The following is a 57,538-nucleotide window of genomic DNA, read 5'->3' on the forward strand; positions in this document are numbered from 1 at the left end:
GGAGGTCAAACAGGCAATGAAAAGAACACTATGCTGGTAAATTTTTGCCCAAAACATAATAAAATTTGTTTGGCCACTGACATAAAACAAAAGATTAGGATGTGTAATGGGACTTTCTTATATTTAGTTTAAATTTTACCAATATTCTAATATTTTTAAAAGCAAAGAGTGATATGTACTTTAACCACTCACAAAATCACTCCTGGGACACTGAAGCAAGGAGAAGGAGTTGTCTTCTTGTATTTCTCTCTCTTTTTCTTGTTAAGTTTTCCATAACAACTCATAAGTGACCTGATCTACAAATCTAACTGGGTTCGTTTTTTTCTATCTTTTTCACTTTTGCTCAAATACTAGAAATAGATGAAGTTTATTAATGACAGAATGTGCTATTTTACAGAAATATTATTTTTTTATTCATGAATGCCAAAAATGGTGCACTTACTCATGTTTATCAGGAATTTAACGTTTGCTATTGCTTTATGTACAGTGGAAATCTTGAACCTTTTTTCTCTCCTGATGCAATATCAGGAAACAACTAAATGCAGATGTGTATATGCTCAGTTTCAAGAAGAATATAAATTTATGGGACAAACTGAACATAACCCAGTTCTGTGTATAATGGCTTTATATGAAAATATAACAGTGTTAGCTATATACTTTTTAAAGTGATTTATGATGCATTTGCAATTGCTATTTTTATTTGCTTATCGTATTTATTTAGCATTTGGCATATGAAACTGTCATGAATTACTAAGCAATGATAAAGATATATACAACTTTTCTTCTTCCCCAACATAGAAAAAATTTAGATGCTGCTGCAGTTCAACAGATCAGGGACAGGGAGAGCAGGGAAAACAACTGCTCAGAAACTGTAGCACATGAAAGAAAGAAAGAAAGAAAGAAAGAAAGAAAGAAAGAAAGAAAGAAAGAAAGAAAGAAAGAAAGAAAGAAAGGAAGGAAGGAAGGAAGGAAGGAAGGAAGGAAGGAAGGAAGGAAGGAAGGAAGGAAGGAAGGAAGGAGAAAGAAAAACTTTTATTGAAGTATAAAAAATATACAGTTTGCACAATAGAGGGAAGCTGAACTAGATGCTTAAGAAACAATAGATTTCACAAATAGATTTTCAGTAATTACTGCTAGTTATTTCAGGGAGATAGAAATTCAGAAGGGGATTTCTTCCTCCAAAATCTTTCCTCCTTAGAGATATGCTTCAGTTTAGTAATCATTCCAAAGATGCTATCCAATTTTCTAATGGAGAAGAAGACCATTTCCTATATGGGCACTGCTACACAACATAGTTCTCTTCCTTCTCCTTCTCCTTCTCCTTCTCCTTCTCCTTCTCCTTCTCCTTCTCCTTCTCCTTCTCCTTCTCCTTCTCCTTCTCCTTCTCCTTCTCCTTCTCCTTCTTTAGTGTATGACCACTATGTTGCCATTTGTAATCCATTACTTTACCCAGAAATTATGTACGTGAAAGTATTCTTCCTATTAGCTGCTACATCATGGTTCTCTGGTTTCCCAGTTGCTACTGTCCAGACTACATGGATTTTCAGCCTGCCATTTTGTGGGCCTAACACAGTTAATCATTTCTTTTGTGATTGTCCCCCAGTGCTGGAGTTGGCCTGTGCTGACACCTACATGTTTGAAATTGAAGCTCTCACAGCTACTGTGCTCTTCATTATGTTCCCCTTCATCTTGATTTTGCTCACCTATGTCCACATCATCATTATCATCTTAAGAATGCCCTCAGCAGAGGGGAGGCAGAAAGCCTTTTCAACATGTTTGTCTGTTTTTTTGTGTCAGGGAAAAAACCTCATTAAACACGGGAGACAGACACACCATAAAACAAGTCACCTCAAAGTTCTAAGTTCTTCTAAGAGCTTTATTAAAAGTTAGTTCAGCAAGAAAATAAAATGCAATCAGTAACATACAAGGTACTTACTTAGATACACATTGCAATGCAGACCAACAGGAGCAAGCCATCACTGAGACAGCTTGACCATGTGGGTGCAGACCCCCAAATTGCAATCCTTTTTATCCTTTAAAACCGCAAACCACAATCATGACTCTTTGGATTGTCATAATGTCCCCAGAGCTAATTTCACCACACTTTCCTGTTCCCTTTGTCCCTGTCATGTCTGTCCCCATCAATAAGTTTGCTTATTTAACAGTTTGCTCTGGTTTTGCAAGTATTATCTCCTGTCAGTGCCCCACAGGTCATCTCCAATCTAGCCCTTGCTTTTATTATTAAATGTGATTTAGCAACATATACCTATATCAAAATAAGTTTTAGGCTATTCGCATTTTTCCTCTCACATTTGTTTATTTATTTATTTATTTATTGGATTTCTCCCCCGCCCATCTCCCCCACAATAGGGGACTCTGGGTGACTTACAAAAAACATTAAAATTATAAATATATCTAAAACACATAAAACATCCAAAATTTAAAACAATACTAAAAAAAGGAAGATCCGAGAAGATGGGAAATTAGGCTGCGGAGAGCTGGCCACTACGGGGGTAGCCATCCCCTTGCTTGAAGTATTCCCTCCCCACCCCAGACCAAGTGGCAGAACCAGGTCTTCAAGGCCCTTTGGAAGGCCGGGAGTGAGGGGGCCAATCGCACCTCCGGGGGCAGAATATTCCAAAGAGCGGGGGCTACCACAGAGAAGGCCCGCCTTCTGGACCCCGCTAGATGGAATTCTTTTACTGAGGGGGTCCGAAGCATGCCCTTTCTGTGTGATCGGGTGGGATGGGTTGAAGACATAGGGGAGAGGCGGTCCCTTAGGTAACCTGGTCCCATGCCATGTAGGGCTTTAAAGGTGATAACCAACACCTTGAATTGGACCCAGAAACAAACTGGTACCCAATGCAGCTTGCGGAACAACGGTGTTATATGGGCCCTTCTTGGGGCTCCAAGAATAGCCCGTGCAGCTGCATTCTGGACCAGCTGTAGCTTCCGGATAGTCTTCAAGGGTAGCCCTATGTAGAGCGCATTGCAGTAGTCTATCTGGGAGATAACAAGGGCATGAGTGACTGCTCGAAGGGCATCCCGATCCAGGAAAGGGTGTCATCTCATCTTCTGGTGCTTACTTTATTTAATGGCACAGCTACATCTACCTACTTCAACCCTAAGTCCAACTACTCTCCAGAGACAAAGAAGTTGCTTTCCCTCTCCCACCCAGTTATCACTCCCATGTTAAACCCTTTTATCTCTAGTTTGAGAAACAAGATCAAAGGTACAGTGAAGATGACATTACATCAGAGAATATTTGCCCAGAAGAAAATAAAACCTATTGGGCCATTGTCACAGAACTAGATACCAAAACAATGAAATATTAGCATTTGTAAAGTGCCTTTAGCATACCCATTTTATTGTTTACCCCATTTTCTAATTATTTTGAAAAGAAAAAAATGAAAAAATTAGTTAGCTATTTAGAAAGTTAGGTGTGAAAACTGAAGCACAAAGATTTATCTTTATGTAATTCGTTTTCTGCTCTTATTTTTTTCTCCCTGAAAGATTTTCTTGCAAATATAACTGGCTTGGTTTTCTTTTGTTGTAAATTATCCCTTAGGGCTCAAATTATTGCAATATTTAAATTATATTAATGAGACAAAGAACTGTTTCACACATGCTCTGAACTACTCATCAACATCAGAGGTAGCATATATAGCCATACTGGTTGGACTGTGAAAATTGGAGTTTGATGATATTCAGAGCACTAATATTTGTTCTTGTTCTATGTAAAGTTGGAACCCTAAAATTGTTTTGAATATTTTATTACAAAACAATTTTTGAATGTTGCTGAAGATTCAAAAATTGACTAATGGCACATATCTTTGTGCTCTTTCAAGAAGTATACATTTGTTTAACAAACCGAACCAAATGGTTAGTTAATTTTTAAATTATTTTTTATGTATTTGCAACTGCTGCTACTATTTGTTTAGGATGTTTATTACACTCTGCCTACTACTTCTCAACTCAATTTAAACAATGCATTTATGACACGATAAAACAGTTGTAAATTACTAAAAAATGAACAAAGATATGTACAAGTTCTTTTCTCTATTAACGTTGCAAGAAGATGCTGCTTTATTTCAACCAATCTCAATCAAAATAAGCTTAGCTGAGAAACTTTTGCAAAAGAAATAAGATCATTATCTCTCACGGAAGTCATTTATTTATTTATTTATTTATTTATTTATTTATTTATTTATTTATCTATTCAATTTGTAGAGCTACCCATCTCACATATGTGACTCTAGGAGCTCACAACAATTAAAAATAACAAGAACAATAAAAATATAAGCAAAAACAGCAAGCATATAACTATATGAAAACCAGTATTAAAACTCAGTTCAGTGGTACTGGTGCTATAATAGTTGGTTTTTTGCTTAGTTAAAAACAATCATTAACCTGAAGGGATTTCAGTTACTAAAAATTTAACATTTAACAAAAGACTGTTACAATGTAAAATGAAAATATTTAAAATGAAATGAATATGAATGATTAAAAACTGTCAAATAATCACAACATAAGGATACAGTTGGATCCAAGTGGTGGTTTATACTGAGTGTAGTGGTTTATACTGAGTGTAATCAATGGGGCTTAAGTTAATTGGAACTCAAGACCTACTCACATCAAAGCAATTTAAAGACTCATTCCAAACCATAGACTTTCAAAGTTGAATCAGTCCCTGAAATGCAGTCATTATAAGTGGAATGACAAACGAAATTACATCAAAAGCAAGTGCTGATGATATTCTGGCTGAATTTTTTTTCTCAGAGGGTTGAATTCACACTTCCAAATGCCTGTACATTCTTGAGTGATGAAATAAGTAGGAGTGACCCAAAATAAAAAAATTAAAAAATGACAGCAACTAGTGTCTCACCCCCTGCTCTATTTAGAATAGTGTTTCTCAACCTTGGCTACTTTAAGATGTGTGGACTTCAACTCCCAGAATTGCTGACTGGGGAATTCTGGGAGTTGAAGTCCACACATTGTAAAGTTGCCAAGTTTGAAAAACACTGATTTAGAAGAAGCAGTCAAGTAAGAAGTAGCTTTCAGTAGTTTTCAGGGTAACACTGAATACAAAAGAAACAATTGACATTCTATGAAACAAAGAGATGTAAATGGGATAGATACAGAAAAGATTTATTTTCAGGGGGAAAAAAAGTTTGGAAAAGGCGGGCATTAAGACTTAGAATGAACTGGTATTGAGAGGGGAGCCAATGTGATAGAGCCATAAACAAGGCCCTTCCCATTTCTGTGAATGTGTAATTTTGACATGTATAAGGAAGATAACTTCAATCTGAAGTTCGGACACCATCCTGGATTTCTGGCCTTCCTGTTTCTGAGGTGCCTGTAAAAATGCATGCCTTTGCCACATAAAACCCTAAGTTTCAATTTCCAAATGGGCAGTGCTATCACAACTACTTGTGCTATTAAAAGCAGTTTCTGCTTCTGGTACTTTCAAATGCTTATTATAGACAGCAGTGCAATAAAAGCAAAAGAAGCAATAAAATATAGACATCAATTAGTACAAGAAGAGTAGGTTTCTGAATTTATCCTTGCAAATTCCTCAATAGTTTCCTAATAAGAATGAAATTCTGCTCAATTACCATTTGCAAGACAATGCTGGGACTTTTGTAGATGATAAATCAACTCTCATATATAACTCAAACTCTCATACAGAATTTTACAACATTGTAATACAGTTATCTTTATGAGATAATGTTATATCTCTTTCACAGATATGTACAACCAATCCATGTAATCTGGGAATTTCAGAAAAATGGGAGTAATATACTCAAAACAAGTGTCTGAATAAAAATTATAGTATAAAAGCAGATGAATTACTTTCTCTTTTTCTCCTGTTCTGGAAGAGTGCATACATTTCTGATGTAAGATGCTACTAAATTGACCCTATTAAGAGTGGCAAAGGTAAGAACTTAAATCCTGCTTTAGCAACTTTCTCCTCTATTAAAAGAATTTCAGCAAGAAGAGAAAGATGTCAACTTTTCCCATGATGATGATGATGATAAGCCATTCTGATTCCAACAATATGGGAGCAAATTCTTTGTTGATGGTCTATATACTTTTCTCTAAGTACAAGTACTCATTGGATACAAAGAAGATCCTCTCCCTCTCCTACATAATCATCACACCCATCTTAAACCTTTTATCTATAGCTTGAGAAATAAGGAGGTCAAAAGGGCAACGAAGAGAACAATGTTGGAGAATAATGTATTTGCCCAGAAGGAAATAAAATGCGTGGGGCATTGTCACAAAACTAGATGAGAAACTTGTGAACACCGAAAGTATGAAACATTAGGATGCATGTGATGACTTATCATACCTGGTTGATATTTTACACATTTTCTACTCATTTCAAAAGCAAAGAGTGAAAAGTACATTTACCCTTTGGGGAGTAGCAGTAAAAACTGAAGCACAGACAGGGAATGTTCTGTGTTACTAAAATTCTTCTTGTTCATTTTTTTCCGAAGGAGTAAAATTGTTCCTTGTTTGCAAATATGGCTGGCTTGATTTAGCTTCCCTTTAAATTCTCTGTGTTGGCTGAATCAATTATAGTAGGTAAAGCATATTAATGAGACAAAGCACTGTTTTACACATGCACTGAATCAACATCAGAGGTGACATTTGATCATGTTGGTTGGGTTGTGAGAACTGGATTTTAAAATATTTGGATAGTTAATGTTTGTTCTTGTTCTATGCATTGTGTTTATAGTCAAAATCTTTTTGGGGGTCTCCTTTTGATGAACGTTTAGGGATTGAAAAAACCACATCTATGTAGCAGTTTCAAGAAGTATATACATTTGCTTAACAAAGTGAACATTATCTGGTTCTGTTATTTTTAAATTGTGCATTGAAAAATTTAATTGCTGCTACTATTTTTAAGGATATTTATTACAATTTGCCAACTAATTTTGAGCTCACTTTAAAGAGTAACAACAACTTTTGAATTATGCACAAGTTCTGCTCTTCAGTAATCTAACTACTCAGTACTTTCTTAATAAATTTTGATCTACTGTCATTTGCAAGACAGAGCCTGGAATTGACTAGATCAGTGTTTCTGAACTTTAGCAACTGTAAGATGGGTGGACTTCAACTCCTGGAGTTCCCCAGCCAGCACTGAGTTTCTTCCTTACCCTTTCCTCTCTTTCCTTTCTGAGATTTTTTTTTTTTGAATAGCTACTTCATATTTTCTTTTAGGTTATCTACGTACTTCTCATTACCACCTCTGTCATTAGATTTGGCCTCCTTTCTAATGCACAAAGAAAACACTGGCACAGTGTTATGGAACCCTCTAGAGCCTCACTACCCCCAGCCTTGCTTGGCAGATCCCTGAGATCCCTCAACAAGCCTCATCATGCAGAATCAGAGGTGGAATGTCCCCTTATTTCCTTGTGCACTAGGGACTCAATCCCCCCACATTGCCCTGGCAGCTCTTCAAGGTCACAAGATGAGCCCTGTCATGCCAAGTCAGATGGAGATGGAAAGTCCTTCTTGTTGCTTGATGGCCTGTAGTAGAGAGCCTGCTATGGTGGGAAGCACAGAGTCCACCTTATCCTGAGGTTCACTATCTGTTGATAGTGGTGGCAGATCTTGGAGATGGGGCTCATGCAGGAATTGCAGATGAAGCTGCTGTACAAGGTGTGGACTGTGGGTCTGTTGTGCTTTTCCATGGCATTTCAGATTCAAGATAGGCCTTCCAGTGAATAAGATATTCCAAATGTTCCCCTTGCATCTAGAATGAATTTACTTCATACTCCTCTTCCTTATCTGCCAATGGGTGAGGAGGAATACTTTGAGTACACAATAGGCAGAGGGCTCCTCAAGTAAGCAGCAATGGAAGATAGTTTAATCCTTGTAGAAGCAGGCAATTGCAAAGGAAAGGCAATGGGGTAAATTTGTGGGATAAGTTTTGGGATGGTCAGGAGGAAGCAAAAATTAATGGAAAACCATACCAACTTTTCTCCCAACCTTGGTATCATCTTGCCTGTGTTCATCTGCAGTCCTTGCAAATCCAGTTTTGTTCAATGGCATCCCTTGCCAAATCTAGCTGTTCCTTGAAGAGGAACTGAGCAGTTCCCCTCTCCTGAAGAAAGTCTGAGGCGTGAGGAGCGGCAGATGCAAAGTTCTGGAGGGAAAGATGCAGAGGTGTCTGGAGTAGCCATAACTTGTCTGAGAGGGAGACATGTTTATGGAACAATCTACTGAGTTGTTATAGGCAACTCTACAAGAGGCCTTCAAGTTTGGTCTAATTATCCTGCTGATAAGAGAGATGGCACCCAGGTACTGTTCTAATATTTGATTCATTCTCTCTGTTTACTGGGTGACTGGGTGATTCAAAGATGACACACGATTGATGTAATAATGCTTCAGCAAGTTGTTCAGTGGGCAGGAGGGTACCCTGAGAATTATATGTCACCTCCATGATCAAAGTTGAGGCTCCATGCCTCTCTGATAGACAGTAGTGAGGCTTTCAGGACTGGGCCAGGAAACACACCAGAAACAATACCAGAGCTCTATTTTATTGATATAGGCTATACCAACAAAAATTTGAAAGCCTGACAGTGGTTCTCTTTCCTTTCCACTTATACACAAGAGAGTCAAAGTAGGCCAATCTTGAGTTTCTTCCTCACCCCCCCCCCCCGCTGCTCTTTCCAGAATAAATTGATGTTTTTGTAATGGCTACCACATATTTTCTTCAAGGCTATCTCTGTACTCTTCTATAATCTGGGACTGATAGGCCACTCTGATTCCAACTCTTCAGGAACAAATTTCTTGTTGATGGTTTATATACATGATCTCTTTCCTTGAAAAATTTATTTCTTGCTCATAGCCTAGAGAGACATAGAGAAAGAGACATAAAAAGCAATGGGTCTTCAATTACACAGTTGCAACTTCCATCTTGACTTTATTGACCCCACTCCCATCCTTGTTAAAAACGGCAGGAAATAAAACAGGGTTCAAGTCAGAATTCAAGTCAAGAATTCATTTCATACAGTACTGAAGAGTTAATTCACTGCTCTAGTTTGGAGAATTGATTATATATGCTTCCATAATTTAACCACATTGAGAGTAGGTAAAGATCTAGTTTAACCACATTGAGAGTAGGTAAAACTCAGTTACAAAATATATTTCTATGCTACTTTAAAGGAAAGAAAATCTTTGGTGAAATATTTATTTAATGAGTTATATACTTTGGGGAGTTATAGTGACAGAGGAGATTCAAATCCCATTAGGCACTAAACAAACTAATATAACCAATGCTACTATGCATAAAATGTCACAAGCAGTTATCACTGTTTACAGGTAACAATGGAAATTCACATTTCTTTCTGTATCTTTAAACTGTGTTTTATTGTTTAGTTTTACAGTATTACCATTATCATGTTTTGAGTTGGAGTTAAATGTAGTACCTCTAAAGAAAAGTTAGAGAGTTAGCAAACGGGAGTAGAATAAAATTGAATTATTTTTTTTAAAAATGAGTGAAAGTGTTGATAACCAGAAATTCTACTTCAAAATTCTACTTCAGGGTGTTTTGGGTGAATGAATAGGCTTAAGAGATTATCTCTTAAACCAAGGAGCCTGTCACCTAAGAAAACCCTGACAAGTTTGACAGAGAAACTTTTGCTTTAATAATGTCTTAAAAATCATTAGTGTCAGTTAAAGTAAGCACTTTATTAAACTGAGCTATCTCAGCCAACATGCATGAAGAACATCTAACAATTAAAAGAAAATAATCATTTTTATTTGAAAATAATTGCTTTGTACCATCTCTTCATGCTAACCATCTACAGCTTTCTTCACAGAGTGAGCGTAATCATGTACATTATCTGTTGTACTCAGGAGATATTTTGATTAAATATTTAAAATTATTTCCTGCTTAATTGTAAGTTGTGTTCAGAGTGAATATAAAACTGAATGATGGCAGCTTATAAAAAGATGGGGAACTTTAACACAGCTACCATTAAAAAACAGAACCGAACATAGAGGATGAGTGATTGTGGGGTGGGGATAGGACACTTTAAACCTTTTTGCCTTAATAATCAGGTGTGACTGCTACTGATTTGGAGCAGAAACTCATCCAATATCATTCAGTACTTGCAGCCAATGAATTATTTTCTTGCTTCCTTTTGTCTTTCCTTTTTTAGTGACTAGTTTGTGGAAGATGTCTTTGGTGACTAATTAACTGCTACGTTGAAGGCTGTTATTTCTTTAATAATTCCCAAATGTGACATAACAAATTGCAACCTTTAATTCATGTATAATATTTGGATATTTAAACAAGAAATAAAGATGACTTGTCATATATATATATATATATATATATATATATATATATATGTTTGTGTGTGTGTGTGTGTGTGTGTGTATGACAATACACACACACATAGACACACACACGCACACACACATTTTAGAAGTCTTTATTCTTCTTAAATCAGGAAACTCCGTGGCATAGGGGATAGGAGATCTTACAGTCTCATTCAATGAGTTCTCCGCATTAAAGCTATCACAGAAGAGAATCAACAGGTTTACACTGAACCTATCTTTTTCTTGGCACAAATCATCCATTAGGATGACCTAAACATTCTGGATGATTGGCCCAAAACTCTTTCCAAAGTGGCCCTCCAAAATTTTAGTTTTATGTACTTCTCTGTGTATAAATCAGAGGTAGGGAAATTGTGTTTCCTCCCTCCAGGTTTCATTTATCTGTAACAGGGGACATGCAGTTTAGGCCTGTTGAAGTGTCACTGGTTTCTCATCCATCCTGAGAATATCTGTACATTTTCTTTTCCTCCCATAGATAAAACATCATTTTGGAAGCTAAATATTTGCAAGGTGTTGGGCTTAATTCACGTCCAATAGATCAGATCTCTTTTCTGTATACTAGTCGTGGAACTCTAGTTCTTGCTTGCTTGCTTTCTTCCCTTTAAGTTATTTCATAGTTTCTGCTGATTTAAAATCTTTTTTTAAAAAATTTATCGACATTCAGCATATCAAACAAAGGTCTAACAAAAATACAGTACATAGCTTATATATTGCATGAATCTTAAGCAGCTGAGCTTGGTACTAAACATGCTTTGCATCATCAGCATTTTGCAGGCTTCACCTCAGTGGGAGAAAGATTTCAGAAATGCAGGGATCTCATATGAAAAAACATATGAAAATTCTGCCTTTCGTATGTTGTTGTTTGAAGCTCATCCAAACAAGATGATAAGGTAATCAAGTAAGCATTACCCCAAACTTCTGCATGCCAGAAAATTTTCTTCCTCAGCCTTTCTTTGGAGGCAACATGGTGCTAACTAGTGAGGAGAAGATTGTAGGCTTACGGAAAGATCTGGAATTTGTTTTTAGGTCAATTTTTTACATATATATATATATATATATTTGTTTAGTCGTTAAGTCGTCTCCAACTCTCCGTGACCCCATGAACCATATTGCGCCAGGCCTTTCGGTCCTTCACTGCCTCCCTGAGTTTGCTCAGTTTCATGCTCATTGCTTCAGTGATGCTATCTAACCATCTCATCCTCTGCCATCCTCTTCTCCTTTTGCCTTCAATCTTTCCCAGCATCAGGGTCTTCTCCAAAGAGATCTCTCGTCGCATTAGGTGACCAAAGTATCTGAGCTTGAGCTTCATTATCGATCCTTCCAATGAGCAATCAGGGTTGATTTCTTTTAAGATTGACTGGTTTGATCTCCTAGCAGTCCAGGGGACTCTCAAGAGTCTTCTCCAGCACCACAGTTCAAAGGCATCAATTCTTCGGCGCTCCGCCTTCTTTATGGTCCAGCTCTCACAGCCATACATTACTACTGGAAAAACCATAGCTTTGACTATGCAGATCTTTGTCGGCAAGGTGACGTCTCTGCTTTTTAATATGCTATCTAGGCTTGCCATGGCTTTCCTCCCAAGGAGCAAGCGTCTTTTAATTTCATGGCTGCAGTCTCCGTCTGCGGTGATCTTGGAGCCCAAATAAATGAAGTCTGTTACTGCTTCCATTTCTACCCCTTCTATTTGCCAGGAATTGATGGGTCCAGATGCCATGATCTTAGTTTTTTTAATGTTGAGTTTCAAGCCAGCTTTTGCACTCTCCTCTTTCACCCTCATCAAGAGGCTCTTTAGTTCTTCACTTTCTGCCATTAGGGTGGTATGGTCTGCATATCTGAGGTTGTTGATGATTCTCCCTGCAATCTTAATTCCGGCTTGTGATTCTTCCACCCTGGCATTTCTCATGATGTGCTCTGCATATAGGTTAAATAAGCAGGGTGACAGTATACAGCCTTGTCGTACACCTTTCCCTATTTTGAACCAATCGGTTGTTCCATGACCGGTTCTAACTGTTGCTTCTTGGCCCGCATACAGATTTCTCAGGAGACAGGTAAGATGGTCTGGTACTCCCATCTCTTTAAGAATTTGCCACAGTTTGTTGTGATCCACACAATCAAAGGCTTTTGCATAGTCAATGAAGCAGAAGTAGATATTTTTCTGGAACTCTCGTGCTTTCTCCATGATCCAGCGAATGTTGGCGATTTGATCTCTAGTTCCTCTGCCTCTTCGAAACCCAGCTTGTACATCTGGTAGTTCTCGGTTCATGTATTGCTGAAGCCTAGCTTGTAGGATTTTGAGCATAACCTTGCTAGCATGTGAAATGAGTGCAATATATATATATAATACCTGCTTAGATTATCAATCACATCAATAAACCCAAGCATATTAACAATTTAATCTTACCATTAATAACATTAAATATTTCTACTAATCTGGATTTAATTAAGCTATTATTGGATATTCATGGTTAAAGTCTCCTTCGTTATTTGTATTTGAGGAGCAGTACTAAACTGAAGCCTGTTTGTCTATCTGAATGGTTGCTATTAAAGCTGGGAAAACTTCCATTCAAGAACAATTTGATCAGATCCCCAGTTGGATAGGAATCCTTGAAATATAACATTGAATTAATATGTTGTATCAAATCTAATCAGCTACATTTATGGAAAGTTTTAGCTAAACATTTGAAAAGGTAATAGATTCGCACACAGAAATATAATTGTGAAAACAGTGAAAATTGTGAAAGCTTCCAGATGGTCTTCACAGGCAGCACCACCTGGAATAAATTGCAATAGTCCAGCTGGGAGCTGACAATAGTATTAGTGATCATGCATAAAACTTCCTGATCCAGGAAAGGCTACAGTTGGTACACCAGGTAGAGTAGTGTAAAATGTCACAACTTCCATTTGCTATTCAAGCAGTAGCAATGAATCTAGGCAGATACCCAAACTGCAAGGTGGTGAAAGACCCCATCCAGAGCTAAAGGTGGGCTGTTCCCAGATTCAGACTTCCATCCTATTCTCAAATGTAGGAAAATGTAAAATCCATATTAACATAATATTCTAAGAGAGATGTCAAGGTGTGTTTCCATATTTTACACAATGTACTTTCTACAAATACGTTGCTGTGCTATGCAGATTGTCAGATATAATGGAAGGACAATAACAATATATGCTACAAAAAAAGGATACGGGAACAAAACAAAGATAGCCTGGGAGATGCAATAATTTAAAAACTTTAAGTTGGAGAATTAAAAGTTGTTTCTCCTTGGATCCTAGAAACATATATGTCTAAATTAACTCAGGATACTTTATGTACTCTTTGTTCACAGAAAAGGATTTACTCAATGTATGTTTAGGAAGCTTCTAGAAGAAAAACTGATGAACGTTATCAGAAAATCATCCCAAAATAATGCGGCAGATGGAGAAATGGTTAATTAGTAGAAATAATCAAACAAGTGTTACAGAATTTATGCTTATTGGATTTTCCAATCACCCTGAGCTTCAGGTGCCTCTTTTTGTCATCTTTTTTTTCCTTTACACAATCACTCTGAGTGGCAATGTCCTCATCATTCTTGTCACTACGGTGGACCCTGCACTTCAGAGTCCCATGTATTTCTTCCTCCGAAATCTTTCCTCCTTAGAGATCTGCTTCAATTTAGTAATAGTCCCAAAGATGCTGTCCAATTTTCTAATGGAGAAGAAGACCATTTCCTATATGGGCTGTGCCACACAAATGTATTTCTTTTTTTTCTTTGGTGCAGCTGAGTGCTGTCTTCTTGCGGCGATGGCGTATGATCGCTATGTTGCCATTTGCAATCCTTTACGTTATCCAGAAATTATGGACAAAAAAGTGTGCTTCCACTTAGCTGCTGCATCATGGTTCTCCGGTTTCCCAGTTGCTACTGTCCAGACTACATGGATTTTCAGCCTGCCATTTTGTGGGCCTAACACAGTTAATCATTTCTTTTGTGATAGTCCCCCAGTGCTGGAGTTAGCCTGTGCTGACACCTACATGTTTGAAATTGAAGCTCTCACAGCTACTGTGCTCTTCATTATGTTCCCCTTCATCTTGATTTTGCTCACCTATGTGCACATCGTTATTACCATCTTAAGAATGCCCTCAGCAGAGGGACGACAGAAAGCCTTTTCAACATGTTCATCTCATCTTCTGGTAGTTACCTTATTTTATGGCACAGCCATATCTACCTACTTCAACCCTAAGTCCAAGTACTCACCAGATACAAAGAAGATCCTCTCCCTCTCTTACACAGTCATCACACCCATGTTAAACCCTTTTATCTATAGTCTAAGAAACAAGGAGGTCAAAGGCGCAATGAAAAGAACATTATGTCGGCAGGTTTTTGCCCAAAATATAATAAAATTTGTTGGGCCACTGACATAAAACATCTTTGTGAATGCTGAAAGAATGAAAGATTAAGATGCATAATGGACCTTTCTTACATCTAGTTTAAATTTTACCAATGTTCTAACATTTTTAAAAGCAAAGAGTGATATATACAGTAATTTAACCACTCATAAAATCACTCCTGACAAGTATCAGGTGGAATGTTGTCATCAGTATGGTGTGGAATCCAAACAATTGTTCATACTGATTGCAGAATTACTGAAATCAAAGGTACTAAATTAACCCTGTGGCAAGACCAGTTTAGTCTGTTCAATGGCTGTGTCCAGACAGTAGCGTTTCGTAATCAAATCAGTCCTTCAAGTACATTTGTTCGAAATTGAATTATATGTAACATTATTCTATGCTTAAATGCTGAATATACCTTTGTTTCAAAATCCTCCTCAGCATGAAACAAGCAGGAATTATAAGTTGAAGTTACAGCAAATGTTATGCAAATTTAGTCTGCAATAGCATTTTCCAACATGGTGCTCCCCAACATGGTAGGACCACAGCTCTCAGGATTTTCAGCCAAATATTATCCATTTAGATTGGAAATGTTGTGATTTCTATCCTCAGTAGATACAGAGAATATCCTGCTAGGGAAGCTATCTTATATCCTAATGATACCACTGGTATACTGCTTCTCCTCTTTAATACATTTTTAAATCTATTTTGTATGTTTTTGATTTATACTTCTACAGAGGTTCTTTTTCACATTGATATGACTTTTAAGGATCTTCTGCACACTGATTGGCATTCCTGGTTTTTAACAGGACACATAGTTGATATGGGGCATTGGGAAGAAAGGCAAAAGAAAATATATATATAAGCATCAATTAATGTGGTGCTGGGGAGTTTGTTACAATATAGGCACCATGAAGCACTTGCAAGAATGAATTTTGCTAACTATTGGAATTATAATAATGAGATCTTGAATCATCTGTTGGGTTGGGGTGGAAATCTATGCTGGATGAAATTCAAATGCCAGAAATGTTTGTTCTTGTATCCATTATATGGTCCTCATTGGTCACTAAGGAAAGGTGGTCCATGAAGCTGTGGGTTTTAATCCCCGAGTTCGTGCCCTACCTACACTGTTGTGTCAGGAAAGCCTATATCTTAAGAAGAACTCTCCCATTCTTCAGTCAGCTAGGTTGTTGCTTGTTGTAGATTGTATTAACGAATAAAACAAGTTGTAACTGAAATCATGACTCTTCTCTCTTTATTGCTTAATCCAATAGAGATGGGTGATATATTGCACCAGCTCCACTGTGGAATAATGGTGCTTCTCCAGTGGAAAATAAATATTTTGCCCTTCTTCTGTAGCGAAAGAAAGAAAGAAAGAAAGAAAGAAAGAAAGAAAGAAAGAAAGAAAGAAAGAAAGAAAGAAAGAAAGAAAGAAAGAAAGAAAAAGAAAGATTTATTGAAATGTTTACCAGTTTGCACAACAGAGGGAAGTTTAACTGGATGCTTAAGAAATAATAGATTTCACAAATAGATTTTCAGTAATTACTGCTAGTTATTTCAGGGAGATAGAAATACAGAAGGGGATTTCTTCCTCCAAAATTTTTCCTCGTTAGAGATCTGCTTCAGGTTAGTAATCATTCCAAAGATGCTATCCAATTTTCTAATGGAGAAGAAGACCATTTCCTATATTGGCTGTTCCACACAAACATTTCTCCTTCTCCTTCTCCTTCTCCTTCTCCTTCTCCTTCTCCTTCTCCTTCTCCTTCTCCTTCTCCTTCTCCTTCTCCTTCTCCTTCTCCTTCTCCTTCTCCTTCTCCTTCTCCTTCTCTTCTTCTGTAGTGTATGACCATTATGTTGCCATTTGCAATTCATTACATTATCCAGAAATTAAGCATAGAAATTAAGCATAGAAAAGCATGATTCTTCCAATCATCATGGTTCTCTGGTTTCCCAGTGTCTACTATCCAGACTACATGAATATTCAGCCTGCCACTTTATGGGCCTAACATAGTCATTGGATAGACCCCCATTGCTGGAATTGGCTTGTGTGGACACCTACATGCTTGAAATTGAAGTTCTTATATCTATTTTCCTCCTCATTATGTTTCCCTTCATCTTGATTTTACTCATCTACGTCCACATCATCATTACCATCTACGGATGCCCTTAGCAGAGGGGAGGCAAAAAGTCTTTTCAACATGTTCATCTCATTTTCGAGTGGTTTCCTTATTTTATGGCACAGCCATATCTACCTACCTCAACCCTAAATCCAAGTACTCTCCAGATGAAAAGAAGATCCTCTCCTTCTCCTACACAGTCATCACTGCCATATTAAACACTTTCATCTATAGTAAGAGAAGCAAGATCAGAGGTGGACTGAAGAGAACATTCCATCACAGAAAATTACAGATCAAGATAGATTTTTTTTTTCAGTCACTAAAACTAGTGGCATATTTTTGTGAACACTGAAAGAATTAAACATTATATTACCTTGCTTCATATTTAACCAATAGATTAGATAGATATAGATATATGGATGGATGGATGGATGGATGGATAGATAGATAGATAGATAGATAGATAGATAGATAGATAGATAGATAGATAGATAGATAGAGATAGTTAACCACTTGGAAGCTCACCACAGGAACACTAAGCACAGGTAAGGAGGTGTCTTCATGTCAATCAATTTTTCTCTTACTATTATTTTCAAAACATCCATAATCTTCATTATTTGCAAATGAAAATGGCTTGTTTTCACTTTCTTCTATGGCCCAAATGATGAAATGTATTAGTGAGACAGTGCACTATTATTCACACCTACTAAACTATTATTCCTGAATATTGGTAATGGGATATTTAATCATTCAGATTTACTGGGAAGTTGACTTTAAAAAAGCTTGACCATCTATTTCGCAACCCCAGCCCCCAAATATGGCTTGAATAGAGATACTTTTTTCCCCCCTTCCATTTAACACATCTTCAAGAATGTATAAACTGCACACGTGTGTTTTTCCGCTTTCAAGAAGTATATACATTTATTTAGCAAATAAATTTAGCTTCATTCGGCTTAGTATTGTTTTATATAATAATGCAATACAATATTTTCTGCTTTTTGAAAAATTATTTATTACATGATTGCAATTTTCTTTCTTTAGCATATACGATCTGCCTACTGTTAATCAAGGCAATTTATGTAATGCATTTAAAATAGAATAAAACAGTAATGAGTTCCTAAGGAAGAACAAAGATATATAAAATCCCTTCTTCCCTTTCATAGCTCTTCTTAGATGATGATGATGATTCCACATAGCGGAACAGAACTGTGTAGAAATAATTTTAGCTATGAATTGCAAACCAGACAGATATTAGAATTTAACATTTTCTGCATCTCTTCAATTTTCAAAGTCAGTGGCTTACAGTTTTGAAAGTCAAGGTTAAAACATCAAATCCTGGAATTTAAAAGAAAAGAAGGATTGGAACATACTAATAATGATAGTAGAAAATAAGAATGGTCTATATATTATGTCTGTGCAGACTACTGAAGAGGCACTTCTGAAGTAACAGAATTGTCTTACCAATAGAAGAGAATATACAGTATGTAGCTCAGGGTTGAACTGTGCACTGAAGATGTTACCTAGATGGGTAACGAAACGTCTGCAAGAGAACCCCAAGAACTCCATAGAATTCTCTCTCTGAACTCACTGCTTGAAGTATCAATTAGCCATGTCATATTGAAGGTCTGATGTGGGTAGTAAAGTGATCTGCTCACATCATCACTGAATGTCTGGGCATGAGCCAAATGTGCTTTCTCTGGCTTGCCAACAAAATAAAGCCAAAATTGTTTCCACAACCTTATACCTCTATACAATTAACATAACTTTTATGTTCCAAAACTGTAATCTAAATAAAATATAATCATTAAACAGTTCAAATTAAATGATGTATGATAGACAGGTGCTGGATAAACACATGATAAATACAAACTCAGCTTCAGACAGCTGTTTATTATTAATGTAGTATCCATGAAAGCAGTAAGACTTAATTATAAATCAAAACTCATGATTCAGATACTCTATCCAATGACTAATCTCAGGTGAAGGTAATAAATTGATCTGCCAACAGCATCAGTGCATTAAATAAAAAACAACTGGAACTTACTGAATAATGATAGTAGAAAATAATGGTTACCAATGGGCAGACCACTGGAGAGGTACCATTCAAGAAGACAGTGAGAAGAATTAAATATATATAAATATAGATATCATTCAGAATTTCCAAAATCAGATGGTGTTAGGAGGAAGGAAGGAAGGAAGGAAGGAAGGAAGGAAGGAAGGAAGGAAGGAAGGAAGGAAGGAAGGAAGGAAGGAAGGAAGGAAGGAAGGAAGGAAGGGAGACATCATGACTTGCAAATAACTCAATTTGATATCCTCCAGCACAAATATTTTCACAGATGGAATTAGTTGGATAATTCAGGTTCTTTCTTACTCATCAGCATTCTGAGGATTATTCTTTTTAAAGCTCTTTTCATATCTTGATTTCTCAATGTGTAGATCATTGGGTTGAGCATTGGAGTAACTACACTGTATATCACAGCTATTATTTTGTTCAGGTCAGAAGATGAACGGGTGGTGGGACTTACATACATAAAAATAACAGTTCCATAATACAAAGAAACAATGGTCAGATGAGAGGCACAAGTGGAGAAAGCCTTGCGACGCCCATGTGAAGATGGTATTTTCAATATGGTTACAGCAATGTAGATATAGGAGATGATGGTGCATAGGAAAGTGCTCAGAATCACCATTGAAGAAAGCAAGAAGTTAATCTGCTGTATCAATGATGTATCAATACAAGCCAGCTTTAATAATGGTGGAATATCACAAAAGAAATGATTGATTATGTTTGGTCCACAAAACGGTAAATTTATTACCATAATGGCAGCTACCAAAGGGGCCACACAACCACTGATCCAGCAAACAATCACAAAAATAATACATATTCTTCTATTCATGATTATTGGATATCTGAGTGGGTAGCATATGGCCACGTACCGGTCATAGGCCATCACTGCAAGGAGGAAACATTCAGCTGACCCAAAGAAAAAGAAACAGTAGGATTGTAAAAGACAGCCAACCAAGGAAATTATGTGCACATTCATCAAAAGTATGGAAAGCAATTTAGGAACTGTTGAAGAAGTATACCCTACATCCAGTAAAGATAAATTTCCCAAAAAGAAGTACATAGGGGTTTGAAGATGGCTATCTGTATTAACAGTTATGATGATGATGATATTGCCAGTCAAAGTAAGGAGGTACATAGTGAGAAAGACAAAAAAGAGGGCAATTTCTACCTTCCTTGTATTAGGGAAGCCCAGAATAATGAATTTTGTTACACTCTGGTTCTGAGATTCTGTAGAGGACAGCATCTGCAAAATGTAGGAAGATATATAAGCCAGAAGAACTGCAGTTACTGTTTTAAAATCCCAATTAATAAATTAACTAAAATATTGAAGACACTTTTTGGCCTTTCTTTTTTCCTTCTAAGGTTTACATCTGTTCAGTAATATATACTGAAGATGAAAGGCATTCTTTGGAAATGTACAAACTATATTGTATAACATGTGCATAGTTTGCTCTCCATGCAACCCACCCACTGATAGATCTTATCTCTCTAAGCTATGGTCACCCTTTCTGGAAATCATTCAGACTTCAGATGGACTGATGTCCCACTGACTTAAATAGATTTAAGGCACAACTAATACTATGAATATTAATTATGCTATTTATTGAAAAGAGAAGGGATTTCTCATGGAGGGAAAAAAAAATTCCCTCCATGAGAAACAATTAAAATAATTAGAATATACATTCTACATTCAATCCATTTCCCCCTGTATATATTTAAGATAAGAGATCAAATAATCATTCCACATTAGGATTCCTGAAAATAGAAAGCTAAGAATCTCACCTTAAAATTATGTTTAAAAAATCACTTTGGGTTGTTGAGGACTGATTTATTTTTATTTTTCTTCATGCTGGAGAAATGTTAAATCAGGAAACATGAGCCCAGTACTAATGTGCAAATATGTTAAGAAGCAGCAGCTTTTTTATCAGTTAAGCTGCTAAATTAGAGTTGGCAGAATTTCTGGGGGAAAAAGGTGTCTTGTCTTTTTCTTCCCCAAGTAAGTGAGCTCTAGCACTGAGGCTAGATGGGATTAGTTATGGTAACTTCTCTAAGGAGGTTATAGATCTCTTGGGTTTTAATTTAGACTAAGAAAGAAGAAATGTATTTACTTTTTTTAAAAAAAATTGGAACAATAGCTTAGTAAGAGGAATGTTAGTCCCCTACGATAGTGATACTGGACAGCCATTAGACTCTATAAAAACTGTGTGTTTGTCAGGAGCCTAAACCCAATACAGACTCTATTGCTTCAGTAACATCTGCATTACAATTTTGCCCAGAGCTTTCAAAATGTTAAAACCATGTTGTGATGTAATAAAGATAGGGATGTGCTTGTACCTTCCCTTTCCTATTACTTTTTTTTCAGACTGAATCTTTTAAATAAACCTTATGGACTGAAGAATTGAAAAATGCCTTTCCTTCCTGCCTTGATTGTCTCATTTTCAACAGCTGTTACTGGATGTGTTTCAATACAGACCAGGTTTAAGAATATGTTGAAGGGTTTACTTACTTTTATATTAATGGCACATTAATTTAAAATATACTAGTTTTTTTTTTTTACATTTCAGAACATTTCAATCATTTGAAAGTAATTTATTTGTATTCTTTTGGTGTCATGATTATTTTATATTTTTCATTATATATTTGTTGTTTAATATGCTACAAAAATATATTAATAAAAATCTATTACATGCCCCTACGTAAGATTGGAAATTATGTTTAGTTCAACTTCACAATAGCTTGCCAGAAATCACAAATGTTTCTACAATAGGGTAAAAAGCATTTGTGATATCTTTTCTAAAGTATTTAGGAGAAATCAAAGCTATTCAGGATATAATACTGTGCCTTCCTTCTGTTCTCTTCAGGACATCTGTCCTGAATTCATCCTCCAGCACAGCTGCAATTAACAAGGAAGGACCAAAGTCAGGTCCAAGTTCTTGAGATAATAAAGAAAATGAATAGAATGATGGAGTAGGTGTTGCAGTAATCAAAATGAGAAATAACCAAGGGATGGGTAGCAATCGCCAAGTCCAATCAGCTGACAAAAAGCCACTGTTGTTGCTGGCAGACATAGTGCCAAAGCAAGAGGCATGGCATCCAGTGGACTAAGGGTTTATAGAGAGGTGTCCATAGCTGGTTCCAGAGTCAAAAGACAATTTCAGCGGGCAAAGAAGAATCCAGATGATAAGACAAAAGCGATATTCAGTATACAAATATGTGATCATTAAAACCAAGTGAAATAACTTTTTTGAACGTTTAGTTAAAAATCATCACTGGAAATGATTCCACACTCTCCGTTTACATAAATTCTTGATGCAAGTAATTGTAGCAATGGTGTGATGACATTATGGGTACAGACTTTGTGTAAATGACAGCTAGAAGAAATGGCAATGCTGAACTCTAGTAAATGCCCTATTTTGTACTCCTTCAACTTCTTTCCATTTCCTGTTTCATGTATTATCTATTCTAAGAATTAAAACTCTTTCTGGGATGACTTTGACATTTTCAGAATTCTGGATTTGTTCACAGAAAACTGGTTGCACCTACAGACGTGTGAAAAAGAAAGTACACCCTCTTTGAGTTCTATGGTTTTACGTATCAGGACATAATAAAAATCATCTGGTCCTTAGCAGTCCTCAAAAGTAGTTAAATACAACCTCAGATCAACAACAACACATGACGTATTACACCATGTCATCATTTATTTTACAAAAAGAAAGCAAAAATGGAGAAGCTATGTGTGAAAAACTAAGTACACCCTTACTGCTTCCATTGGTATGAAGAGGCTAAGTAGCAGCCAGGTGCTGCTAATCAAATGCCCTTGATCAATTGATCATCAGCAAATGGGACTACCTGTATAAAAGCCAAAGTTTTAGGAGTTTGCTGGTCTTGAGCATTGAAGTGTGTGTTAACACAATGCTAAAGAGTCAAGACATCAGCAATGATCTTAGAGAAGCAATTGTTGCTGCCCATCAATCTGGCAAGGGTTCTAAGGCCATTTCCAAACAATTTAAAGTCCATCATTCTACAGTGAGGAAGATTCTTCACAAGTGGAAAACATTCCAGACAGTTGCCAGTCTTCCCAGAAGTGAATGTCCCAGCAAATTCACCCCAAGGTCAGAATGTGCAATGCTCTGAGAAATGGCAAAACATCCAAGAGTTACATCTCAGACTCTATAAGCCTTAGTTACCATGTTAAATGTTCAAGTTCATGATAGTACAATTAGAAAAAGACTGAACAAGTATGGTGTGTTTGGAAAGGTTGCCAGGAGAAAGCCTCTTCTCTCTAAAAAGAACATGGCAGCATGGCCTAGGTTTGCAAAGTTGCATCTGAACAAATCATAAGACTTCTGGAACACTGTCCTTTGGACAGACAAGACCAAAGTGGAGATGTTTGGCCATAATGCACAGTGCCACATTTGGCAAAAACCAAACACAGCATATCAGCACAAACACCTCATACCAACTGTCAAGCACGGTGGTGGAGGGGTGATGATTTGGGCTTGTTTTGCAGCCACAGGACCTGGGCACCTTGCAGTCATTGAGTCAACCATGAACTCCTCTGTATAGAGAAGTATTCTAGAGTCAAATGTGAGGCCATCTGCCCAACAGTTAAAGCTTGGCCAACATTGGGTCATGCAACAGGACAATGATCCCAAGCACACCAGCAAATGTACATCAGAATGGCTGGAAAAAAAAAAAAAAATCAAGGTTGTGCAATGGCCCAGTCAAAGTCCAGACCTCAACCCGATTGAAATGCTGTGGCTGGACTTCAAGAGAGCTGTGCATAAACAAATGCCCGTAAACCTCAATGAACTGAAGCAATGTTGTAAAGAAGAGTGGGGCAAAATTCCGCCACAACAATGTGAGAGACTGATAAAGTCATACAGAAAATGATTACTTGAAGTTATTGAGGCTAAAGGTGGTTCTACAAGCTATTGAATCATAATATGTACTTAGTTTTTCACACATGGCTTCTCCATTTTGGCTTTCTTTTTGTAAAATAAATGATGACATGGTGTAATACATCATGCATTGTTGTTCATCTGAGGTTGTATTTACCTACTTTTACAAACTGCTAAGGATCAGATGATTTTTATGATGTCTTGATACATGAAACCATAGAACTCAAAGAGGGTGTACTTTCTTTTTCACACGACTCTATGTCAAGAAAGAGAATCCTGACAGTCTATGGGAGTGAAAAAAATAATTCACATAATTCTGAAACTATGGTTCTAGTACGCCACATAATCAAGGGTTAAAAAATGTAAATCCTCCTTGCCAGGAAGAAAATTCTAACACAAACTTTTTTGGGCTCTGAAATGTGCCTCGATTTTCTTTGGGTATCAATGCCTGTTAACGAAGACATATACTTTCTGATATCAGGGACACAGAGCCCTGCAATATCAACCAGCACGTTCTCAAAATTAAAGCTATCAAAACCCAGTGAGAAATTTAAGGGACTCAGCTTGGGTATCCTCCTCAGTTCTCCATCCCAGCATCCATTAGGATATCTTAAACATTCTAGGCAATAGCTCTGAAACTTCGAATGTGGTCCCCTAAAACTATATTTTTATATATGCATTCATGTGTTAATCAACCTTTGGTGACCTGTGCCAATCATGTAGATATAATTACCCATCACAGCAAGCATCTTTAATACTGGGCATGCAATTCAGCTACATTGGGATGGTCACTTCATCCATGCTGAAAACATCTATATACTGTACCTTATTCTTATGCTTGATTTCAGATTGATTTGTCTTTTAAAGACCACATGAACATTGCAAAGCATTCTTAGTACTTGAAGGGCATACAGTTTGTGTAGGACACAGTTTAAGACAATGAGAGGAATAAAAATATAAATATATTTGAATAGTTAATTAATTGGGGAATTACAAATGTGAGTACTCTAAAATATTTGCAAACATTGAACATGTTGAGTATTGAATGAAACATTCTAACAATGAGAACCCTTGGTGATCAAGTATACCAGGTGATCCCCATTTGGAGTGCGACCAAAGAAACAGACCTTTCTTCTAATAAGAACCAACAAACCTCAGAGGGAGGAGGGATCCCAATAAATCCATCTGAGAAGATGGTAACATTCATATGGAAATTGGTAGGATGGAGTCTCCGTGGCAGATTGAGAATCTCTAAAGTTCTCATTGGAGATCTCATTGATCAAATTTTGAGAAATTTCTCTCATTTAATATGTTCCTGAGAAGAAAGACATACTGTCTGTTAGCTTTCCTGAAATGACAGTTGCTAAAATGCAATGATGATGAACTAAAAGAAGTATCTTTGCCTCATCTTTCTTCATAATTTCAAACTTCTACATTATATAAGGCAATATTGAGAACCCCTCTGTTTCAAGAACAAATTTAGGTGCCATAGAATTATTCCAGTAAATTAGAATAAAATGCAGCTAGAGATGTATGAAGAATTTTATCTTTGCAAGTTCTAATCCAGTGACCTAAATAATGTAATTTTTAAATGGGTTATCTCTGTTCCTGGGTATCACAACACATTTTCTACTTAAAAAGCAGCACAGATAAAAAGAATTGGAAGGTATACTTTGAAGAAAACTAAACATATATTTTAAGATATAATAAACTAATAAACTGTAGTAATAAATAGTACTGTATGTACCATGGTTTGGAAGTAAATTGATTTGATAACATTTAACTGTGGAGTCCTTTATGTTCTCTGACCTTGGTTGTTTTCTTCCAGACATTTCGTTACCCAACTAAAAAACAGCCAGACTCAGACAACACAAAGTACTCCATAGTTCAACGGTGAGCTACATGTGTTCTCTTTTCTTGATAACCTTTAAAGTAAAGCCTCTGTTCAAATGAATTTTTACTCCTGACCAGACATTTTTACAAGTGGAATTCCTTGGATATTTCAAGCTCTTTCTTACTGATTTGCATTCTGAGGATTATTCTTTTTAAAGCTGTTTTCATATCTTGATTTCTCAATGTGTAGATCATTGGGTTGAGCATTGGAGTAACTACACTGTATATTACAGCTATTATTTTGTTCAGGTCAGAAGATGAACGGGTGGTGGGACTTACATACATAAAAATAACAGTTCCATAATACAAAGAAACAATGGTCAGATGAGAGGCACAAGTGGAGAAAGCCTTGCGACGCCCGTGTGAAGATGGTATTTTCAATATGGTTACAGCAATGTAGATATAGGAGATGATGGTGCATAGGAAAGTGCTCAGAATCACCATTGAAGAAAGCAAGAAGATAATCTGCTGTATCAATGATGTATCAATACAAGCCAGCTTTAATAATGGTGGAATATCACAAAAGAAATGATTGATTATGTTTGGTCCACAAAACGGTAAGTTTATTAACATAAGAGCGGCTACCAAAGGGGACAGGCAACCACTTATCCAGCAAACAATCACAAAAATAACACATATGCTTTTATTCATGATTATTGGATATCTGAGTGGGTAGCATATAGCCACGTACCGGTCATAGGCCATCACTGCAAGGAGGAAACATTCAGCTGACCCAAGGAAGAAGAAAAAGTAAGACTGTGAAATACAGCCTACCAAGGAAATTGTGTGCATGTTCATCAAAAGTATGGAAAGCAATTTAGGAACTGTTGAAGAAGTATACCCTACATCCAGTAAAGATAAATTTCCCAAAAAGAAGTACATAGGGGTTTGAAGATGGCTATCTGTATTAACAGTTATGATGATGATGATATTGCCAGTCAAAGTAAGGAGGTACATAGTGAGAAAGACAAAAAAGAGGGCAATTTCTACCTTCCTTGTGTTTGGGAAGCCCAGAATAAGAAATAGGGTTATGTTCTGGTTCAGAGGCTCTGTAGAGGACAGCATCTGTAAAATGTAGGAAGATATATAAGCCAGAAGCACTTTAGTTATTTTTTTAAAATCCCAATTAATTAATTAATTAATTAATTAAAATATTCAAGACTTTTGGTTTTCCCCCTTTTCCTTCTAAAATTTACTAAATCTGTTTAGTAATGTATACTAAGCAAGGAAGGAATTCTTTGGAAATGTGCAAACAATATTGTATAAAGTGTACATAGTTTGCTCTCCATGCATCCTGCTGCTGATAAATGTTATGGTTCCAATGTATTGTCACTGTTTCATGAACTTATTAAGACTCCAGATGGACGAATCTCCCTTTGATTTAAATGGGCTTAAGATATATCTAGCACTGTTAATATTAGTTCTATGGTGTCTATTTATCTGATTTTTTTTTAATCCATTCAATAGTGTCCAATTCTTGAAGACTGCCTGGACAAGTCCAAGCAATTTTCTTGGCAGAGTTTTTCAAAAGTGGTTTGCCAATGCTTCCTTCCTAGGGCTGAGAGAAAATGACTGGCAAGGTCACCCAGCTGGCTTTGTGCCTAAGGCAGGAGTAGAATTCACAGTCTCCCGGTTTCTAGCCTGATGCCTTAACCCCTACAGCAATCTGGCTCTATTTATCTGATGTAGCCCATACTAAACTTAATGAGACTTACAGCTAAATAGATACATATAGGATTACTTAGTTCATCTGGACTGCAATAAAAATACAAAATTGAAATTGCTGTGAGAAGACCATTTCTTCTATCTAGTTAGAGCTGTGGCATCCTTTCGTGTAACGTGAATTTTCACAAAAGGAATATTGATACTGGTGTTTGAATGAATGTCATACATCTTTAGATATCCAGAAATTGCTGTTTTAAAGAATATTATATGGAAGTGTGAATATAGTTCAAGGTTTAGTTTTATACAACAATTCAAACAGAAGTTCTTCTGGAGTGAAGTGTTCAAGGGTATTAGGGAAAAGAAAAATCTTTATATCTGCATCAGTTTCATGATGTCATAATAGAATATATGAAGCTTTTTACTAAACTGTATTTCTGTTTATTAAATTTATAGACCATCTTCCTTCCATTAATGAACTCATCCTGGTAGACATAGTATGTCCACGTTGGTCTCCCAGATAAGCAATGAGTTCAGATATGAGATGTTTAGCTTCAGAAGGATAAGTATGATTATTCTTTCAGAACAAAAGGAAAATTAGATCAGAAAATGTATTTAGAGAAACTCTTGTTTATAAGGTAGAGAAATTCCCTTTCATACTAGGCTTTAGGCTAGTAACTTTAGGCTTGTTGAATTATTTAACTATCTTCTCCTTCCTACGTGCTCCATTATTCTCAATCATTGGAAACATTGTTTTTATAAAACAATGAGTTTTGAAATGTCACCTATTAGAATAGTAATGAATGTTCTTACTATTGAAAGAACTAATGTTTCAGTACAGATATGTTAAGCACATATCAGCAGGATTTATACAGGCTAGTTCTCATCAGTCAACATTAAAATCTAAATTCAGTGGGCTTATTTTCAGCTAAATATATAAAGAATAGCAACCTTAGTAGTTTTAAATTTCGCTGGGCTATATTCCTAGTTTCTTTATGTGGTATATTTTGAAAGTATAGTATTTAAATACACTTTAATAATCAGTTGATTCACTTTCAAATTCAAAGGAAAAAAATCTTCACTTGGACGTGATAAAATAAATTTTATTGATTGATTGATTGATTGATTGATTGATTTGCAGTCAGAGACAAAAAGATCACTCCATATTTGGGTCCTTGAAAGCAGAAAGCTAACAAACTTACCTTGAAAACATCGCTTGATGTAGTAGCAGATTGCTTCATTTGATGTGGAAAAATGCCAAATCATGAGTCACAAGCACAATACATATAAGCAGTTTACCTAACATGGATATCTTGAAGAAGCTTTTTTATAAAATTAATCTGCTCAATTAGAAGTGATTGTATTTTTGAAAAAAAAGTTGCCTTGTCTTCTTTTTATTCCCCAGGAAGATGAGCACTCCTAGATAAAATTAAAATATTCCCCAGGAAGATGAGCACTCCTAGATAAAAGTAAAATCCCTAAGTATGTTATAGAACCCTTGGGTTTTAATGGAGACCAAGTGAAAATAAAATGAATTTACATCAAACAGTTGAAAGAATAGCAGTTGAAGACTCTTGAGAGTCCCCTGGAGTGCTAGGAGGTCAAACCAGTCAATCTTAAAGGAAATCAACCCTGATTGCTCATTGGAAGGATCGATAATGAAGCTCAAGCTCAGATACTTTGGTCACCTAATGCGAAGAGAGATCTCTTTGGAGAAGACCCTGATGCTGGGAAAGATTGAAGGCAAAAGGAGAAGAGGACGGCAGAGGATGAGATGGTTAGGTAGCATCACTGAAGCAATGAGCATGAAACTGAGCAAACTCAGGGAGGCAGTGAAGGACAGGAAGGCCTGGCGCAATATGGTTCATGGGGTCACAAAGAGTCGGACAAGACTTAACGACTAAACAACAACAATTAGCAGGAGTATTTGCAAGGAGGAAGGAAGGAAGGAAGGAAGGAAGGAAGGAAGGAAGGAAGGAAGGAAGGAAGGAAGGAAGGAAGGAAGGAAGGAAGGAAGGAAGGAAGGAAGGAAGGAAGGAAGGAAGGAAGGAAAGAAATATTCTAAATGTCAGAGGCAACAAAGCCCCATCCCCTTTTACTTATGTTGAACTCATGACACACATACAGTAAAACTGGCAGGGTTGCAGTTCCATGGTGATATTTGCCTTCTTGACCTTTTTGACCCTTCCTTGCAGATATCTCTGTTAACAAGAATAGAATATTTGTTTGTGTGTTGGATTTGTCCCCTGCCCATCTCCCCCACAATAGGGGACTCTGGGCGACTTACAAAAAACATTAAAACTATAAATATATATAAAACACATAATACATCCAGAATTAAAACACTACTAAAAAAGGAAAACCCAAGAAGATGGAAAATCTCCACATGATAGTCATATTGGCTCACTACTAGAATCTAATGAAGTGTGCTTGTCAGAATTCTGAGGACAATGATGTTTCTGTAATACCAGCACCTATATTTTGCCCTGAGCATTTGAAATGTTATAAAGCATCACGATCTGTCTCTCTCTCTCTTTCATTTACCTACATTTGAAATCAATACTGATAAGATCTCATATAGCAATGAGCTTGTATATTTGGTTTGCTATTGCTTCATATTAAAACTGAACCTTATATATACATATAAGAATCTTATCTGTTACAGTATTGAAAAGTGCTTGCCTTTCCCCATGTGATTGTCTCAGTCTCAACAACTACAGTATTACTTTATTATGTTTCTATATGCTCTTGACTTAATAATAAATGGAAGGTTGATAGATTTATATTAATATAAAATTGGTGTGTTTTTCAGTTTTGTACTTTTTAATCATATTACTTATTAATTTCCTCTATATCATCATCATCATCATCATCATCATCATCATCATCATCATCATCATCATCATCATTATCTTGTTAAATTTAATAATAATAATAACAACAATGCAGCTATTACTTCCCATACAGAAAACTGAGAGTTTTGTTTAGTTCATTTCTTACAAGAATTTGTCAACATTGATAAATATCAGGTTGAAAAAAATGTTGAAAATATGTAGGAGAAAGCAAAAGTGATGATATAATATTGTGTCATCATTCTATTCCTTTAAATTACTTATTATTGAGTTGCAATTTTATTTCTTTATTACAATTTCTCAAGGCAATTTACACAGTGCATTTAAAATACAATAAAAAGTCCTAAATTAGTAAAGAAATTCTAATGTATGCACAAGTTAACTTCTCCCCTTTCATGGCAACTCTTAGATGTTTTCCCAGTTTAACAGATCTCAGTAAAAATAATTCTAGTGGTATGTTGCCAAATATACAAATTATTGTATACTTTCCTCCATCTTTTAATTTTCAGAGTCAGTGGCTTATATGTTGAAGGTCAAAGATTAAGAAAGAAGAACTGGCACTTACTGAATAATAATAGTAGAAATTAAGGCTGGTCTCCATATTATATCTGTGCAGACCACTGAAGAGGGACCTTCTGAAGTAACAGAATTGTCCCTCTGAACCCACTACTGGAAGAATCAATGGACCATGTCTTCTTGAAGGCCAGTAGGAGCACTACAATGAACTCCCATGTCATCAGTGCATACCTGTGCATGTACAAACACTGTTTTCACCGAGATTGCCACCATAATAAAGACATCAATTATTTCCACAACCTTTAAACCTTAAGTGTTTTGTATAAAAACTTTTATAAATGTAATGCAAACTTTAAACAGTTCAAATGAAATGATGATGAATGATAGACAAATATTAAATAATTACATCAGGAGTATAGAGTTGAATTCAGATGATTGTATGTAGTTAGTGTAAAGTCATGAAGTCACTGTGTTTTCAGGTAATCGTAATTCAAGACTCAAACCCCATATGGTCTGTTTAATAACTGTCTCCAAAGCATAGTTTTTCAAAATTCAATGATTTGCTCAAATCCATTAATTATCAATGGGGTTATAGATAATGTAAGGCAAACTGAAGCTGAAGCTATGCTGGCTGAAAAGCTTTCCTCTATACTTTGCATTTTCAAAGATTTAATAAGTGATCTTTATTCTTTTGGAAAGCAAGCAGGCCTGATGAATTGAAGTGACAGCTAAGTGTGCAAATTTACTGTATATTACCCTTCCCCAAAATGTTCCTCTCCAGAAATGTTGGGAACACAGGTCCTAGGAATTTCATTCAAATATTATCAATTCAGGGGTTAATTTTTCGGGTTTCTATGCCCATGAAATACAGACAGCCTCACATTAAGAAACATATATCATATCATACTGTGACTATGCTGCTGAAAGTCTCCATCTCCTGTTAAAGAATTCTTCAGATCTATTTTATCCATCTTGTTCCTAAGCTTGAAATCATATTGATTTCTCTTTAAAGCATTCCTGGCATTGGACAAGGTATATGGTTTATATGGGGAACCATCAAAGAAGACAGTGAGGGAAATGAAAATATGCAAATACAGGTGTCATTCAATATTTCCAGGAGTGGATGTTGTTAAGTGACTGCAATAAAAAGGAAGGAAGGAAGGAAGGAAGGAAGGAAGGAAGGAAGGAAGGAAGGAAGGAAGGAAGGAAGGAAGGAAGGAAGGAAGGAAGGAAGGAAGGTATCATGGGTTAGAAATAGTTCAATTGGATAAACTCAGTTTATCTCCAAAATATTTTTTTTTTCCTTTCGAGCAGATATTTTCACAGATGGAATTCCTTAGATACTTCAAACTCTTTCTTACTGATCTGCATTCTGAGGATTATTCTTTTCAATGCAGTTTTCATATCTTGATTCCTCAATGTGTAGATCATTGGGTTGAGCATTGGAGTAACTACACTGTATATCACAGCTATTATTTTGTTCAGGTCAGAAGATGAACGGGTGGTGGGACTTACATACATAAAAATAACAGTTCCATAATACAAAGAAACAATGGTCAGATGAGAGGCACAAGTGGAGAAAGCCTTGTGACGCCCATGTGAAGATGGTATTTTCAATATGGTTACAGCAATGTAGATATAGGAGATAATAGTGCATAGAAAAGTGCTCAGAATCACCATAGTAAAAAGCAGGAAGCTAACTTCTTGTATCAGTGATGTATCAATACAAGCCAGTTTCAATAATGGTGGAATATCACAAAAGAAATGATTGATTACATTGGGTCCGCAAAATGGTACGTTTATTAGCATAAGGCCACCTACCAAAGGAGACAGGCAACCACATATCCAGCAAACAATCACAAAAATAATACATATTCTTCTATTCATGATTATTGGATATCTGAGTGGGTAGCATATAGCCACGTACCGGTCATAGGCCATCACTGCAAGGAGGAAACATTCAGCTGACCCAAGGAAGAAGAAAAAGTAAGACTGTGAAATACAGCCTACCAAGGAAATTGTGTGCATGTTCATCAAAAGTATGGAAAGCAATTTAGGAACTGTTGAAGAAGTATACCCTACATCCAGTAAAGATAAATTTCCCAAAAAGAAGTACATAGGGGTTTGAAGATGGCTATCTGTATTAACAGTTATGAAGATGATGATATTGCCAGTCAAAGTAAGGAGGTACATAGTGAGAAAGACAAAAAAGAGGGCAATTTCTACCTTCCTTGTGTTTGGGAAGCCCAGAATAAGAACAGTGGTTATGCTCTGGTTCAGAGGTTCTGTAGAGGACAGCATCTGCAAAATGTAGAAAGTTATATAAGCCAGAAGAACTGCAGTTACTGTTTTAAAATCCCAATTAATAAATTAACTAAAATATTGAAGACACTTTTTGGCCTTTCTTTTTTCCTTCTAAGGTTTATATCTGTTCAGTAATATATACTGAAGTTGAAAGGCATTCTTTGGAAATGTACAAACTATATTGTATATCATGTGCATAGTTTGCTCTCCATGCAACCCACTACTGATAGATCTTATCTCTCTAAGCTATGGTCACCCTTTCTGGAAATCATTCAGACTTCAGATGGACTGATGTCCCACTGACTTAAATAGATTTAAGGCACAACTAATACTATGAATATTAATTATGCTATTTATTGAAAAGAGAAGGGATTTCTCATGGAGTGGGAAAAAAAAGAGTGGAACAATTTAAAAAATTAGAATATGCATTCTACATTAACTCCATTTCCCCCTGTATATATTTAAGAGAAGAGATCAAATAATCATTCCACATTAGGATTCCTGAAAATGGAAAGCTAAGAATCTCACCTTAACATTATCTTTAAACGATCACTTTGGGTTGATGAGGATTGATTTATTTTTATTTTTCTTCATGCTGGAGAAATGTTAAATCAGGAAACATGAGTCCAGTACTAATGTGCAAATATGTTAAGAAGCAGCAGCTTTTTTATCAGTTAAGCTGCTAAATTAGAGTTGGCAGAATTTCTGGGGGAAAAAGGTGTCTTGTCTTTTTCTTCCCCAAGAAAGTGAGCTCTAGCACTGAGGCTAGATGGGATTAGTTATGGTAACTTCTCTAAGGAGGTTATAGATCTCTTGGGTTTTAATTTGGACTAAGAAAGAAGAAATGTATTTACTTTTTTTAAAAAAATTGGAACAACAGCTTAGTAAGAGGAATGTTAGTCCCCAATGATAGTGATAGTGGACAGCCATTAGACTCTATAAAAACTGTGTGTTTGTCAGGAGCCTAAACCCAATACAGACTCTATTGCTTCAGTAACATCTGCATTACAATTTTGCCCAGAGCATTCAAAATGTTAAAACCATGTTGTGATGTAATAAAGATAGGGATGTGTTTGTACCTTCCCTTTCCTATTACTTTTTTTCCCAGACTGAATCTTTTAAATAAACCTTATAGATTGCAGAATTGAAAAATGTCTTTCCTTCCTGCTTTGATTGTCTCATTTTCTATAGCTGTTACTGGATGTGTTTTAATACAGACCAGGTTTAAGAATATGTTAAAGGGTTGGCTTAGTTTTATATTAATAGAAGAGTAATTTAAAATATGCTGGGTTTTTTTAAGTTTCAGTACATTTTAATCATTAACAGGTATTAATTAATTTGTATTGACGCAGTATTATTATTTCTACTGTCGATTATATGTTTGTTGTTCAATTTATCACCAGAAATTATGATAATTTTATCATTAAAAAAAAAAAACCCTATTACATGGCCCTAGGTAAGACTGAGAATTTAGTTTAGTTTAAGTTAACAATATTTTGCCAGAAATCTGAAAATGTCTCTACAACAGGGTAAACAGAATTTGAGTCTTTCTTTTTTCTAAAATATTTAGAAAACAAATCTATTGATGATATACTACTGTGTCATTGTTCTATTCTCTTCCCCCCTAACCCTAACCCTAACCCTAACCCTAACCACAGTTGCAATTAAAAAGAAGGGACCTTGTTAGGTCCAATTTCTTGAGATAATAAAGAAAATAATAAAATGATGGAGTAGGTGTTGCCGTAATCAAAATGAAAAGTAACAAAGGGATGGATAGCAATCACCAAGTCCAACCAGCTGAGGAAGGGCTACTGTTAGTGCTGTCAGATTAGTGCCATATCTGGAACTCAGGTAAAAGGCATGGCTTCAAGTGGACTCAAGAGATTATAGAGAGGTGTCTATAGCTGATTCAAAAATAAAACACAGTTTCAATGGGCAAAGAGGAATCGAAATGATATAACAGAAGGACTGTATAGTATCTAAGCATTATTTCAAAATTGGCTATAAGGAACAGGAGACTTACAGAGCAAGTGATCCTAAGACCTCTCCCTCCTCCAATTGCCAGCCATTAGAAGATTCAGATAAACCCCTTCCTTTTAAGGAGGAAGTTGGACTCCTAGTTCTCAGTAAATCTTTACTATCAAGGAACATTTTCTCCATTATATCATTTGATATCACGGATTTCAACCTTCAGTACTTTTGAAGCTATGTTCATAGGGCCAACCCTGTCCTACTACCCCATCTTTCATGTCTGGATCATGGTGGGTTGGCCTAATAATTGAGCTAATTAAGACCAAGCTATTGGAAGAACTTATCTGAACCTACCTTAGCATATTTACAGTAACTATGATCTTCATTAGAAATGATTCCACCTTCTGAGTTAATGAAAATTCTTCCATGTCCATAAGGGGATAGGGGAGACTGTATCTTGGCATATGCATGGTAACATCATTACACAAATGGCATGACTTAAATACTTGTGTCAGACATCATGATGTAAATATGTAATTGCAGCAGTTGTATGAAAACATTGTTAACGTATTGTCAGCCCTTTGAGGTAGTCCAGACAAGAAGCACAAACCATGAGTACTAATGCTACCTTTATTGTAAGGTTACAGTAACAGACTGTTGCAAGTCTGAGAGCACTTCTCCCCTCCTTTATTTTTACTTTCCAGAAAACTAGGGTGGGTCACTTCTGAGACACTTTCCACAACCCTTTTCCTTCATGGAGTTGAGATACCTTTTGCATGGCAGTTGTCTAGTCTGTGGCTCTTCTTTCAGTCTCTCAAGGTCATTCCCATATACCATTACATGTATCTTCATTTTGATGTAATTGTGATTACAGATTTTGAGTAAATGAAAACTCGAGGTGAGATACATAAAGTGCATAGAGCAATACTGACATCTATTCAATGCTCTGATTAGTACTCCTTCTACTTCTTCTTAATGTTGGAGCCTAAATATAATTTTATCTGTTAGTTTTCTGCAAAGTTTTAGTTCTATATATTTCCACATCCAAATAACATTTAAAAAAATGCTGAATTTTGAAACAAGTGTAAAGGTACTAGACAAGGATGTCCGCTTTCTCCTTTATTATTTTTTTATTGCTTTGGAAGCATTAGCAAATAAGTTTGAAAAGATAAACAGATATCAGGCATTAAGTTTCAAGGAGAGGAATAGGAATCAAAATGCTATTCAGATAATGAGTACTAAGCATCATGCAACTCAAAGTTCAATAGAGCAGCTGATGAAAACAATTAAAGGGTTTGGTGAATTCTTAAGATATAAAATTAATATCCAAAACACAAAGATAACAATGAGAAACTTATCCCAAGAATAAATAAATTTTATTTGCTGATATTTTGTTTCCCATCCTCTTTGTCTTTTCTCCTGCTCCTCCTGCTCCTGCTCCTGCTCCTGCTCCTCCTGCTCCTGCTCCTCCTCCTCCTCCTCCTCCTCCTCCTCCTCCTCCTCCTCCTCCTCCTCCTCCTCCTCTTCTTCTTCTTCTTCTTCTTCTTCTTCTTCTTCTTCTTCTTCTTCTTCTTCTTCTTCTTCTTCTTCTTCTTCTTCTTCTTCTTCTTCTTCTTCTCCTCCTCCTCCTCCTCCTCCTCCTCCTCCTCCTCCCCCCTCTCTTTTGTGTATTCATTTATTTTATTCTTTAAATATTTTAAAATAAATATATAAAAACAATAAAAGTTCACTAATGTCATCTCAAGAAATTTATGTATGATATCAAGGTTTAAGGGTGTCTATTATGCGGTTCCTGCCCAGTTTCAGTTGTTCTAATTCTGATGGATCACTTACATGAATTTTACACTTTGGGAGTTTGCCACAGCCCCTGCCCTAGTCAACCACTTTTACTGTAACTAAGGCTTAAACATCACTCTGTGAATTGCAACATTTCTTCTTCTCTGATCATGGTGGAAAAGGTCATCTTTCCCTCTGTCGATGTTGCACTGTGTTTCCTTTACATTCCCTTAAAGACGACCAATATTTCAGGATATTCCTTATTGTGCTCCCTTCACTTTAACCCACTGAGCGGTCATACAAAGCAAAAACACAATGGAATGAAGGTTGAACTGATCAAAGAAAATGTTGATCCAAGGAATTGCCCTAATGAAGACAAACTCAGAGTCATGGCTGCGGGGAGTGAAAAAGTAAAGGTGTTGTCTTCTGTAGCATGATTGGATAGTGAATAGCATTGTAACATGTTTGATTACCAAGGTAGCATGACCTACTTTTCAAGGTGGTGCATATTCCCTGTTTCTTGCTTTGCCTGTTTTAAGAACTAACACTTTTTCTGGGATGACTTTGACATTCTGAGAATTCTGGATTTTGTTCAGAGCAAACTACCTTGCACGTTAGAGAATCTTGACAGTCAATGGTAGAGAAAGAATAATCCACATAATGCTGTTATTAATAATTTTAATCAAGAATGTTTCCATAAGTAAAAGATAAATCTAAAGAAAAAATAAATAGAAGAGAGAAAGATAAAAGAAAGGAAAAAAATACAAAATACAAAAAGCAAAAAGCAAAAAAGAGAAAGGAAAAGGAAATTTAACTAAAGAAACAAGAATGATACTAAAAAATGACTTCCAACCTTATTTTCAATAGGTATTAACATAGTCATTATCCCTCCTCCCTCTCTGATATTACAGAAATCCCTTCAGCCCCTTGCTTAACCCTTTTTCAGTCATCAAATCCACAATCACTTTTTTCTGTTTTCAGCAAAAAGTCTATAAAAGGTTTCCAGTCTTTTAAAAAAATACTTATCCTTTAGTCCCTGACCAAACAGGTTAGTTTTGCCATTTCTGCCAATTCTGACGTTGTGGAGTCCTTGGGGTTCTCTGAGCTTGGTTATTTTCCTGCAAACGTTTCATTACTGGCTAGGTAACATCTTCAGTATTAGAATGGAATGGGGTTTGCTCTCTGTTTATATACAGTGTCATGCCCTGCCACTATTGGTGTTAATCTCTGCTTATCTTGGTGATGATTGCTGGCAAGGAGATGTTCTGGTCTTTTGCTTTCCTTTTTATTGTCTCTTTTGAATAGTATGTAGATGATGTTTATCTCTATAGATAAGACCAAGATTATCACCAGACATACAATCAAACAATAAACAATACCCTAATCAAGAAACTATTAGAGGGGGAAAAAATAAAACAAAACAAAGCCCACACCCCCACCGTTTTTCATTTCTTCTCAGGATTTTTCTTTTCAGCCATAGAATCTACAGTATATCGGTACTGGGGAATGGAGGAAAAGTTCCTTGCTTGAAGGAATATGCAGAATAAGGACACAGGAGCTGGCAGATTGTTTTGTTGACAAATTCTAGATTCTGGCTTCCTAGTTATAAAAACAATGACCCAAAACATGCACAAATCAAACTTCCATTGTGAGAATTATGTCAAAGATTGATTGATTAATCAAGGAAAATGAAAATATATAAATGGCTAAAGTGAGACCTAAAGATTTTTTCATAAAATAAGTAGTTTATATTAGGTAATATATTTCTTTATTTAGAATATTTATATATTCTTGTCATCATTTGCACAATACTGATACTAGTCATTTTTTACTGATTTACAGTGAAATACCAGAAAAAGCATATGGTATGCAGTAAAAACAAACAACAAAGGGATATTGTGGATGGTAATCTGAAATTATTAAAAGTAGCTAGACAGTCTTTGCTTGTAAATTGCAGCTGCCTGTGTACATTTTCTGCATTTCTGCATTGAGAAACTCTGATTATAATGAAATAGCAATCACCATTTGTCAGTTCTCTCCCATTCAGTAGGCAAATAAATGAAGACTATAAACCACCCTTCTTCTCCCTTTTCTCATCTCAGTGTCAGAATCAGAGATGGGCCTCTTCTCTCCTCTTCCACTCTGCCTCTTTAGCTAAAATACCATGTATGTAAAAAGCCAAGTGAGAACTGCAATTCCCTTGGGCAGCAAGGCCCTTCCAAGACCAGTTGCCTGAAAAAGGACAGAGGAATCTATCCCCAGACTCCCTCTTTAATCACCCAGTCTCTTTTCCCACCAGGTCCTCCTACTCCTCCTTTCCTGAGGCATCTTGGTGTAGATAGTCAGGTCATCTGAGTACTGCAAGTGGAAACAGCTAAGGCAGAGAATATTGATTGATTGCAACCTCTCATGATACAGAATACAAAAACTTTTTCTAATAAATCAAATATTGCAAACAGCCCCACCTGCCCTAAGAGTCTAGAATGTGCTCTGCTTCAAACTCCTCCTCCTCAACTACTGAGATGAGAACAGTTAGTACAGATGAAAGGCTATATATGGGGGAAAAACCTAGAGGGACAACTTAGGCCTCAGTTCTCTGCTTTTCCTTTGAATATCAAAACCCTTTCAAAACAAGATGCCAGATAAATGACAGAAGAGTTGGTCCCCACACTCCCTCTCTGGTCATCCAGCCTCCTACCAGGTCCTGCTACTGTTTCACTGAGGCCAGTTTGGGTGCCGAGCCAAAGGATCTGAATTTACGAGTGCTGAAAAATCAGAGTAGTGGAGGGCACAAGTGGAAAGGCAGTTTCTCCTGGACCAAAAGGAATTATAGAAAACGAAAAGCTATATATCGAAAGCCAGCAGATTTGTTTGCATCAGAACGAAAAATGCTCCGATAATTTTGGAATGCATCTTCTTTAATGGTCATGTTGATGGATGATAGTGAGGCATGGCCTCACAGCCCCACTTTTTTATTCCTTGAACCAATCTGGTATTCAGTAAGGGACGCCTTAGTAGAAAGAGAGAAGTGAGGAACGAGAGGCCTCTATTGCTAATCCTTGGGCACCCAGGTGAAAGGATTGCCTGCAATCATCAGAATAGGAGCCAGGACATGTTGTGGAAGTAGGGATTTGGGAAGGCCTGCTGGCTTCCCGTCATTCAGCACTGTCTTCTAATCTCCTTAGCACATGCAAGAAAGCAGCCAGCTGACCCTTCACTTCCCATTCTTCTGCCTATATTCAAGTGCTGCAATCTAAGGAGAGGAGGTCCCAGAACATCTAACCATTGTGATCTTCATCTGTTTTGAGGGAAGAGTTCCCCACTTATATCCTGCTCAAAACATTCTTACTATAACTATAAGGAATTGATAAATAGGAAAATACTGTACAGCTAGAGAGAGATAGGTCTTTAATATTTTAGCTGTTTGCTAATGCTTCATTTTCTTAGGTCAGATATGAGGAGGGCTGCATTTATTTAATATTTGTCACACGACAGCAATCCAATCATAGTGTAGCATTCATACTGTATGCTTTGAAAAGGGAAAGAAGGTTCACTACTGCTTCCTTCTTAAGAACTGCTTCGTATTCAGCTCCGGTCGCAACAAAATAATGTAACATTTGGGGAAAAAGAGGCAACTCAGCAATCCAGCACTGGAAGATAAGATACAGAAGATCTCCACGGCTACTATATACTTTCCTTGGGCACTCAAGTAAGTGGGGACAAAAGTGAACCAAACACTACAAAACACCAACATGCTGAAGGTGATAAGTTTGGTTTCATTAAAACTATTGGGCAACTTGCGGGCCAAAAATGCCACAGTGAAGCTGGCAATAGCCAGGAAACCCATGTAGCTCAGGACACCATAAAATAGGACTGGTGATGACTCATTACACTTCAGAACAATTGCTTCAGGTACTGAATGCAGGTCAGCATCTGGGAAGGGAGGAGAAGTTGCCATCCACACCAGAGAGATGCTTACTTGAAGAACAGAGCAAGAAAGAACAATAGAGCAAGCCAGGCTGTTCCCTACCCAATTTTTGAGCCTGGATCCTGGCTGGGTGGCCATAAAAATGAGAACCACAGTGATGGTTTTTGCCAGCACACAAGAAACAGCCAAAGTGAAGACGATGCCAAAGGCTATTTGCTGGAGAAAGCATGTTGCCTTCTTTGGCTGGCCAATGAAGAGCAACGCACAAAGGAAGCACAGCACGAGTGAAATGAGAAGGGTGTAGGTAAGGCCTTGGTTGTTGGCTTTCACTATGGGAGTATTGTGGTGCTTCAGAAAGATCCCAAGTATAATAACTGTGGCCAATGAAAATAAAAGGGCACTAGTGCCTAAACTGATACCCAAAGGTTCTTCATAAGACAAGAAGCTTATAATCTTGGGAATGCAGGCTTTCTGATCTTCGTTAGCATAGGAATCATCAGGGCATTTGAGACAGTCAGCCATGTCTGCAAAAGAGAAGATTTCAAGTGAAATTATATTATGTTGACTCCAGGATCTTGAAGGAGGCTTGGAGACAAATTGTGCTTTAGTATTTGAACTCATCCATACAACTCCACCTCACAGATGAATGGAGTTAAATGCCATGCCAGCATTTAGGAAGAGATTCATTTGTAGGGAGTGGGATAAAGGGGGAGGATAAACATAAAGAGTCATGGAAAGAGGCGACACATTTCAAGTGACATTAGAACAGAATAGCTTATACATGAGCATGGCAGGGCTTGCATGACTTATCCCTTCATCTTTCAGGAATGTTCCTTTTGAAAATAAACTCTGTGATATCTCCGTACACACTAATGCTCACCCTTGTGCTGGGATATTGATCCTTTGCGGCAGGGAATACAATCATAGCAGCAAAAGGGTTTCCCTTCTTTCCTCTTTTTTCTGAATCCAGGCTGGCAGTGAGGATTGCAGACAGAAAGAGGCAATGCCTGTCCATCAATGAAGGAAGACCAAGTTAATTGGGGGAACAGAATTTTAAATTGATTAACTTTCACAAAAAAAATGTACATAGTGGCCTGGAGGACTATAGTAGAGAAAGTCATGGAGGAACCAAACTTTAGCAGTGTTTTCCTTCCATTTGGTTTTGGTTTTTGTTTTGTTTTGTTTTGTTTTTGAGCAATTGCAGAGCCTGAATCCATACAGAGCCCCTCCAAAACATGGAAGAAAATTGTAGTTTGTAATATAAAAGAATGAAATAATGATTAATTCCATGGCATATAATCATGTTGTTTCAAGTAATATTAATTTCTGTGGATTGAAATTTCAACTAATATGAATGGACTAATATTAATCGGAATGAAAAAGAATTATTTGCAATTCCCCTTTTATCTGGGATATACCCATTTCTTTTTTCCTCCCCTGCCTCTCAGGATACCTTCAAGCACCAAGCCACCTGATGCAATTTTCCATGAGCTGTAATTTTTCAGTCTAGAAGTTGTATGTGCATGGAATGGAAAACATGTTTCATTTCATAGGCAATCCCACCCAATTGAACATTGCCAGTATACAAATATGCTCCTGTGTCTAAGTAACTGTAAGGGTTGAGACAGGTGAGTCAGGAACCAGTGGTTCAGAGGGTACAGAGAACCATTACGTCAACATAGTTCAGCTGCCTCCAAAAGCCATTAAGAAACTGGCCAAATGTCAAGAAACTCAGAGGGCAGATGAAAAATGTGGAAAAAGCCTGAACTCTGTAATGTACCGTCCTTCTTAGTTTCACTGTAGCAGATGGTGAACTGTTCTATTTAAGACTTGATTCTTGTCTGTAACAGAGATTCTAATCTAGCCAAATTGGATGTGAAGATCTTCTATCAAGTTAAGCTGAGGTCTCAAAAAGGGATTAAGCATCTCTAGAATGAAGATTTCCTGCTGAGTCCTAATGTTAAAACATAATTCACATAATATTTCTTAACCAATCTGAAGGATGGAATGTTTTGAAAATGTATTAAGGAGAAATATACTTTATAGAATGCTTAGGTGAAATGCTTTAATGTTCAAGTTTGGTATCTCATTGTTACAACATGAAGTGATAAGGAGTTTCAATTTCCATTTGTAGAGAAAATCTATGTGAAATGGTGTGTTTTTTCTTCACTGGCATTTCTATTTCTCCAATTTAAAAAAAAAAAAAAAAAAAGCACACACAACCATAAAGATGTAGCATCTTTTGAAGAAAAATTAAACCCAGAGGAGAGAATTTTGGCTCCATTCACCAGTAAAAGAAGCCATCCTTCTTCATATTTCCCATCAGATAGTTGCCAAGCATGATCCAAAATCATTTGGGAGAAAAGTCAGAAAAGCATTAGCTGAGTCAGGGAGTGATTCAGGCAGAGTTCTATCCCTCTCCTTTCCCTCCAATGTTGCCATCTAATGGGGACTCTGCAGTTTGTCTTACTCATACTGGCCCCTGACCTTTAGGATACCCTTCCCCTTTGACCCACCAGCTCATCATCTTCCAAAAAGCTATAAAGACCTGGCTTTTCCTGCAAACCTTGGGGTGATGTCAGTCTTAAACCCAGGGAAGTTCTGCAGTTTTTTTTTTTAAATAATATTTTATTTATTATTTTATTGAGATTTTAAAGGTACATATTTAAAAGTTAGAAATGAAAAAGAAAATTTGAAATACAAAATATAAAGGAAAGGAAAGTGAAGTAAAGCAAAGTAAAGTAAAGAAGAAAAGATATGAAAAATAGATTTAATGTATTAAAAACTAGCATGTATGATGGCCTTATTATTATGACCAGAGATAGATTGGAAGTTATCTATTTTTGCAGTTGTGATGTATATTTGCCTGTGTGCTGTGTTGGGGCACCGTCTATGTTCTGTTTTGTTGTTTGGTATCTTTTTTATTGTTTTTATTCTGTTATTACTTTTGTGAGCCACCCAGGGTTATGTTACATAAAATGGGCAGCTATACAAATCTTTTAAATAAATAAATAGATTGTCATTACAGATAATTCAATTACTCAGTTTCAGTGAACCTACTCATCTCACAACAGAACGATTCTGACGTATGAAATATCTGGGCTTTATAGAAATTTTATCACTGTATTGGATAATACAGTGATAAATGTATTCAAATCCCTTGAATGCAGAGATAACCAAATCCCTTGAATACAGAGATAACCAAAAGAGAGGAAGAAAGAAACAAGACCTTGTAATTCATCTGTCCAAAATATGAATGTGGGAAATATATAATAATATTTTCAGTCATTTCCTACCTGGTTGAACCAGCTGTGCCATACCATTGCATCTTCATTAATGGTGAATGCTTCCTCAGGGGGAGATTGAGGATCCATTTTTCCAACTTTCACTCCCGTGAACGATTGGTTTGGAAAGATAAGCCAGTTGATGATGTCAAGTTCTTGAACTAGCTCCCTGTTTTGATCAAAGAAAATCCTTTCACCAGCACTATTGTTAAATGATACAGATTTCATAAAATGGAATAACTAGATCAGAAGAAAAAAAAGGTTTTAACAAACTTTGCATAAAACAGCTATATTATTATTGCCATTATTTATTAGATTTACTCTAACTATCCACTCCAAAAGACTCTGGGATGCTTACAACATATCCATTATTCAATTAAAACAAAAAACCTTTCATGTACTATTAGGGAGACTTGTGGTCTGCTCACCTCCTAACAATAAATCATAATTTTGAAAGGAGGTCATTTTGGTAGATACTGTATAAAAACTGTACTGAATCATCTTTGAGTCATATGAATGTGGGTGCAAAATAAACTTCTTTCTACACATACTACTACCCTTGTTAATCACAATTTCTCCTGTATTTGTTTTATACATAGTAATTGTATCTCTCAGAAGGGGAAAAAAGTCTTGTTCCAAACATAATCTTGGTAATGCAAGAAATGTGGACATGCATCCATTCTTGCCATGTGCAGAGCATTAATGTATAGGCCATGGCAATACATAGAGTAGACCACAGACTAAACTAGTGAGTCCATTACCAGCCAAGGCCCATGATTATAAAGTTTCCTTCCTTCTTCTTTCATTACAATCTTTCTTCCAGATGTGAATGAATACATGGCCTTCAGAGCATGAGCCACAGCATAGACAGCATTGTAGATGCTATAGCTGTGGCCTGCCATTTTTTGGGGGAAAACATGCTCAGGAAGGCTCTCTAGCTTCTCCTCTCCAGTGCAAATATCCTCCTTCTCATCTCCCAGATCAGAATCTTGAAATGCACATCCAAATGCATGAGTCCAAAACTCCTTGATAAAACCATCTTCTTTAACAGTGGAAGGCTTTCGGTCCTGAATATGTTGTTGGAATCCTTTCAGTTCTTTGGCATGAACTGCAAATGATATGGCACCATGGAAGTCCTGCAAATCCCAGTTCTTTTTACTGGTAAAGAACTTCAACTCCATCCCAACAGTCAGGATCCATACTTTCCCTTTGGGGTTTCCAAGTAATTCTTTAATATCTGTATTTAGTAAATATCTCAAAAGGATCATAGAATGTGTATCTCCATTAAAAACCAAGACATTGGCTTTGTTATCCATGATTTTCTCATAAAATGCTATTATACAATGAAAAAAAAATCCTGTATTGGCATCATAACATGAACTGGTGAATAACTCTATGAAGGCAAAGCAAATGCCCTTTTTGGTAAATTCAGGAACCAGGGTCTGCATGAACCAGTCAAAATTCATCCCATTTGCAACAAAGAATCCAATCCACCTCCAGTTGAAATGTAGAAGTAAGTGGAGGATCCCTCTATACTGATAAATTCCATTTGGAACCATTTGGTAGAAGGAAGGGAGATTGCTGTCTCCTGTTTCAACTCTAGCAGATCCATACATGAGCTGTCAAAAAATAGAATTGTACAGCGGAATGATTTTTAATATGGTATAAATACTAAATGTGCAACAGAAAAGAACAAATACTTTTTATTGAGAGGTGATATATTTTAGAATTCATAGCAGATGGCAGCATATAATAAACTTTATGTGACCTCGAAAAGTAAAAAATGTGTACCTGTCAGTAATTTAAGGACAACTACCAGGAAATTGCAGGGTACTGGTTAGGCTTGAGTAAGAAGGTAAGACAATATCATCATAATCCTCATCATCATGATCCTCCTCATTATCCCCCAGAAGAAAGCAATGACTAATCACTGCCTACTATTGCCAAAAAAGACATCATATCCATGTCCATGCAGTCACCAACAGTCATGCTTGACTTGGTCTTTTCATTTTTTTTAAAAAAGAGAGATATTTATAAGTCCCACAATCTAAATGTAATGAGTGTAAAACAGATTATATTTACTAGATAAGGAGAGACAAGGTTATGCTCAAAATCCTACAAGCTAGGCTTCAGCAATACATGAACCGAGAACTACCGGATGTACAAGCTGGGTTTCAAAGAGGCAGAGGAACTAGAGATCAAATTGCCAACATTCGCTGGATCATGGAGAAAGCACGAGAGTTCCAGAAAAACATCTACTTCTGCTTCATTGACTATGCAAAAGCCTTTGATTGTGTGGATCATAACAAACTGTGGCAAATTCTTAAAGAGATGGGAGTACCAGACCACCTTACCTGTCTCCTGAGAAATCTGTATGCGGGCCAAGAAGCAACAGTTAGAACCCATCACGGAACAACCAATTGGTTCAAAATAGGGAAAGGAGTACGACAAGGCTGTATACTGTCACCCTGCTTATTTAGCCTATATGCAGAGTACATCATGAGAAATGCCAGGCTGGAAGAATCACAAGCCGGAATTAAGATTGCAGGGAGAATCATCAATAACCTAAGATATGCAGACGATACCACCCTAATGGCAGAAAGTGAAGAAGAACTAAAGAGCCTCTTGATGAGGGTGAAAGAGGAGAGTGCGAAAGCTGGCTTGAAACTCAACATTAAAAAAACTAAGATCATGGCATCCGGACCCATCAATTCCTGGCAAATAGAAGGGGTAGAAATGGAAGCAGTAACAGACTTCATTTATTTGGGCTCCAAGATCACCGCAGATGGAGATTGCAGCCATGAAATTCAAAGATGCTTGCTCCTTGGGAGGAAAGCTATGGCAAACCTAGATAGCATATTAAAAAGCAGAAACATCACCTTGCCAACAAAGATCCGCATAGTCAAAGCTATGGTTTTTCCAGTAGTAATGTATGGCTGTGAGAGCTGGACCATAAAGAAGGCTGAGCACTGAAGAATTGATGCCTTTGAACTGTGGTGCTGGAGAAGACTCTTAAGAGTCCCCTGGACTGCTAGGAGGTCAAACCAGTCAATCTTAAAGGAAATCAACCCTGATTGTTCATTGGAAGGACTGATAATGAAGCTCAAGCTCAGATACTTTGGTCACCTAATGCGAAGAGAGGAGTCTTTGGAAAAGACCCTGATGTTGGGAAAGATTGAAGGCAAAAGGAGAAGAGGACGGCAGAGGATGAGATGGTTAGATAGCATCACTGAAGCAATGAGCATGAAACTGAGCAAACTCAGGGAGGCAGTGAAGGACAGGAAAGCCTGGCGCAATATGGTTCATGGGGTCATGAAGAGTCAGACATGACTTAACGACTGAACAACAACAACAAAGGAGAGATATCTATTAAGTATTTTAGTACAACAAAGAATCAGGAAAAAATAACCTAAGGTTGCTTGTTCATTTGTCTGAAGTGCTTATTGTTCCCCTATTCTAACTTCAAGAAAGCCAGTATGGTGTAGTGGTTAATGCATTAGGCTAGAACCCAGAAGACCATGAATTCTACTCCCACCTTAGGCAAAAATCCACCTGTATAATCTAGTGCCAATCATTCTCTTTCAGCCCTAGCAAGAAGACCATGGCAAACCTCTTCTGAATTCTTGCCAAGAAAACTGTAGGGACTTGTCCAGGCAGTCACCAAGAGTCAACACTGACTTCAAAGCAAATAATAATAATAAGAACATCATCATCAACAACAACAGCAACAACCCCAAGTGCTGCACTATCTTGATGTGGTTGTGGGGCTTGCATGCTCCAAGGAGTATGACAGTTATGCCAGAGGTTCAACCATACTGGACATGTGTCATCAGAGGACCCAGATGAAGAGTGTCTCTCCCATAAACAATATGATGAGATGTAATTTACAGAAACCCATACCAGATCGTTGTTGCTGAGATCACCAAGGAACATGCTAGGTGTTCTAGTTTCTGGACAGTGACAAGTGGGCTATAAGACTCAGGACTGTTGGCTGAGCAACCAGGCCAGCAGCTAAAGAACTACTGGAAGAAAAGTTATTTATCCATCTCAAATACAAAGACTGAAAACAAAGAAATAATGATTTGCTATTACAAATAAAGTCCAACAAGAAGAGGATATCTGAAAAGAATGTACCAGTTCTGGAAAGAACAACATCCAGTATCAGAAATAACAGAACAGAGGCTAGCAGATCAATGTTGATTTATAACATGAAATAAAGTATTCAGAGAAGTAGAATTGCAAGAACTGTGAAGGTCTACCCAGGGCAAATAAATTGAAGTCTTCCCAGAAGTAGCTCTGAGAGTAGAGCCTTCTCACAAAGGACAAAGCTCTGTAACTAAAAAAAACAAGAGGAATTGAAACAAAGAATAACTGAGTATATAGAACAGCACAGAAGGAACAGAATAAGGTTGCCTGCATTAAAGCTTGTTACAAAGAAAAAGCTAGCACAAGTATTAAATGATGCCAATACTGTAATATCAAATATAAGCACCAGCTCACGGCAAGAGACCAAAAAAAAAAGATGTACATCATGGGCCCAGTTATCACTGAATACCATGGATGCAAAATCAAAAAAACAGAACAGAACAAAGCAAAGCAAAGCAAAGCAAAGCAAAGCAAAGCAAAGCAAAGCAAAGCAAAGCAAAGCAAAGCAAAGCAAAGCAAAGCAAAGCAAAGCAAAACAAAACAAAACGCCAAACACTGCACCACCAAAATGGAAGATCAGGTTGGAAAATAAGATCAGCATGCTAAGATCAGGTACAAGCAAGCTAGAACAGATGAAAGAAAAGAAGCTGAAGAACAAAAAGTCCAAAAACTACCTAATCAAGATATATCACCTAGAAACAAGGAAGATCAATGAAACACTGGAAATAATAAAGCAGCAAATAACAGCCAGAGCCAAAAAGATCAGCAAATACAAAGTTTGAATTGCACACTACAGCTGGAATCTCCAATTTCAGTTGAATCTACCAATCCACCAGTGTAGAGACTGCAATGAGCCAATCAACATGTGACAAAGAAGAAACAAAGCAGTTCTGGGTGCAGCTATGGGACAACCCAAAGAAATACAACAAGAATGCAGCTTGGATAAAGGAGGTATATAGGAATAAAAAAAGAAGCTGAAATGAAAGAACTTGAAATAACAGCAGAAATGGTGGAGAAAAGGGCAAAGAAGATCCAGAATTGGTCAGCACCAGGTAAAGATGAACTGCATGGTTTTTGGTTGAAACATCTGACTGCTCTGCACCCACTCATTGCCAAGCAGTTTAACAACATATTGCAAGGAGGTGAAATTGAAGATTGGTTAACATTGGGCAAAACCTACCTGATAACGAAAGATCCAGCAAAAGGGGCAATGCCAAGCAACTACAGGCCAATTACCTGCTTGCCAACAACTTTCAGATTGCTAACGGATGTAGTAACTAATGCAGTAGAAGAGCACCTAGTTGAAAATAAGCTCTTTCCATCTGATCAGGAAGGAAACTGCCAAAACAGCAAAGGGACAAAAGATCAGCTCTAATTGACAAGATGATTTTGGAAAACTGCAAGAGAAAGAAGACCATCTTGAATGTAGTTGGATTGATTACAAGAAGGCATTTGACTCCCTGCCATACGACTGGATAATCAAATGCCTAGAAACAACAGGAGTCAATAGAAACATCAGAAGCTTTGTGCAAAGATCAGTGGCACAACAGAAGGCACAGTTGCTGGTCAATGGTGATAGACTGGGAGAGGTAAACATCAAGAGAGGAATCTTTCAAAGAGACTCACCGTCACCATTTCTGTTTGTCATTACATTGATTCCTCTGTCAACAATACTGAACAAGTCAGGCCATGGCTATCAAATGTCAAAAACATCTGCCAGGTTATCCAACCTCCTTTACATGGATGATCTGAAGCTGTATGGAAAAACACCACCTGAAATGGAATCACTGCTCCACTCAGTCCAAATAAACAACCAAGATATTGCAATAAAGTTTGGAATGGACAAATGTACCACCCTTACCATCAGCAGGGGGAAAATGTGAAAACTGAAGGAATCAAGATGCCCAGTAGAAATAACATCAAGACTCTAGATGAAAAAGATCACTAGAAATGCCTGGACATCCTTCAGGCTGGCAACGTCAAGCACACAGAAGTGAAGAAGAAGGTTAGTGCTGAATACATCAGAAGAGTGAAAAAGATCTTAAAGTCCAAACTCAGTTGCGGAAATACCATCAAGGCAATTAACACCTAGGCAATTCCAGTGATTACATATACAGCTGGAATAGTGGACTAGACTCAAGCTGAACTAAAAGCCCTGGATAGGAAGACCAGAAAAATAATGACAATGAATCATGTCCTTCATCCATGCAGCGACATTGACAGACTCTACTTACCAAGGAGCATAGGTGGCATGGAATGATACAAGTATACCAGACAGTTGAAGAAGAAAAAATAACATTGGAAGAATATCTGAAGGACAGTGAAGAAAATGCACTGAAGCTAGTACACCATGAAGGGTTACTGAATACCAAAGAGACCAAACTGGCATATAGGAAAGACTCAGGACTGTTGGCTGTTGTAATGTATTTTAATTAATATTTATTCTATTTTAATTAATACTTTTTTTTTTTTTTTACTGTAAACTGCCTAAAGTGACTCTTGGAATATCTGCAAGAAATACAATTTGCCTGCAAGCAAAAACTGGCAGGACCACAAAACAGAGAAAGTAATAGAAAATGAGGAAGCTAAAGTGCTCTGCAACTTTAGAATTCAAACAGACAAGCACCTGCCACACAACACCCCAGACTTAACAATTGTTGATAAGAAAGACTAGAAAGTCTGGATAGTGGACATTGCAATACCTGGAGACAGCAGAATAGAAGAAAAAGAACTGGAGAAAATCACAAAATATAAAAACCTGCAAATAGAAATAGAATTACTATGGCAAAAGAAAGCAAAGATGGTACCAATAGTTATAGGCACCCTAGGTGCAATTCCAAAACATCTGGAGCACCACTTGAACACCATTAGGATTTACAAAATCACCATCAGTCAATTGCAAAAGGCAGCTTTCCTTGAAACAGCTTATATCCTGGAACAATACCTTTAACACCATCAAAGAACAACATCTGCCTATCCCAGGTCCTTGGGAAGGACTCGATAAGTGGATAAAAATGCCAAATCCAGTCTAAACATCTGACTGACTGTGTGACCAACAATAATTGAAAACCAAAAACATCCACCCCAAGAGAGAGAGGAGAGGGAACTTACCTGTGGAATTTGACACCTGACAAAGAAGAAACAGTGAAGTTCTGGGTGCAGCTATGAGACAACCCAAAGAAATACAAGAATGCAGCTTGGATAAAGGAGGTAGAAAAGAATAAAAAAGAAGCTGCATTGAAAGAACTTGTAATAACAGCAGAAATGGTGGAGAAAAGAGTAAGGAAGATCAAGAATTGGTCAGTACCGTATGAAGATGAACTGCATGGTTTTTGGTTGAAACATCTGACTGCTCTGCACCCATTCATTGCCAAGCAGTTTAACAACATACTGCAAGGAGGTGAAAATGAAGATTGGTTAACATCTGTTCAAAATCACCATTAGTCAATTCGAAAAGGCAGCTTAATTGGAACAGCTTTACTTGAAACAGCTTATATCCTGTGACAATACCTTTAACACCATCAAACAACAAGATCTGCCTATCCCAAGTCCTTGGGAAGGACTCGATAGGTGGATAAAAATGCCAAATCCAGTCTAAACATCTGGCTGACTGTGTGACCAACAATAATTGCAAACCAAAAAAAAAACCCATCCCAAGAGGGAGTAGGAGGGGGAACTTACCTGTGGAATTTTATAAAGACTCATAAGAATTGGAAATTGATGTATGATGTCTGAAACCAAATCCTCAATAATTGCAAAAAGATTGTCCTGTGTTATGCACTTATAGTTAGGTAAAAGCTTGCTATTTGGAGAAATCAATTGCATTGCTGCATGGTAAGTCCACTTTATATTCAGGTGACTATCATAAATATTGATTCCCAGGGTAACATTGGGTAACATTTGGGCATTTTCATTGATCTCGCTCACAGCAAATATCAAAGCCAAAATATGCTGGTAGTTCTCGGTCACTACACTGAAAAGGAAATGTTCAACCTTGGATCACGCATATCTCTTGCAACCTCTAAAGGAAGCAACATGTGTTTTTTTAAGATTACATGTATATTTATGTTGCAAAGGCTGTTTCAAATTCCTGAACTCCTTTCTTCATCCCATTTATGTCCCTTCCTTATAAAGATACTCATGATCTAACACATACTGTACTATAGTCATCCCTGAATGCAAATATGGGAGTGAATTTGGAAAAGAGCAGGACTTATGTGGCCCTCCAGGCTAAGCAGATTGTGAAAAGGGGAAATCAATGCAGCTAATATAGTTTGAAATAACCTTAGAACAAAAGGCTTTGGGGGTTGGGCTCAATTCAATTTGGTAAAAGGAGAGAGACTTCAACGGTTGTTTTTCACATATACAATATATCAGAGAAGAAGGAAGAGTTCAAAACAGGAGGGAATGAAAATGAAAATATAAAGCAATCAAAAAGCCTAAAAGAACATTAGATAATACTTTCAGCCAGAGATAGGCAACCTGCTATTGTCCAGTTGTTTTATGGTGTGGGTTGAAATCTTGAACCTCTAAAAAGCAGCAGGTCAGTTACCTTTGTTTTAATAGCCGTGGTTCCCAGCCTTTTCTATACCCCACACCACTAGGAAATGTTTGATTAATGTTTGCACCCCTTACAAAAGTAGTATCATTCGTCTAACCTATCCTTCTGTTTAAATACAAAATATGAGCTTTAACAGCTTTAACCTCCATTCACCCTTTTGCTAAATTTGGATCAGGTTGGTGTGTTCCACTATTCTTTTTCTTCCACATCAAGCAAAATTGAGAGGAAAAGAAGGGAATCAAACCATTCTTTCAAGGTCAAGACATGAACAGAGGTGTCCTCCGCTTCTCTTTACAAACCATTTCGCTGAGTAAGAAAGGCTTCTGCACATATTCAGGGGAGGAGTTCCCCAGGAAGGATTTGACCTACTGCAATCCCTTTTACCAGAATGATGTGCTTCCCCAAGGCATGCTGGTATATCAAGTCACAGCAACTGCCCCTATAAGGTGAAGCACCTTGTCAAGGAGGATCACAGGTGAGGTGTTCACTTCCATATTGTAGTGAAAAAATCCTTATACAAACATTTTTCCCAAAGGTGGCCCAGAAGGATATTTGTGAAAGTTGTATGGATTCATATAGAAGGCAGTTTGATAAACAATGCCTCCGTAGATGAAATCTCCTGACTGATAGTACTTGGGAACAATCATCTGAGCATGCTGTGTCCCACACTGAGCATGTCCAACCTTGCATCCTATATCAGGGAGCAGCAGCAATAGCATTAAGAGCATCATTCTGGTTGCTAATGAGTTTGCTGCAGACAGTTCTCTATTTGCAGCTATTCTACCATTAGGAGAATGTTCACAATCACAATAGCCGGGTTTGAATGGGTGCCCTCTTTGCTGATAGTTTGGAAGACAAATAAATGAATAAATAAGAAAAAAGACAAAGTATGCCTTCTCAATTAGATATCATGATGCTGGGGTGTTTGGAGATATATTTATAGCATCCTTTATAGATGCTGTTATTCATTGTGTTATTGGCCATAGCAATCCCCAAAGGGAATTTCAAGGCTACAGAAATAATTGTAGCCCTTCTGCTAATTGCAGAGGACATTGTTTGTTCTCTGTCATATTGATGATCAACTGTATTTGCACCCACTCCAAAACCAGAATTAGAAACAGAAGACATGAAGAAATTGATTGGATTAAACTTTTTATGTATTTTTAATTAAACTAAGTAAAAAATTGATTGGCAAATTTCTGCATAGAACTTACTTTGGTAACCTGTTCAGCAAGTGTATCACATGTTCAGATATTATCTTAGGCCAGCATAAGCACAATACATGAGCAGCTTACATGTTCCATGTAGGTATGCCCAATATCAATATATCCAGTGGTGTCTTGCAACTTCTCTGACCTTACATAGCCTTTTCTCCTTGATATAACCCCTTCACTCACCATCTATCTGTGAATTAATTGCTAGCAGCTGACCTTCCCATTCAGTTGGTGGAAAAATTACTATGGCAGGCTATGGAAGAATTTCCCTGGCCTTACTGTCTTCCATTTTAGAGAAATTCTCTCTCAGACATAGGAAGAAGGCAAAGGCAAGATGCTTCTGAAAGTTGTTGCCAAAAACACACATGGACCTGTCCATATCACACACACACACACACACACACACACACAAACACATTTCTATTTTATAGTCCAGCCATCAATTTCCATGTTGTAAGAATTTAATTCAAATGAACGTGGACATCCAAAAACGATTAAAACCTCTCTCAATGTCAAATTAATATATGAAAGGACTTCTCCCAGAATATAACTTTAGGATACTGCAACAAAAGATATTTGAGTAAAATTTCATTTCAGATCATATAAACCTTTTGCTGTCTACCTTCAAACATGAAGGCTTTGACCAAGTAGTTTGTTTTTGCAATGATTTACTATCCCAAAGTGATTTCAGCACAAAGAGTTTTTAATATCATGCTATTAGACTTCTTTACACTGTAAACTGCAAAAGTGAAGCAATACAGTGTATTGGTTGTGGTGCTGAACATATGTGTTCAAATCACCATTCAATTATGGAGCTCCTTCCATAACTCTGAACTGCCTTGAAAACCCCCATGTAATCAGCCTTGAGGTTTCAGGGGCAAAACAAGATAAATGACAAGTTAAATCAATCAATTTCTGAATCAATATGACTCATTTATTAATTGAAGCATTTTGATATAATTGACTAGCAAATTTTTGAAAAGGAGAGGGGGTACTTTACAAAGCAGCCTGAATATTTTTCTCATTTACAATTTTCATTATAAAAAGTTCATTTGTTCTATTTCTAAATTATCCAGAATATAATTGGTTAGAATAAATGTCAGACAATTGAATTTGATAATGAATGTTTACACTGTAACTTTTTGTTCAAGAGTTCAAGCCAGAACTGGAAACTGGTTTTCTTTTTTCTTTCTCTTGAACTTTAAGTATCAAGCATGACGGCCTTCCTGAGTCCCCAGTTTTCTGGTATATCACCAAGTGTAGGATATAGAAAATGACTAAGCTACACACTCTCACTTCTTTTAAATAGAATTATAAGATTGGTGGGGATTGGTTGTTATTTAAGGCTTATTTTTTCTTAGTTTTGCTAATGGTTACTTACTGCTATGATTATCCTTCTGTTTTTGAGCCCATTTTACCTCTTATCTGGATTTTTAAAAATCACATTATCATATTTTAACTGGTTATAACTTAACGGAGGAGTTTGATTTCCTCCTGCAAAAGCAAAAACAAAAAACAAAAAAACACCCTAGAATAAAAACGTTATCCATATCATTCCCCACCACCACCACCACACCTGCATTCATCTTGTGGAATCTTGTAGATGCGAAAACACTATCAATCTTATGGGAAATCTCTTAGTTACATTTAGCAATATCATAGCAATTGGCCTGTATCATGTCTGGTCTATCTGGCATTCAGATGACTGTCATGAACATTGAATTTCAGGGTCTGTTTTGGGATAATTGTTTATCTCCTAAAAATCAATCAATAAATAAAAAAGTAATAGCTAAGACGTTCAAGTCAAGTTCCCATGTGGCACAACCATATTTCTCTTACCACAATTTTCTTCCTAATTTTGATTTCTGGTTTAACATGGCATAAAACATATTTTATGATGCAATTTTTACTTCTAAATAGATTATGGTATAATAAGAACTAGAATAATTACACTGGAAGTGTAGTGCTTAAGGGAACTAGGTAAGAAGGCTGAGAGGACATATGATAGCACTCTGAAAGAATGTATTTATTTATTACCAATGCTTTCCTGATGGTTCAATCACATGACTCTAAGTGCTTACAGCATTTCTGTCTGTCTGTCTGTCTGTCTGTCTGTCTCTCTCTCTATCTGTCTCTCATTACAATAAATCACAAATTATCCAAATTATCAGACATACCATTAACAATATGATCAACATAAATTCAACTTAAGAATTAATAATGTCATAAAACGATAATGTAACACAAAGCATCCGGATGCACCTCCTCAGGTACATCTCTCATCTTGACTTCAGTCCCCAAAAGTCCAAAGAAAAATGAAAAATGAATTTTCAGATATGTTTAAAATAAAAGACAAAAAGTAGTATATAAGAAGTTCCATTAAGGCATCAAAATGTTAGCACAAAAAGAAAAGGTAGAATTATTCATTTTTTAAAAAAATATAGTATTATTAGTATTACTACTACTACTACTACTACTACTGCTACTACTATTACTTTGGCTCTGTCTTTTCCTTCAAGAGGGTATATATGTTACTAGGATATTAAAATAAACCGGGTGAAGAGGCAGTAATCATGTGTCCAATCACCAGAAACTTAGTAAGGAAATACCTGTTTGAACTGAATAAATTTAAATCTCCAGAGTCAGATGTTGATCTGCTCAAACTTTTAAATTATATTTTTGAGAAATACTGAAGAATGAGTGAAAATCTGATGACTAGAGGAGGCAAATGGCTCCCTTAAAAAAGGGAAAAAGGAAGGACCTAGGAAAATCTCTAGACCAAACATGGTATCCTTTATTACTGGCTCTGGAGGCTATGCATGGAAGACATCATTTTCCAGTGGTTTTCCTTCTTTCTCTGTGATCAGTTTCAATCAGTGTTGATGGGAGGAGTGGTTTGATGGCCATGGCCTCTCCATTGTACGGTGCTCACAGTCCCTCACTTGTGGGGTTCCACAGAGCTCACTGCTGCTTTACCTTTTGTTTTACATCTACATGGATCTAGTCATCATCCATTGGTTTGTGGTCAGATATCATTAAGATGCTGATGATACCCAATTGTATATCTCAACCTCAGACTGACCCAAAAATGCTGTTGAGTCATGGCCCTGTGTCTGGTGGTTGAGTGGGTCTGGATGTGGAGGAACAGACTGAGGCTCAATCCTGACAGGATTGTGGCAAGTAGATGTGTTTATTTGGTCCTCCCTAACTCTGGGGATGTTCTATTCTTAGTCTTCAACTGAGTTGCACTTCCTCATGTGAGACTTGAGCATAGTCTGGATATCATTTTGGATTCAAAACTGCTACTTGAAGGGCAGTTGACAGCTGTGGCCAAGAGGGCCTTTGCACGGGTTAATGTAGTATGCCAGTTCTGCCCATTTGTGGACTTGGAGGCCCTTCAGATAGTCACTCACACCTCTTGATTAGATTGTTTTACTGTGCTCTACATGGTGATGCCTTTGAATGTCTTGTGTAAGCTACAGATGGTCTAGAGTGCCACTGCATGTGCAGTGTTAGGCATGTTACCAGTTGGCTCTGGGGGCTATTCAGAGTGTTGGTTACAACCTATAAAGCCCTTCTTGGCAACAGGGCCTGCTCTCTGAGGGACTAGCTATCTCCAATAC

At 36.9% G+C, this 57,538-nt stretch overlaps 8 protein-coding genes across 8 annotated transcripts in view; 3 read left to right on the top strand and 5 right to left on the bottom strand.

The window, feature by feature from the left end:
- The window catches only part of LOC103058815 (olfactory receptor 10A4-like), a 916-nt gene extending 876 nt beyond the window's left edge, over positions 1 to 40 (top strand). Inside the window, 1 exon segment of the mRNA XM_015890944.3 lies at positions 1 to 40. This exon segment is cut by the window's left edge and continues 258 nt beyond it. Coding sequence (XP_015746430.3) covers positions 1 to 40 — 40 coding nt within the window.
- Positions 41 to 416: 376 nt separating this feature from the next.
- Positions 417 to 3,312, top strand: LOC148215648 (olfactory receptor 10A4-like). Its single transcript, XM_088143133.1, has 4 exons — positions 417 to 464; positions 1,147 to 1,294; positions 1,409 to 1,778; positions 3,060 to 3,312. The coding sequence occupies exons 1-4, from the start codon at positions 417 to 419 to the stop codon at positions 3,310 to 3,312; spliced, it is 819 nt and encodes a 272-aa protein (XP_087999259.1).
- Positions 3,313 to 13,786: 10,474 nt separating this feature from the next.
- On the top strand, positions 13,787 to 14,755 carry LOC103059047 (olfactory receptor 10A4-like). Its single transcript, XM_007443396.2, has one exon. It carries the CDS (start codon positions 13,823 to 13,825, stop codon positions 14,753 to 14,755), a length of 933 nt encoding a protein of 310 aa, XP_007443458.2. The 5' UTR covers positions 13,787 to 13,822.
- Positions 14,756 to 19,181: 4,426 nt separating this feature from the next.
- LOC103059288 (olfactory receptor 6M1-like) lies at positions 19,182 to 20,150 on the bottom strand. The gene has a single exon (XM_007443397.1). The coding sequence runs from the start codon at positions 20,148 to 20,150 to the stop codon at positions 19,182 to 19,184; it is 969 nt and encodes a 322-aa protein (XP_007443459.1).
- Positions 20,151 to 25,785: 5,635 nt separating this feature from the next.
- Positions 25,786 to 28,604, bottom strand: LOC103059536 (olfactory receptor 6M1-like). The gene is made up of 2 exons (XM_088143135.1): positions 28,566 to 28,604; positions 25,786 to 26,766 (listed from the first exon to the last, which is right to left on the bottom strand). The coding sequence occupies exons 1-2, from the start codon at positions 28,602 to 28,604 to the stop codon at positions 25,786 to 25,788; spliced, it is 1,020 nt and encodes a 339-aa protein (XP_087999261.1).
- Positions 28,605 to 32,051: 3,447 nt separating this feature from the next.
- Positions 32,052 to 33,032, bottom strand: LOC103059785 (olfactory receptor 6M1-like). Its single transcript, XM_088143136.1, has one exon. It carries the CDS (start codon positions 33,030 to 33,032, stop codon positions 32,052 to 32,054), a length of 981 nt encoding a protein of 326 aa, XP_087999262.1.
- A 7,303-nt stretch (positions 33,033 to 40,335) lies between these two features.
- LOC148215649 (vomeronasal type-2 receptor 26-like) lies at positions 40,336 to 44,084 on the bottom strand. The gene is made up of 3 exons (XM_088143137.1): positions 44,007 to 44,084; positions 41,591 to 41,717; positions 40,336 to 41,234 (listed from the first exon to the last, which is right to left on the bottom strand). The coding sequence occupies exons 1-3, from the start codon at positions 44,082 to 44,084 to the stop codon at positions 40,336 to 40,338; spliced, it is 1,104 nt and encodes a 367-aa protein (XP_087999263.1).
- Positions 44,085 to 44,734: 650 nt separating this feature from the next.
- On the bottom strand, positions 44,735 to 45,553 carry LOC148215650 (vomeronasal type-2 receptor 26-like). The gene has a single exon (XM_088143138.1). It carries the CDS (start codon positions 45,551 to 45,553, stop codon positions 44,735 to 44,737), a length of 819 nt encoding a protein of 272 aa, XP_087999264.1.
- Between the last annotated feature and the right edge of the window lie 11,985 nt (positions 45,554 to 57,538).

Source organism: Python bivittatus, unplaced genomic scaffold (assembly GCF_059951505.1).
Source record: "Python bivittatus isolate LINGU-HERP-01145 unplaced genomic scaffold, Pbiv_v1 ctg000470_np1212, whole genome shotgun sequence".
NCBI lineage: Eukaryota > Metazoa > Chordata > Lepidosauria > Squamata > Pythonidae > Python > Python bivittatus.

What these genes read in the sequence shown, in the direction of transcription:
- LOC148215648 (XM_088143133.1), top strand. Translation starts at nt 417, where the DNA reads ATGAATGCCAAAAATGGTGCACTTACTCATGTTTATCAGGAATTTAAC. An exon ending in ATGTTTATCAGGAATTTAAC is followed by an intron (nt 465 to 1,146) that starts GTTTGCTATTGC and finishes TAGTTATTTCAG; the next exon opens with GGAGATAGAAATTCAGAAGG. An exon ending in AAAGCCTTTTCAACATGTTT is followed by an intron (nt 1,779 to 3,059) that starts GTCTGTTTTTTT and finishes GATCCAGGAAAG; the next exon opens with GGTGTCATCTCATCTTCTGG.
- LOC103059047 (XM_007443396.2), top strand. Translation starts at nt 13,823, where the DNA reads ATGCTTATTGGATTTTCCAATCACCCTGAGCTTCAGGTGCCTCTTTTT.
- LOC103059288 (XM_007443397.1), bottom strand. Translation starts at nt 20,150, where the DNA reads ATGCTGTCCTCTACAGAATCTCAGAACCAGAGTGTAACAAAATTCATT.
- LOC103059536 (XM_088143135.1), bottom strand. Translation starts at nt 28,604, where the DNA reads ATGAAGCAATCTGCTACTACATCAAGCGATGTTTTCAAG. An exon ending in CATCAAGCGATGTTTTCAAG is followed by an intron (nt 26,767 to 28,565) that starts GTAAGTTTGTTA and finishes TACATTTTACAG; the next exon opens with ATGCTGTCCTCTACAGAGCC.
- LOC103059785 (XM_088143136.1), bottom strand. Translation starts at nt 33,032, where the DNA reads ATGCTGTCCTCTACAGAACCTCTGAACCAGAGCATAACCACTGTTCTT.
- LOC148215649 (XM_088143137.1), bottom strand. Translation starts at nt 44,084, where the DNA reads ATGGATCCTCAATCTCCCCCTGAGGAAGCATTCACCATTAATGAAGAT. An exon ending in GGCACAGCTGGTTCAACCAG is followed by an intron (nt 41,718 to 44,006) that starts GTAGGAAATGAC and finishes ATTGATGGACAG; the next exon opens with GCATTGCCTCTTTCTGTCTG. An exon ending in ATCAATATCCCAGCACAAGG is followed by an intron (nt 41,235 to 41,590) that starts GTGAGCATTAGT and finishes TCTCTTTTGCAG; the next exon opens with ACATGGCTGACTGTCTCAAA.
- LOC148215650 (XM_088143138.1), bottom strand. Translation starts at nt 45,553, where the DNA reads ATGGTTCCAAATGGAATTTATCAGTATAGAGGGATCCTCCACTTACTT.